This window comes from Salvelinus alpinus, chromosome 13 (assembly GCF_045679555.1).
Source record: "Salvelinus alpinus chromosome 13, SLU_Salpinus.1, whole genome shotgun sequence".
NCBI lineage: Eukaryota > Metazoa > Chordata > Actinopteri > Salmoniformes > Salmonidae > Salvelinus > Salvelinus alpinus.
In genome coordinates, this window is record NC_092098.1 from 21,033,896 (window position 1) to 21,088,681 (window position 54,786).

Here is a 54,786-nt window from a genome sequence, read left to right on the forward strand (position 1 = left end):
ACTGACAATTCATATTTACCCAAAATGTTATTTATTGGTGTCTTCAGGATAACTTCCAATATAACATTTGAGTAAATACCTGGTCTTTTCTGTACTGTAAAATAAAGTGCTACAGAGTCCCTTTGAACTGTAAAGAATGTCCTTAATACAAAAACCAAGCATTCCTATGTAGCCATTCAACAGTCAATGTGAAGAGGAGATATGAATACAAGTTTATGGATTTGATCTAATGAAAAGGTATTGTTACTAATGATACTATAACAAGACTGTCACATCTTTAATGCTTCCGAAAGCAAATTAAGTTCCAGGTTATACAGTCACATCACAAGATTTAAAACATGTCAGATGTCAATGAAGGTTAGGTGTGTTGATTGTTTCTGTCAAAAAACATTACGCAGGTCTGCCTGTTCAGAATCCTTGAGGTTATTTCAAGTCAGGTTCCTACTTCAAAATAGACCAGGAAGAGATATGTAATACATATTGCATCAACCACCCTGACTTTAAGAAACTCCAGAAGACCAAGTCAAAACAACGATTTCTTATAGCATACCCTTAAAACTAGTGTCCCTCTATAAAACATGGTAATACTCACTTGATCTTTTTTAAATTTATTTTTTTAAACACTCCGTTAAAGAATCCACACTAAACAACAAAGAGAAACAAGACTCCTCTGTATTCACAAATGACTCTCAAAAGAGTATCGCTTAAATATAAAAACAGGCAAAACTAAAATATAAAAAACAAATGCACAGAAAAAAATGTATTCCTTTTTTCAAGGGATGGTTGGGGGTAGGGAGTAGTCTCTGGCACCTGTACACTCAAACAGTGCTGGACAGTAAGTCCTTCAGTGAAATTCAAGGCTTGTCCTTTTCGGACTCTGCATCATCCTTCATCTTCTGTTCCTGCATACGGGTCCGAGTGGAGCCTGAAAAACAGAGACAACCTTGAGTTTCATGGCATACATACAGAATAACAGACAGTTAACAGAAAGACAGACTACAGCACTTGAGGTAGATAAAAGCAAAGTCTATTGGATTATAATGTTTGAGGTAAAAGAAAAGTAGAACTGATGATATATGAAAGGAAGGATGATGAAAGCAGAATTCAGGTAAAGCCAGAAACAAACGTACCTATCTCTGCAAGTTTCTGTATCAGTCTCGAATCTTCCCCATGTTTGCTGTGAGGAGAGCAAGATGAGATCAGCAACTTATTTCAACCATGCCTCACCTCTGCATGAACACAACATTCTGCAGCCTAGTATAACCAAAATTAAAGATAGCTATCTCCTACCTCTCATCAGCTTCATCCTGTCCTTCTACATCAAAGCGCAACCTCTTCAGGGGCTTGGGGGCGGAGCTCATATCCAAACTCCTCTTCAAGGACCTATCACTGCTGTTCACCATCGCATTGATCTTCTGGAACTTATCAGAGGTCTGCAGAGGAAACAAGACAGAACATCATTTTAGTGCACTGGACACAATGCCCATTTCAGGAAATAATATTTTCCACTATGTTGATGAAAATGATCACTTACTCCAAACGATTCACCGATCGATACCAGGATTCTGTGGAGAACAAAACACAGGGGGGAAATAAAAAAATAATGATTCATATAATTTTTTAAAACATTTACTAATTGATAACGCAATTTTTTTTAACAGACATTACCATAACAAAATAGGAGACAAATTCACATAAAATGTGCTAATATCTTTGCCAGTTTGGAACTGAAACATCCAGATAATGAGATGTGCCTCAGCTATAAATCGGTTCATCACTAAGCGCATACAAAACAAGGTGTCCTCCCATTGAATCAGCCTGGTTCATGGGTGGTAGGGTACTGACCTGGTACGTGGGGTCATGACTGGAGACATGCGTGTTGGGCTCTTCATGGGAGAGATATAGACGTTGTTGCTGCCAGGCACTCTCAGGGGGGAGTTGGGGAACTTGTAGGGGCTGCGGGGGATGTGTGGGATGGGAGACAGTGTGGGGGGCTGGGGGAGAGAGACCGTAGGGAGTGTGTCAGTAGAGAATACTAGAACATTAAGGAGGCAAGCATTTTGAACCTGCGTGTGAGAGATCAGGACCATGTGAAGTATGTTGCGGTGCCACATGGGAACGCTAACTGTCTGTCTCACCCTGGGAGAGGCGTACTGCAGGATGTTGGTCTTCAGTTTCTGCATGAACACCAGGTTGTAGAAGACAATGATGGAGTCATACTGGCCCTCCCGGATTAACACGTGCTTAAATGTCTGCAAGAAAGACGGGGAGATGAGATTTTCTGCATCTGTGGTAATCCTTCCTCTCATCTAACTTAATAAAGCATGCCACACTAGCCATATGGAGCAAGTCCTTTTCAGTCCCTCATGTCTACACTACAGCTCCACAGAAGGAGTAGATAGTTTGTACCCCTGTGTACTCACCTCTTGGTTGGTGTTGGGCATGTTCTTGTAAGCAGTGACGATGGTCTTGAAACGCAAGTCCACGTTCTTCACCTTGCATATGGCGTACATGGCCGACATCATCAACTGTTAGGGGATAAAAAGCCACAGGTGTCAAAGTTGTACATGATCATGTATAGAGTGTTTTGATCGCATGTCCAAATTGCATCAGAGTATGTGTGTGTGAACACAGCACAGTACCTGGTCCAGGTGGCGGTCTCTCATCAGTTCATACTCATTCTGCAGTGTGTGCTGGAACAGAGTCCACATGATTGGCTCCAGCTCAGGGTGAGAGGTCAAAAGTTGTGTGTACAGCATCTTCAGCCTCATGTAGGCCAGCCGGTACACTACAGGAAGAACGAGTTAGAAACCGGGTTACAAAGACAGACAACCAGTCATACACAAACAACACCCCACAGGCGACGACTGTAGACCAACTATCATCTAGTGAAATCTTACATTTTTTGTAGAAGAGGCTGAGAGAGTTGGACTTTGGGTGCCTAGGGGTCTGATGGGGCGCCGGGGCAGAGGGCTGAGAGGAGGGTGGGGCTGTAGATTCAGGGGCCGGCAGGGTACGGCTACTGGGCCGCACAGGGGAAAGATACCTGCCAGAGAGGAATAACAATATTAGAAAAACAATAGTACAAGCTTCAAGCATAACAATGAGATGGATCAGTGATGCACATTTATTTCTTAAACAATGTTCTAAAAAAGGTTAAATGGTCAATATCCTGGAGAGAACTTCACACGTTTTCAACCTAACCTCTGACCAGTCTTTCCCAAAGCCCAGGGCTTTGATATCAGTTACAGTTGGTCAGTGTTCATGTGGCCAGACAAGCCCATTATCCCCCACCTTGTTCACTTCACCCATTCACAGACTTAACATTCCACAACTATTTAGTTTATGCTTTGTCAGGGTTCCGCAAAACAACGTTGATAAGATGCATGTTGTTCCTAAATGCAGTTACAACAAGACAAGGCTGAAAGTGTACAGTGCTTTTTTGTGAGCATTCAAGTGCAAGAGCATACCAATCCAGCTTTATAACCTCAAATTGGTGGTTATCAATCCGTTGGGCAGAATTACAACACTTGCGTGCCTTCCCAAGCCTGAAAGGGATGCCATTTGAAAAACAAACAACATTTACTACTCAGATCTCTGGCACCCATCCATGCTCGACCGGATCTTACTCCAGCTTTGTAACAAAAACATTGTAACAAAACAACGGTCAATGAAAGGTTGTGAGTGTATAACCCAATTAGGGTTGGGCAATATTACGATAGCATCGTCTATTGATGATGATTGACATAGATCGTCAATGATGACATTGAGAAGTGACAAATTGTACCAATTTCTGTGTTCATGCAAGTGACTGATTGAACAAATCCTCACTTATCAGTATCTGCAATTTGGCAGTAAGCCCAGACCTTGTTTTGAGAACAAAAGCTATCAGTTTCAAGGTCTCAACATAGAGAGAAGAAGCCTCGTGAGGCATTGGTCGGTCACATGAATGAAGCAAACGTTAACCAATTATGAATGATGAATTAGCTAAATCATGCAAATTTGACATATACTGCAAATAAGGGAATGGGACTGCCCCGTTCGAGCATCTGACAGACGTTCACTATGGTGCATTAAGTTTGTTGGAACCTCTCCAGCGCGCTGACAAACAATTAATAATTTAAGATTGACTTAGAATATCCCTGTGTAAGAATTTCCACAGCAGCTTTCTCACAATGAATCTAAGTTCCATCTCAAAAAGTTGTTTGAATTAGAGGTCGACCGATTAGGATTTTTCAACGCTGATACCGATTATTGGAGGACCAAAAAAAGCCGAAACCGATGAATTGCCCGATTTTTATTTATATATATATATATTTTTTTGTTGTTGTTGTTGTTGTAATAATGACAATTACAACAATACTGAATGAACACTTATTTTAACTTAATATAATACATAAATAAAATCTATTAGTCTCAAATAAATAATGAAACATGCTCAACTTGGTTTAAATAATGCAAAAAAAGTGTTGGAGAAGAAAGTAAAAGTGCAATATGTGCCATGTAAGAAAGCTAACGTTTAAATTCCTTGCTCAGGACATATGAAAGCTGGTGGTTCAATATTTCCAGTTCTTCAATATTCCCAGTTAAGAAGTTTTAGGTTGTAGTTATTATAGGAATTATGACACGTCGACTATTTCTCTCTATACCATTTATATTTCATATACCTTTGACTATTGGATGTTCTAATAGGCACTTTAGTATTGCCAGCCTAATCTCAGGAGTTGAAAAATGGCGCCGGAAGAAATGGCAGCAGTTTTACGGGCGCCCAACCAATTTTGCTATTATGTGGATTTTTTCGCGTTTATTTTAACATTTTGGGGGAAAAAATCTGCAACAGTATTTTACAGCAGAAAATAGCTTCTGGATATCAGGACAGCAATCACTCACCTCGGATTAGACAAAGATTTCAGACTCACATGATATTTCAGACTCACATGATATTCTCCAAACACCCGGCAGGGCCGACATCCCAGTTGTTCGCAAGAGGAAGCGACGCAGGTACAGAGGACGAAGAGCCGGATGCCTCGTTAGGACCCGCAGAAGGCGAGTAGGAAAGCTGCCGTTACCGTCACTATTACTCGCCAACGTGCAATCATTGGACAATAAACTAGACGAGGTACGATCACGAATATCCTACCAACGGGACATCAAAAACTGTAATATCCTATGTTTCACGGAATCGTGGCTGAATGACGACATGGATATTCAGCTAGCGGGATATACGCTGCACCGGCAGGATAGAACAGCACACTCCGGTAAGACAAGGGGGGGGGGGCGGCGGTCTGTGCATATTTGTAAACAACAGCTGCTGCACGAAATCTAAGGAAGTCTCTAGATTTTGCTCGCCTGTTGAGTATATTGTGATAAATTGCAGGCCACACTACTTGCCTAGAGAGTTCTCATCTATACTTTTCGTGGCTGTTTATTTACCACCACAAACAGATGCTGGCACTAAGACCGCACTCAGTCAGCTGTATAAGGAAATAAGCAAACAGGAAACCACTCACCCAGAGGCGGCGCTCCTAGTGCCCGGAGACTTTAATGCAGGGAAACTTAAATCAGTTCTACCAAATCTCTATCAACATGTTAAATGTGCAACCAGAGGGAAAAATTATAGATCACCTGTACTCCACATACAGAGACGCGTACAAAGCTCTCCCTCGCCCTCCATTTGGTAAATCCGACCACAACTTTATCCTGCTGATTCCTGCTTACAAGCAAAAATTAAAGCAGGAAGCACCAGTGACTCGGTCTATAAAAAAAAGTGGTCAGATGAAGCAGATGCTAAACTACAGGACTGTTTTGCTATCACAGGCTGGAACATGTTCCGGGATTCTTCCGATGACATTGAGGAATACACCACATCAGTCACTGGCTTTATCAACAAGTGCATCGAGGACGTTGTCCCCACAGTGACTGTACGTATATACCCCAACCAGAAGCCATGGATTACAGGCAACATTCGCACTGAGCTAAAGGGTAGAGCTGCCGCTTTCAAGGTGCGGGACTCTAACGGAAGCTTACAAGAAATCCCACTATGCCCTGCGACGAACCACCAAACAGGCATAGCGTCAATACATGGCTAAGATTGATTCATACTACACCGGCTCTGACGCTCGTCGGATGTGGCAGAGCTTGCAAACTATTACAGACTACAAAGGGAAGCACAGCCGCGAGCTGCCCAGTGACACGAGCCTACCAGACGAGCTAAAATCACTTCTATGCTCGCTTCGAGGCAAGCAACACTGAGGCATGCATGAGAGCATCAGCTGTTCCGGACGACTGTGTGATCACGCTCTCCGTAGCCGACGTGAGTAAGACCTTTAAACAGGTCAACATACACAAGGCTGCGGGGCCAGACGGATTACCAGGACGTGTGCTCCGGGCATGTGCTGACCAACTGGCAGGTGTCTTCACTGACATTTCCAACATGTCCCTGATTGAGTCTAATACCAACATGTTTTAAGCAGACCACCATAGTCCCTGTGCTCAAGAACACAAAGGCAACTTGCCTAAATGACTACAGACTCGTAGCACTCACGTCCGTAGCCATGAAGTGCTTTGAAAGGCTGGTAATGGCTCACTTCAACACCATTATCCCAGAAACCCTAGACCCACTCCAATTTGCATACCGCCCAAACAGATCAACAGATGATGCAATCTCTATTGCACTCCACACTGCCCTTTCCCACCTGAACAAAAGGAACACCTATGTGATAATGCTATTCATTGACTACAGCTCAGCGTTCAACACCATAGTACCCTTAAAGCTCATCACTAAGCTAAGGAACCTGGGACTAAACATCTCCCTCTGCAACTGGATCCTGGACTTCCTGACGGGCCGCCCCCAGGTGGTGAGGGTAGGTAGCAACACATCTGCCACGCTGATCCTCAACACTGGAGCTCCCCAGGGTTGCGTGCTCAGTCCCCTCCTGTACTCCCTGTTCACCCACGACTGCATGGCCAGGCACGACTCCAACACCATCATTAAGTTTGCAGACGACACAACAGTGGTAGGCCTGATCACCGACAACGACGAGACAGCGTATAGGGAGGAGGTCAGAGACCTGGCAGGGTGGTGCCAGAATAACAACCTATCCCTCAACGTAACCAAAACTAAGGAGATGATTGTGGACTACAGGAAAAGGAGCACCGAGCACGCCCCCATTCTCATCGACGGGGCTGTAGTGGAGCATAGGTCCTAAGATCCTCAAAAGGTTCTACAGCTGCAGCATCGAGAGCATCCTGACCGGTTAGATCACTGCCTGGTACGGCAACTGCTCGGCCTCCGACCGCAAGGCACTTCAGAGGGTAGTGCGCACGGCCCAGTACATCACTGGTGCAAAGCTGCCTGCCATCCAGGACCTCTACACCAGGCGGTGTCAGAGGAAGGCCCTAAAAATTGTCAAAGACTCCAGGCACCCTAGTCAAAGACTGTTCTCTCCGCTACCGCACGGCAAGTGGTACCGGAGCGCCAAGTCTAGGACAAAAAGCCTTCAACAGTTTTTACCCCCAAGCCATAAGACTCCTGAACAGGTAACCAAATGGTTACCCGGACTATTTGCATTGTGCATTTCTGCAATTCGTTCCAGTCATTGGCAGCAGAGAACTGGAAGGAAAGGCGGCCAAAGGAAGAATTAGCTTTGGGGGTGACCAGTGAAATATACCTGCTGGAGCGCGTGCTACGGGTGGGTGCTGCTATGGTGACCAGCGAGCTGAGATAAGGCTGGGCTTTACCTAGAAAAGACTTATAGATGACCTGGAGCCAGTGGGTTTGGCGACGAATATGAAGCGAGGGCCAGCCAACGAGAGCATACAGGTCGCAGTGGTGGGTAGTATATGGGGCTTTGGTGACAAAACGGATGGCACCGTGATAGACCGCATCCAATTTGCTGAGTAGAGTGTTGGAGGTTATTTTGTAAATGACATCGCCGAAGTCGAGGATCGGTAGGATAGTCAGTTTTACGAGGGTATGTTTGGCATACCCTATCATGATAGGCATACCCTATCATGAGTGAAGGATGCTTTGTTGCGAAATAGGAAGCCGATTCTAGATTTAATTTTGGATTCGAGATTCTTAATGTGAGTCTGGAAGGAGAGTTTACAGTCTAACCAGACACCTAGGTATTTGTAATTGTCCACATATTCTAAGTCAGAACCGTCCAGAGTAGTGATGCTGGACGGGCGGGCAGGTGCGGGCAGCGATTGATTGAAGAGCATGCATTTAGTTTTACTTGCATTTAAGAGCAGTTGGAGGCCACGGAAGGAGTGTTGTATGGCGTTGAAGCTCGTTTGGAGGTTAGTTAACACAGTGTCCAAAGAAGGGCCAGAAGTATACAGAATGGTGTCATCTGCGTAGAGGTGGATCAGAGAATCACCAGCAGCAAGAGCGACATCATTGATGTATACAGAGAAAAGAGTCGGCCCGAGAATTGAACCCTGTGGCACCCCCATAGAGACTGCCAGAGGTCCGGACAACAGGCCCTCCGATTTGACACACTGAACTCTATCTGAGAAGTAGTTGGTGAACCAGGCGAGGCAGTCATTTGAGAAACAAAGAATGACAATAACTCCTCAATGTTTTTGGAAAATCTTTCCTTTCGATAACCAATGTAATGCTCAGAGCTAGTGGAAACATAACATAGGCCTACTTGATTAATTCTTATCCCTTGAGCAAATAGCCTACAGCGCAGTCGGTCCCGAGCTCACTGGCACAGGAAACTGAGGGCTCAGTTAATAGTTGATACAATGTTTCAAGTTTCTTGCAGACAGGCCATGCGTAGCCAATGTGATTTATATAGTATTTTTTTATTTTATATTTTAAATCAGGATACTTTTTTTACCTGCAGGCTACAGTGTTTTTATTTGTTGGCTTTATAGGCTATTTTTACATAGTTGGAAATAGATAGATTAACCAAATGAAATTGATTGAGATACAAAGACGTTATTATAAATTAAATGAAACTGTTCCACGAAAATGTGCATATGAAAACCATAACTGGCACACATAACGGTAGAAATGGTAAGATAAATTGGCATTCCACATGAGAAAGTTTACCGACTCCTTGTGTAGCCTATTACCGGCAACTTCAGGAGAGTAATGGCAGAATCTACAAAAGCCAGTAGGAGCGGGAGGAGAATGGTCGGGACAGCTTCAGTTCTCCCTCTTATGTTAATCTTGATCTCTGGCTCCCTCTTGAGTCATTTGTGTCATATGTCTTATTTCATCTAACAGTGGGCTTAAACCATCAGACAAGCTCAATGCATATATAGTATATATAGTTGATTTTATTGCATATATAGTTGATTTTATACACATAGGGTGTAATATGTTTTAAATTACAGTAAAACTTTTCCACTCAGATTTTTTTTATTATATATAATAATATATATATTATATTATAAAATTGTAGTGATTCACATGATTTCAGGATAAATCCAGCAGTTCCCTATGCTGGGTAGTGAATATCAAAGCAAACACTCAAACATGAGCACCACGGAGCCTTCAAAAGAACTCCGGGACAAAGTTGTGGAAAGGCAGATCAGGGGTTGGGTATAAAAAGATTTCAAAAGGCCTTAAATTAAGAAGTGGAAGGTGTATGGCACCACCAAGACCCTGCCGTCTGTCAAAACTGGATGACCGAGCAAGTAGGAGACTGATCAGAGAGGCTACCAAGAGTCCAAGAGTTTAATGCCAAGACTGGTCAAAATGTGCATGTGATAATATCTCAAGCACTCCACCAAATCTGGCATGTATGGTAGGGTGGAAAGAAGGAAGCCATTACACAAGAAAGCCCACCTTGAATGCAGTTTGAATTATGCAAAACAACACTGGAGCTTCTGTAGCCATGTGTCAAAAAGTTGTGTGGTCTGATGAAACTAAAATTGAACTTTTTGGCCTGAATGCAAAGCGTTACATTTGGCGCAATCCCAACACATCACCCAAAGAACCCAATCCCTACTGTGAAGCATGATGGTGGCAGTATCATGTTATGGGGATGTTTCTCATCGTCTTATCAGGATAGAAGGGAAAATGAATGGAGCATTGTACAGAAAGGTCCTTGAGGAAAACCTGCTACCCTCTGCAAGAAAGCTGAAATGGGGACAGAAGTTCACCTTCCAGCATGACAACGATGTCTGGGGTGTAGACTTTTTATAGGCTCTGTAAACTACACATGAACAGTCAGTCTCCCCAGACATCATCATATTTCACAATGGGGACTGTGAATAAGGTGCGTTAGTGTCCGATGAGGGTGGGGACTTACAGGTCAGCTGCAGTGTGGTTGTGCTGTAGGGGCTGGTTGAGGGTGGCAGGGGGCTCTGCCTGCTCCACTGGACCCTCCTCACGGGTCCGTTTCAGCAGCTCAAACAGTGGCGAGTTCTGGGGAGAAACACACGGAACAGCATTCATTAGACAGGCACTACAGCATTTCACACATGCACAAACACAACACCAAGTAATACCAATTTCATGGAACTTGTTCCTAAAGCTCATAATCAACACAATGTACATTACACTATGTGCCTAAACGTTATTACATTATACCTTCATTATTGGCAATGTATTACATTATCAGAATTTATTACATTATAAATGCAAAAGTTATTACATTATCAGCAGCTATTACATTATTGGCATTTTATAACATCAGTTGCTACAGGGTTAACATCCCGTCCTCAAGCCACTGGTGATATTGGGTTTGACCTTTGGAACATGGACACTCCCTAAGCCTCTATGTATTAGATCTTATCAGACACACGTAATATTCAATTCAACTATATTCATACAAAAGGGTGGGTGTGTTTATGAAAGCAGGCCTACATGGTTATTTACGCTAAGACTTCACCAGGAACTCCACATTCAGTTGTTCCCCGTGCTATATGCAACATAAAGGCAGACAAACTTCCTGCGGCTGTTTGTCAAGCTGGATTTTGGGTCAAGATCAAAGGTATGACATTTATTGAACACTCACATGCACGCCCACACTTGCACACAAATAGACGCATACAGCACGGTTCTGTATCGGAGTCAGTGAAAGCCGCACCTAGTCCCCTGCCTCATCTCGTTAGTCTGCAGGCTCAGGCTTGCCATCACTGGGACCTTCCCCTTCCTGTCGTTCTGAGGCAGCTGCTTCGGTGACGCCACTGACTCGAAAACAGCTCATGAAAGTACACTGGGCTCTGGGGCTGACAGGAAAGTATGACTTAACTGATTCCTTTCACCAAGCAGAGCCAAATGAAGACGTGCTCTGTTTGGGGGTAGGATAGCTCTTTGATATCAAACAAAATAAAGACAAAATAATACCCTACTACATTTCATTGCTTGATATAAATTTGATATTTTCATGATATCCTGACTGAATGCTAAGGGCACAAAAACAAGCTAACACATATCTAGAGTTACTTCAGCCTTGGGATATAAAGGGTTAAAGATTACATTTTCAAAACAAACATCAAGAGGGAGAGAAAGTGAGCGAGAAAGACTGTAGGTGAAGGGGCTACATTGCTAAAGCTGTCAGATGTGGGCCGGCCTTGGAGGCGTGGTGGCCTACTCCTCCCAGTGTGTAAGCAAGCAGTCGGTTAAGCTTCAGTCTAAAAGGTAGAGCTTCAGAACAGAAGACTGACTCCACTGAACTTAAGGCTGCATCACCGGTGGACAGGCAGGCTGCAGCAGAGCCTCTGTCAGTTTCCAAGTGTAGGGTCAGTAGGAACACCATGCCCCCAAGGGCTGCAGCAGGAAGAGACAGGAAGAGGGCTGCCAGAGGCAAAGCAGGAGGCCGGGAGAGAGGGAGGGACCCAGAGGGGCAGCAGAAAGCCTCTCAGCTCACAGACCCGAGGAGAGGCACATGACTCCCCCCTCTTTCACTGGAGCAAGGAACACCACTGACTCTGGAGTGAGAGAAGAAAAACTCTCCAGACTCAGAAAAGACAACCTCAAGGCTGTTCACAAGAAGACCACAGGACATAAAAACAGACCTGGGATCTTACAATTACTTTAACTAGATACATCTTACTCCTGCCAATGGATTAACTGAGGACTGTTATCTTTTTGGATACTCGCACAGGTATTGACGGAGTTACTTGCTGTTCTTTTTAAAACGCTGGGCTTTCTTGAAAAGCAAGTTGACGGTGGTATTTGCATGAGAGCACATTATTATGCTTAAAAACCAGTGGATAGAATGAAAGTAATGGTGTACTTTTATGCTGGGGGATGAGGCTAAAGCTTAACTGGAAATTACATAGATAACATCAACGGATGTGTACCCCTGAAAATAAGGAAACTTATTTTGTACTCTATTCTTTGGAATTATCTTGTACAAGTGATCGCTGCTTTCCACATAAACTTTCTCATTTTTGTATTGACATTCATCAACACTCCCATCCTCCAAACCCTACACCAGTCCTCCCGAAAGATGTATAACAGCACTCTAGAGACTGATGGCATCAGTTCTTTAGGCTTGAGCCAAAACAACATGAGCTGCATTAAGAGTGACGGCTTCAAGTACACCATGTACACCTCAGTCTTCAGCCTGGTCTTCATAGTCGGGTTGCTCTTCAACATGGTCGCAGTCTACATCTTTGCCTGCACGCTGAAGCTGCGCAACGAGACCACCACCTACATGATGAACCTGGTGGTGTCCGACCTGCTCTTCGTCCTCACCCTGCCATTCAGGATCTTCTACTTCATCAACAGAGACTGGCCGTTCGGCAGGGTGCTCTGCCAGCTCTCAGTCTCCCTCTTCTACACCAACATGTACGGCAGCATCCTCTTCCTCACCTGCATCAGCGTGGACCGCTTCCTGGCCATCGTCTACCCATTCCGATCACAGGCGCTGCGGACAAAACGGAACGCCAAGCTGGCCTGCTGTGCCGTGTGGGTGTTGGTGCTGTCTGGCAGCCTGCCGACAGGCTTCCTCCTGGACACCACCTCGCTCAGAAACGAAAACTCAAATTCCTCCATCAACTACTGCTTCGAGAACTTCTCCAACAAGCAGTGGCAGTCCAGTCTGTCCAAGGTGGTGGTGTTTATTGAGACAGTGGGATTCCTGATTCCGTTGTTACTCAACGTCTTCTGCTCGGTCTCGGTCCTCCAAACACTGCGCCAGCCCCAGGCCATCAGCCGGGGCGGCCAGCTCAACAAGACGAAGATCCTGAGAATGATCGTGGTTCATCTTCTCATTTTCTGCTTCTGCTTCATCCCTTATAATGTCAATCTGGTGTTCTATGCCCTGGTCCGCACCAAGCTGCTGAAAGGCTGCATTGTGGAGTCAGTGGTGAGGACTATCTACCCTATCACCCTCTGCATTGCGGTCACCAACTGCTGTTTCGACCCAGTCATCTACTACTTTACATCTGAGACCATCCAGAACTCCATCAAACGGAAGTCGATGGCAGTTCGCAACAATAAGATGTCCGTGGGGCTTCAGACGGACACGCTGAAGAGCCAGAGCACCATGCAGAACAACCTGACGACTCTGAGAGAAAAAGTATTTCACAACGAATCCACTGTGTGACGTCACCACCCGAAGGTGCCACCTTGATGAGGCATCAATATTTCAGATGACTCAATTGTTGGTGCAACACACCCAGATGATCTAAAGCAAAAGATGGGAGATCGGTGGTCTGGAGTGGATTCTATAAGAACCATGGCATCACAGGAAGCAAGTGCAGTTGCATTAAGGGTACCCACTAAGTCCACTGACTGAGTGTTTTCGTGTTAAGGGCAATTCCACGGTAACAGTGACACTAACTAGGTTTCCATTCAATTGGCGAAAGATTTATGCAAATATTCTAAACATCTGCACAAATAAAATATGCGCATTTTCCCACCAGTGGTTCGTTTCCACCAAACAAACTGGTGGATAGATAGATCTCTCTCTCTCTGTGTAATGCCATACTGCACACAAAATGTAATTTCTCTTAATTTTCATGTACCGAATAAAAACCTAAAAAGTTCAAAGTGTTTCCATCGCATTTTCAACTCTACCGATAGTGGTCACAAAAACTGTTGCGTTAAATAGCAAATGCGTCTACTCTGGTCTTGGCACTTGTGCTCCAGCCAACAGCTGACAGAAACAGTGCGGTTAGGCTGTGCGGGTAGGCTAATCTATCTGAGATTATTCTGGATAAGAGCGAGAATATTTTTGTAAAAACGGCAGTCAAGCAACGGTCATCATGCCACCAGAATAAGAGCCGTGATATTTACTGGAAAGAAGCGTGAAGATCAGGGTGCACTTTCACCACACTGAAGTTAATAATTGATTTAATCTGTAGCCTAATAAAACTGCATGGTTTCCCGAGTCGTTGTGGGAGGACCACACACACACACACACCATATTATCGCGACTCCAAGTTTACTTCATTATGATGGTTATTATATCAACATTTGCGCATGAAGGCATTTCCACTGCCATTTCTCATATAATTTGTTTTACAGACAGAAAAAGATCACGTAGAATGAACAAATTAAAAATCGGCAGAATGACAACACACACGTAGTGTGTCATTCTGTTACCAAACTTGGTATCTGCACGGTTCTTCAAGTAAATGTGTTTTTGTAAAATGTTCAGTGGAAATTGTTAAAAGTAGTCCTTGTGCATGGTTGTATGGTTTGTTTAAACTTGGCAATCATTGGTTTTTGTTTGACAAACATTTAAAGTGAAAAATATGAGTCTCAATGTCCCTCTGTTACCATGGAATTGCCCTTAAGGATTGCATCAATAGCGGTGTTGGCTGTCAGGATTGTCCTACATGATACAGGTCTGGGCGGGAAACCCTGGAGTGTGGTGCTACGGATTTACAAAACAAAAAAAGTGTGAACATTTACCCACAACACACTTTGTGACTTGTCAAACAGTGACTGAGGTGTCTAAATGTGGCTCTATTGAAATACTTTATACCAGGCAGTGGTCAGTATTTTCCCTGCAACTTTAAGTACAGAATATTGTATAATAAACTAAAATAATGAAATAGCACTTTATAGAGCAACACATTTTTCTTGCACCCCCCGCACCAACAGTGATTGTGACACCAATAAAAAAAAAATGAAAGCAAACAAGTGCTCATCTATTTTGTTGAGTCACCAGAAGTGAACAGACGGTGGTAAATATGTATGATATTACCCAGGTTTACCTTTGCACGCCACATATTGATTTGTGGGTAATAAACAGAGTGAGATATTTAGGGCATTTTACAAAGACATGTGGTTATCAGTCCTTCAGGTTTATGATACCACCTCACTAGCGTGGCGATAACGTTCTCCCTTGCTCATATTAATCATACCACTGAACGACTAAATAGCTAGTGCAAACAGAAACCACCTCAAACCATTGCCAAGCATGACAAAGAACGCCTGAATTTAGAAAGATTTGAACGACAACTGAGTTTAGAAGGATTTGTTTGCTGTTGATACAGTTCATCATGCATGTGTTGAATCATTGTTTAATTAAGTTGAGTGTCACACCATAACTAAATCTCGCCTTCGAGACCATAACATTGAGTTCAGGGGGTGAAACAAAAACAAACTGAGTAAGAAAGTAGATTTAAGTCTGATCTAATGGGTTGCTGGGTGGCTATTTTACAACAAAAAATTGAAATAATGTATATTTGAGAAAACCAAAGAGAATAAGGCTATGAACACATTCTGGCCCTGTTGAGCAACATAGAATAGCTAGACGACCACAGCCAAGGACTGCTACCTGAAGAAAACTGTACTCCAACAGCATCAGCCATGAGGGAAATGTGAGAAACATCTGGCCTCTGTTATACAGCCAGAGGACAGAGGTATGTGAAACTGACTAACTATGCCAGTGGTGGGTGGCCAAAATGTACCAAAGTCAACCAAAGTGAATACAACAATTATTCAAACCTCAATGATTATGGAAAAGAAAAACAGCTCAATTCTGTATTTTAGGGCATCAACATCTTATTCATATACTGAACAAAAATATAAAAACGCAACATGCAACAATTTTACTGAATTACAGTTCATATAAGGAAATCGATCAATAAGACCCTAATCTGTGGATTTCACATGACTGGGCAGGCGCACAGCCATGCGTGGGCCTGGGAGGGCATAGGCCCACCCACTTGGGAGCCAGGGACACCAACTGTGCCAGGGACACCCACAGGCCCAGCCAATCAGAATTAGTTTTGCGCCACAAAAGGGCTTTATCACAGACAGAAATACTCCTCCGTTTCATCAGCTGTCCGGGTGGCTGGTCTCTAGACGATCCCACAGGTGAAGAAGACGGATGTGGAGGTCCCGGCCTGGCATGGTTTCATGTAGTCTGCAATTGTGCGGGCGGTTGGACGTACTTCCATATTCCCTAAAACGACGTTGGAGGCAGCTTATGGTAGAGAAATTAAGATTAAATTCTCTGGCAACAGCTCTGATGGACATTCCTGCAATCAGCAAGCCAATTGCATTCTTCCTCAACTTGAAACATCTGTGGCATTGTGTTGTGTGACAAAACTGCACATTTTAGAGTGCCATTTTATTCTCCCCAGCACAAGGTGCACCTGTGTAATGATCATGCTGTTTAATCAGCTTCTTGATATGCCACAACGGTCAGGTGGACGGATTATCTTGGCAACGGAGAAATGCTCACTAACAGGGATGTACATAAATTTGTGCACAAAATTTGAGAGAAATAAGCTTTTTGTGCGTATGGAACATTTCTGGGATATTTTATTTCAGCTCATGAAACATGGGAATAACACTTTACATGTTGCGATTATATTTTTGCTCAGTATAGACTGGGTTTTAGCTGGGTAGTTCTGTTCAATAATTTTTTACCAAACCCATATCAGGGTTTCTTATCAACACTTTGTAAGGGGGGAGTCTTAGTGAAACACAAACTCCATACAGGGCATTCGGAAAGTATTCAGACCCCTTCACTTTTTCCACATTTTGTTACATTACAGCCTTATTCTAAAATGATTTAAATTTGTTTTTTTACCCTCAAATCTACACCTAATAAATAGCCAACAATGACAAAGCAAAAACAGGTTTAGAACTTTTAGCAAAAAACTGAAATATCACATTTACATAAGTATTCAGACCCTTTACTCAGTACTTTGTTGAAGCATCTTTGACAGCGATTACAGCTTCGAATCTTCTTGGGTATGACGCTACAAGCTTGGCACACCTGTATTTGGGGAGTTTCTCCCATTCTTCTCTGCAGATCCTCTCAAGCTCTGTCAGGTTGGAAGGGGAGCGTCGCTGAACAGCTATTTTCAGGTCTCTCCAGAGATGTTCGATCGGATTCAAGTCCGTGCTCTGGCTGGGCCACTCAAGGACATTCAGAGACTTGCATTGCACACTCCTGCATTGTTTTGGCTGTGTGCTTAGGGTCGTTGTCCTGTTGGAAGGTGAACCTTCGCCCCAGTCGGATGTCCGAGCACTCAGGAGCAGGTTTTCATCAAGGATCTCTGTACTTTGCGTCGTTCATCTTTCCCTCAATCCTCACTAGTTTCCCAGTCCCTACCTCTGAAAAACATCTCCACAGCATGATGCTGCCACCACCATGCTTCACCGTAGGGATAATGCCAGGTTTCTTCCAGATGTGACGCTTGGCATTCAGGCCAAAGAGCTGAATCTTGGTTTCATCAGACCAGAGAATCTTGTTTCTCATGGTCTGAGAGTCCTTTAGGTGCCTTTTTGCAAACTCCAAGCAGGCTGTCATGTGCCTTTTAATGAGTGGCTTCCATCTGGCCACTTTACCATAAAGGCCTAATCAGTGGAGTGCTGCACAGATGGTTGTCCTTCTGGAAGGTTCTCCCATCTCCACAGAGGAACTCTGGAACTCTGTCAGAGTGACCATCGGGTTCTTGGTCACCTCCCTAACCAAGACCCTTCTCACCCGGCCTGCTCTACGAAGAGTCTTGGTGATTCCAAACTTCTTCCATTTTAGAATGATGGAGGCCACTGTGTTCTTGGGGACCTTCAATGCTGGAGAAGTGTGTTGGTACCCTTCCCCAAATCTGTGCCTCGACACAATCCTGTCTCGGAGCTCTAAGGACAATTCCTTCGACCTCATGGCTTGGTTTTTGCTCTGACATGCAACTGTGAGACCTTATATAGACAGGTGTGTGCCTTTCCAAATCATGTACAATCAATTGAATTTACCACAGGTGGACTCCAATAAAGTTGTAGAAACATCAAGAATGATCAATGAAAACACCTGAGCTCAATTTCGAGTCTCATAGCAAAGGGTCTGAATACTTATGCAATCAAGTTATTTCAGTTTTTTTTTTTTTTTTACTGTTTTCGCTTTGTCATTATGGGGTATTGTGTGTAGAGTTAAGAGGATTGAGTGTCTCGGTGTCGGATAGATTTGAACTCGGTCTTGACTCTGTCCTGGACAGTGAGGAAACGTAACATCTTCCAGAGACCAGCGGAGTAAAAAAAGAAAAATGATCAGCTTCAATGCAGTAAGAGCATAAACCCGCTTCGCCAAATAGACACACTCCTTTCTTGAAACAATACCTGCAGTCCTTATACCTATTATAGACATGTTTGCGCAGTGGTGAACCTATTGGACCTCCAGTGTGTGACAAGTTTGTGATGCTTAAAGGACAGCAACGGTAATACCAGCGCACTCATGTAGGAGTGCACTTTTTGTAAACCACAAAGGGCCAGTGGTGTATTGGAGGCTATACGCAGGTATAAACACTTTTTTTTATGGGCATTGCATATACTCACTTAATCCCCACTAATACACATCAAAGTAGTGTAGTGGAGGTATATGACTTAACAATTATGTAGTACATTAGAGAAATCATGCACAAAGTAACCTACACAATCGTCAAGTGCATTAAATATATTCACGTGTGCCGCACACGGCCTCATTTCTGCGGAATATCATCTGCAGGCAGCAAGAGCACTCAACTGGTTTTGGCATGGAGCAGCTCACAGAAGAATGACATTGGTAGCTGGTGGGGTAGTTATGAAAGACGTTTCAACGTACGATATTTACCAGTAATTGCTAACTTAGGCAACAATGGGTATGCAAACCAGGTATTGAAAAAGTTTAGTCCTAAATCTTGGTTAGTAGGCTATTTGTGATGTCCAATTCAGTCATCATGCCTGGTTTGCATCAGAAGCGTAGGCATGGTGGGCACAGGCCAACCCACTGGGGAGCCAGGCCCACCCAACCAGATTGGCCAAAAATAATATAAATTCTTCCCAGAACTCAAATGTTCTCCTGGTGTAGTTTAAGCATTGTTGTGGACTTAGAAAGAAAAAAAAAATGTGAAAAATATAGGATACTTTCCTTCACTGGGGAGGCTGTTTGGGAAATTTTGGGCAAAATGTTTGTATACCCATTTCTCCAGGTGCCACTACACCACTGCATAGGGCCGATGGAAAGACAGCAGGCGCACACAGCATGATGATAAAGGATAAGCAGTCCATTCACTCTGCCACTAGGTCCCAATCACAAGAACAGAAACACACAACCCTTAGGCTAAGCATTTCCTAATCTTAAATGTACAACTAATTATAATCATGGTCTTGCATTGGACTCACATTTTTCTGGTCTCAGTTTTTACTGACCCCTCGTCCCCCTCCCGGTTTTGAATCAGTCTCTGACAACTCTGGCACAACTCTGGCATGGTACGTTTACCAACATATCTTCTTATAGTAAAGCCAGTGTTGTGTTAGAGTCCGAATCAAGACTAAGACCGGGGGTGGGGGGGACAAGGGGACCAAGGCAAAGTCAAGACCAGAAAAATGTGAGTCCAATACAAGACCATGATTGTGATGTTGTCAAATCACCACCACAAGAGTTCAAAATGTCCAGTATTTCTGTGTTCATATTTCAGAACAACATATGGATTCTTTAGACATTCAGAATAGTGTACAAAATGCTGCTGAGGAAAAATAGAGACACTCTACAAATTATTACTAACCCAAACACACATTCAGAGAATGGCTAAGGATTTATAAAATACTAATAATATTACTTTCAATGATGTTCTGATTTAATATCTTGTTGTTGGATTAAGGATTAACACTGAAGAGAAAAAATGATTTTTCTTCAGTGGTCTCTGGGGAGTTAAATCAACCATTGGCTCGGTCATCAGAAGCTAGATAGAAGGCATCTGCCATTCAACAGTATTAGGGCAGAATTTTGGAGTGACAGTGGAATCAACCAATCACATTGACTTGTAATGGGTGGGACAGTTTTTACAGAAACATAAGGAAACTTCTCCCTTCTTGAAGGCCAACAGGTCTCTGACAAAAGCGAGCAGTAGTTCTCCCACAGTCTAGCTAGCTAGCTTTTGTTGTAGGCTAGTTTGCAGCGGCTGCAGCAGGTGTTATCGAAGAGGATATTGTTCCTAATTTGTTAGCGTCGCACTTTACAAGAATAACTTAATAATCATCTGGTGAGTGGAACCGTTTTTTTTATTGCTGCTCACTTGCTGTATTTAAAACTTTAGTTCCCTGGTTACTTTGTGTGCTGAATGTGATTTTATTTTTGCTAAGGGAAGTATTCACTGCAATGGTTGTAATAGCCTGATGGTTGTGTTTTTGGTTTCTTATGATTAGGATCTACTGTTTTTTTATGTCTGAGTGAATGAGCTGCTTATCCTTTAACATCATGCTGTGTGTGACTGAGGTCTTTCTACAAAAAGTGCCCTCTCCTACATGGAGTGCGCTGGTATTACAGTCCCTTTCACACACATCCTTTGACATGTCACTGTTGTTGCTTTTGGTGATAGTGATGGCTTTAGGCTACCATAGGTTGTGTAAGCAGTGTGGTTGTGAGTAGCATTATGCATGTGGGTGCCATCTCTGAGAGTGGCAGCCCGAAGCTCAGCCTCAGGTCGGGTTGATTCAGTTGGGCACATTAAGTGATGCTATGTTTCTGTACTTTTTTGTGATTTTGGTACATACATGTTCCCCCCACTGAAGGTCTAATAGCCACAGTTAACCACTGCGCAAACATGTCTATAATAGATACACTTCCCATTTCCCTCCGTCTCCCCTTATGAATAGTGAGCGGGCAACTTTCAAATCATTTCCCTACTCTTCCCTACCAGCTAACCAAGGAAATTCTGACGAGCATGACAAAGTTTGAGGATATTTTTTTGACAAAAAGTAAAGAACAGTAAATGTTATGAGTTAAGTAGGAGGTCCAGGTTTCAATAAGCGATAAGATATATATTTGGCCTGGCAAAATGGTTTTATGCGCTGACAATGGTAGCTAATAATTACTGTATGAGTTCTACTCCGCTGGTCTCAGGAAGAAATTACGTCTTCTCATTGTCTGAGACGGCGTCAAGACTATGTACAAACGTATCTGACCCCGAGACACTCGATGTGATCTCGAGACCGGTCGAGGGTTACAACACTGCTCTCAGCTGTAAGAGCACCATGCAGTCAGTGTGAGCAACAGACAGTCCCTGCTTTCCTGATTGGTTGTTAACCCCCAGTGCCCTATCTGACAGACACACAGTGCTCTCCTTCTGGTCCAAGCACACCAAGACAGTCGTGAAGAGGGCACGGCAAAATCTATTCCCCTCAGAAGACTGAAAAGATTTGGCATGGGTCCTCAGATCCTCAAAAGGTTCTACAGCTACACCATCGAGAGCATCCTGACTGGTTGCATCACTGCCTGGTATGGCAACTGCTCGGCCTCCGACCGCAAGGCACTACAGACGGTAGAGCGTACGGCCCAGTACATCACTGGGGCCAAGATTTCTGCCATCCAGGACCTCTATACCAGGCGGTGTCAGAGGAAGGCCCTAAAAATTGTCAGACTCCAGCCACCCTGGTCATAGACTGTTCTCTCTGCTACCGCACGGCAAGCTGTACCAGAGCGCCAAGTCTAGGTCCAAGAGGCTTCTAAACAGCTTCTATCCCCAAGCCATAAGACTCCTGAACATCTAATCAAATGGCCACCCAGACTATTTGCATTGCCCCCCCCCCCCCCCCCCACACTACTCTCCGTTGTTATCTATGCATAGTCACTTTAATAACTCTACCTACATGTACATATTACCTCAACTAACAGGTGCCCCCACACATTGACTTTATACCAGTAGCCCCTGTATATAGTCTCGCCATTGTTTTTTACTGCTGCTCTTTAATTACTTGTTACTTTTATTTCTTATTTTTATTCATATTTTTTTTTGCTGCATTGTTGGTTAGCGGCTCGTAAGTAAGCATTTCACTGTAAGGTCTACACCTGTTGTATTCGGCACAGGTAACTAATACAATTTGATTCTCTACTCATCTGATGGGAAGGATTGTGAAACAAAAGCAGACTAGTGAGGACACGTCGGTGTGGGAAAAGTACGGTATGCAGACTCTAGTTTGGCTTTGGCACCAATCCTCAAACATACAAGGTGAGGTAAATCTGATACAAGTCAAATAAGCCTAAACATCCACAAATAACACTGGAAGAGTGATAGGAGGTTGTTTCTGTCAGGTACAGTACTCAGATAACAGCCTTATTAAAAACACTGACACTTCAACTGCATAGAATGTGTAGATTGAGATAGAAGATAAGACAATTTCCCTCTGGTGCCTGTTATGTGGAGACTTTCCTAGCAGCTCCAGGATATTGACTTGTAATACCATACCACTTAACAGGTCAATGACACCACAGAGGTTGTCTGGGAGTTGGGCCAGTGACAGTGAGGAGGTTAAACATCACTATTGATTCAGTGTGACCAGAGAACATTGAATTAGTGTGTGTGTTGGAGAGAGAATGAATGTACAGTATGTATTTGGGAATTAAGGTGTCCATACATGAGCGTAAACTGATATGAAACGGTTACCGTAGCCTGTCCATTTCAAAATGGACCAAGACCACAGAAAAATCAAACCAAGCATCATTTCACTATAGGACAGAGGCTGAACACCAATACGCCCCTGACCATCAGTCTAATGGCGTAAGAGAATTTGGATCACAATTTTTCTGAAACATAAGGTAATGTGCTCCTTTCCTCAATATCTGCTCAAAGATGACTCTTTACACACACAATTCCTGTAGCCTCCAAAAAAATTGGAAGTGTCATTCAAGATTGTTTTCCTGCATGGGATTTATAATAACTACAACATACAAATATAAACAACATCTCTGAGGAAACTATTGAGATGTTGCACAGCTAAGAATATTAGGCTGTAGAGGTTGTAGTCTATAGAGGTTGAAAGGATTGTGTAAGAGTTCCTTTTCCAATAGGAAGGAGAGACACTTAGGATACGGGTTGTTCTCTAGGTTAACATGGAGGAACCACATCAGCATTTCTAAATATTTTCTCTGCCTGGAGCAGGTGCTTCAGGATCTCTGACAGACACACAATAGTACAGGAGGAATTTGACTGCCATCTTCTTTCCCAGTAAATCACTGAGACAAACTGCAGATAGTCCTACAGGTAGACACGTGATCCCTTTACAATACAGATGATTATCATGGAAATTAAAATGCAAATCAACCACTAACAAAAGGAATGATTCTTTTCTACAGGACATTGAAGTTAATTACACACCTTACAGGCATAGTGTGTTTTAGTAGGGAGAACAGTTACTGGGATGGAAATTACCCTGAAATAGCCCATGTGTGTGCGCTTGTGAGCTGTAGACTTTTCAGGTCCCATCCGGCACATTCAACACACCACAGCTGTGCCAGCAGACCGCTCTCTAGATCACCGGCTCTCTAGATCACCGGCTCTCTAGATCACCGGCTCTCTAGATCACCGATGTGCAAATATTGAAATACCATAAAGTACCAGACATAAAAGATGAAAGTCTATCTAATTTAATATTTGGTATACCTGTCACATGTTAACTGCTGGTACAGTATTCTGCCCTATTTTCCTTCGTATTCCCTTCATTTTCTCCCCAGACATGAGGGAGACAAAGCAATGAGCCGCCACTGGAAAGACCAAAGCTATCCATGGATTTGACGAACCAGACAGACGTGGTGGACCTTCTTCCTGGTCTGCATGGCCGTGGATCGTTATGTTGCTGTAGTGCATCCTCTGATGACACCACCTTGCAGGCTGTGTGCTGCGGCTGCTGAGCGGAGGGATCTGGTGCGGCCCACCACCACCACCAGCCCTGTCTTCTAGACCCGTCGTCCCAAAGCCAGCGCTCCTTTATCCTCGTGGCTCTGTGTCTGGTGCAGGGTGTCTTCCTGCTGCTACTCTTCAGCTACTGCAGCGTGGTGCGCCAGCCTCGACACTGCTCCCGCTCGCAGCACCGCAGCCGCCAGCGCACCCTCACCTACTGGGTGCTGGGGGTCTTCCTGCTCTGCTTCGTCCCCTACCACCTCAACCTGCTGGGCCACACCCTGACCCACGTGGGCCTGCTGCCCAGCTGTGGCCTGGCTCAGGCCACCAATGCTCTGCACCCAGTGGTGTTGTCCCTGGCCAGCTCCAACCGCTGCCTCAACCCACTCATCTACTACTTCTCCTGCAGCCTGGTGCATAGGGAGCCCAACAGCAGCACAGGCAGCTGCCAATGATGACCAATGCTGAGGTTGCCCCCAGAGAGAATGTCGATTCTATTACAGTACAATCTATAAATGCAGAAACAAGTCCCCCTGACATCAATAAAACCAAGCACTGCTCTGGTAGCACTGGCTTGGAGGTGTTAAACTGCTGATAGAAAGTGAATGCAACCTGGCCTTGAGTGCTGCAGTTATGTCATAATGTAACGTGGTGATAAGACTTGCTGTGTGTGACCTACCTCCCTCCAGGCGATGGTCTCCATGATGAGGTGTTCGCAGCGCTCCAGGTGCTTGACGATGTCTTTGCTCAGGCTGGGCTCAGCCTTGATGAAGCTTTCGATGACCTTGTAGAAGTCAAACGCTGTCAGCTGGAACACGTCCAGGATCCATGGGAAGCACAGGTCCGTCTCCACAGGAACACCACCGTTGCTGTAGCCACTGTTCTTGAAGGTGCTCCCTGATTGGAGGACAACAGAGGCAGTGAAATCATGACTCATAGCTCATCTGTGTTATATTGATTATGATTCTGTTTAGAAATGTTATTAAAAGGGAAGTAGTTACAACTAATGACAGAATGCAGTGTAACATATATGCATGTTGCTAATTCTATTAAATACTATTAGAGTGTCCTATGAGAAGTGAGTATATGGAAATTAAAGGGCGGTAGAATAATCTATACGTTCATCCAGACGACTGCATCAATTAGCAGTGAGTGAATGTGGCTTTTGAAGAAACTCACCACCATAGGTTGCCATGACGACCTCCAAAGCGCAGGCCAGGAGCGAGGTGTGGAATGTGGAGTCATTGAGTAGTTTACTGGAATGGAAATCACATGATTTAGGTCAGGGAAATTGGCAGTACACTGCGGTATAAATTCTGCAGCTATATTATTCAAATGTTTGCTTGTTGAGAGTAATTAAAGAGCAAATCCTTTTAATTCTGGTGAGATGAGCACATTGTTCTCTTGCATACCTGAAATTCTGCACCGACAGCCTTTTCTCTTCCTATTTGGGAAAAATTTATTTTTCAGAATTTGTCAGACATTTCAGAAAATATGGAGGTAGAACCGAAATAGGAATAAGACCAGGTCATTTACCGATTTCAACATGGACTCCATGACTCTGTAATACAACCGGATGCCAAGGGTGAACCTCTGATGAAAATAAGGAAAAGACATGAATGAGTTTATGACTACACAGTGTCCTATAGTGTGATCTGCCTGCACTGTATCATGGGGTGAGTTTATGACTAGTGTCCTATAGTGTGATCTGCCTGCACTGTATCATGGGGTGTGGTGTATCAACCAAACATTACACACCAGTTTCACAAGGTATTATTTCTGTCAGGTCTCAAAGTGGGAAAACCCTCTGTATGAACAGTTTATACCACCCCCCTTGTCTCAAGTAGTGCAATTCCTCTGTATAGTGTGCTGTATTTAAGCCAGGTGGTACCTGTTTGCCCAGCCCCACACAGCGTGGTCCCACAGCCTGACCAAACCTCTGGCTGAACAGCAGACCCAGACTCTCCACACGCTGCAACACCTCCTCTGTTGGGTCCACTGTGCAGTTCTGTCACAACAACAAGAAGGGAAGGAGGAGAACGTTAAAAGGGCAGGAACATGCCCCCAAAATGACTTGAGCTATATGATTCAATGGGAAGGCAGGTGAGGTTAACCCTTAAACACAGGCGTGGTGAAACGTACCTTGAAATACACTGCCAGGTTGGAAGAGGGCTGGTCGCCAGAGGTGGTGAGATCGACCCTCAACTGTGCGATGGAGTTCATGGCAGCTCTGCAAAGACATGGGGTGAAACACACATGATGAATATAATGGTAGGACTCTACGAGACAGAAACTGTTTAATCAACTGACATGCTGATTAGAATGGGCACACGCGTGTATCCACGTGCGCATGTTAATTTTGTCGATCCACAGACGCGATCAGGACACTGGTTGAAATATAAAAACAAACTCTGAACCAACTACATTGTTGTCAAGTTGTCCTGGAATGTAAATATTGTGTTGTTATTAAGATCGTTGTAGAATTTTGACCTATTTTGAGTCACACAATTGTGTGTTCTCTACTCCGACAATTAATCCACAGATAAAAGGGGAAACCTAGTTAGTTTCTAGTAATCTCGCCTCCTTCGGTCTTCTTCTGTGGACTTTATACGGCGGTTGGCAACCAACTTGAAGGTGCATTATCTCCACCAACTGGACTGGAGTGTGGACCTCAGTTCATTTTCCAATCACCCACAAGTTCTATTTTAGAGTCTGGCTACGCAGACGCTCGTTGACGTGTGCGAGAAGTTTGGATGAAATGATTAACTTGTACATTTATTTTGCAACGTGGTCAACATGTGACTTGTATACCTTTCTAGGGACACAAGATTTAACACTAATTTTTGAAAAGCTGAAGTTAGCAGGAGTGTGAAACATCTACACAGGACTAAAATCCAAAGCCATGAACTGAGTCATTTGTGTGTGATTTTCAACCCCTGACCCTGCAGAGTGATTGACGGCGGTGTTGGTTTTTTCACCTTGTCGGCTCAGGGATTCGAACCAGCATCCTTTCAGTTACAACGCTCTAACCACTAGGCTACCTGCCGCACAAATGAAAACACGCGAGAGCCACGTCAAAATATCAAAGCAGATCTCTCCTTGTGGTATTCGGGGTAACATGAACTGATACATATAGATTTACAGACTCAACGCACACCCATACAGGTAATCCCATTTATAAAGAGAAGAGGTTGAAGTAATTAAGAACCTATTTCATATCGCCAGGGTTTTTCTATCAATAGTTTCTGCTTAATACACATGACTTTGGGAAGGCAAAACTACCTATCAAACATCATAGGTAAGTAAGCCTTGTTTGAGAAAGAACAGCCCATAGGGCAGGAGCTCCTTGTTGTGTAGTGTGAAGCGGTTGATGTGCAAGTACACCCCCCTGGACAGGACTCTCAAACATCATAGGAGTAAGTATCTGTTGGTCCAGGTGAACACGCTGTTCAAGCCAGTGGAGGTCAGACGGGGCTCACCTGACAGGCGTCTGTGGGGGGATGAGAACAACATCTTCTGACAGGTTCTTCCTTGGTGTCCTTTCCATCTGCATTCTGAGAGGAGAAGTGAGGGGACATTATACACTATAAAGTACTAGGTATAGCGAGACTTTCTTTGTCAGAGAAAATACTTCAAAAATTATGTAAACATCATTACTTGTGGTTCTACTTACGGTTCTACTTTGGGAGTGAGAAGGGTCTCGTCATTATCCAAGAACAGCCTACTGTCAAAGTCTCTACTCTTGAAGTAGAGTTCCTCATACTGCTTGTTGAGGTCAATCGCCTGAAACGTCAACAGGAGGTCAAGACAGGAATTCAATAACATCATGGGTATTCCAGGTCAATTTCACAATTACATAGAAACTGCAGCACTTTAGTATAAAGATATGGTTTCGTGTTGAGGGGGTGGAAAAGACCTCTACCATGACGATTTAGGCAGACTGGCACCATGAATCATAATACCCATGACTGGAGACCATTCGTTATCGAGTCGTTACGGCAAACCAACATCACACGTCAATGTAGCTACTGTCCTGGCAGAGATCGGATAAATAGCCTATTAAACCGCAGTCTTTGTCAATCCTTGTGACTGTTTCCTGGCTACTGGGGAAATAGTCCTGAATTAAAACAAATCGTTGTCAATTCAAAGTCAATATTAACACCTATTTCTTCTCCATACCTGTCCCTGTAATATACTGTCCTGAGATACCACATCTAATGAAAATCCAGCTGGCAAACATTGCAGTACAAACACATCCTGACAGAAGAGCTTTCAGACACGCACACTGCCTGAAACACTGATCTGTTTTCCGATGGCTGTCATATAGTTATGAAATATGGTGGGGCTGCTAGAGATATTACTACTAGCAACTTGCCACTGATTATTGAACAGAAACTATTGTTAGTGGACTTATTTTCTATATAACCTGGGTCATAGCAATAAGCTCCAGAATTTAATGTAGTGTGTGGTTCCTACCTGAGGAAGGTCCCGAGTCCCAGAGAGGCTCATGGAATCCAGGAAAGCAGAGAAACTGGTCTGGTACACGCTCTTCACCTTGAACACAAGTACAACAGACAACCAATTGAAACCAATGAGATGACACCCAAACAAACACAGACTTCACAGCTATATAAATGAACAGACTGATCCACATCCATTCTGTGTAACAAAAATAACATCATACTCACATACACACACTAACAGCCAACGCGGCAGTCCCAAGTATAGAGACATTAAGCCATTTTATACACTGTGTACGGAAAGTATTCAGACCCTTTCACTTTCTCTACATTTTGTTAAGTTACAGCCTTATTCTAAAATGGATTAAATTGTTTTTTCCCCTCTCATCAACACACAATACCCCATAAAGACAATGTTCCCAAATTTATAAAAAAACAGAAATATCACATTTACATAAGTATTCAGACCCTTTACTCAATACTTTGTTGAAGCACCTGTGGCAGCGATTACAGCCTCGAGTCTTGGGTATGACGCTACAAGCTTGGCACAATTGTATTTGGGGAGTTCTCCCATTCTTCTCTGCAGATCCTCTCAAGCGTTGTCAGGGTGGATGGGGAGCGTCGCTGCATAGCCATTTTCAGGTCACTCCAGGGATGTTCAATAGGGTTCAAGTCCGGGCTCTGGTTGGGCCACTCAAGGACATTCAGAGACTTGTCCCGAAGCCATTCCTGCGATGTCTTGGCTGTGTGCTTAGGGTCGTTGTCCTGTTGGGAGATGAACCTTCACCACAGTCTGAGGTCCTGAGCACTCTGGAGCAGGTTTTCGTCAAGGATCTCTGTACTTTGCTCCATTCATCTTTCCCTCGATCCTGACTAGTCTCCCAGTCCCTGATGCTTAAAAACATCCCGACATCATGATGCTGCCACCACCATGCTTCACCGTAGGGATGGTGGTAAATTTCATCTAGTCGTGACGCATGGCATTCAGGCCAAAGAGTTCAATCTTGGTTTCATTGGACCAGAGAATCGTGTTCCTCATGGTCTGAGAGTCCTTTAGGCAAACTCCAAGCGGGCTGTCATATGCTTTTTACTGAGGAGTGGCTTCCGCCTGGCCACTACCATAAAGGCCTGATTGGTGGAGTGCTGCAGAGATGGGAGAACCTTCCAGAAAGACAACTATCTCCACAGAGGAACTCTGGAACTCTGTCAGTGACCATCGGGGTTCTTGGTCACCTCCCTAACCAAGGCCCTTCTCTCCCGATTGCTCAGTTTGGCCGGGTGGCCAGCTCCATGAAGAGTCTTGGGGGTTCCAAACTTCTTCAATTTAAGAATGGAGGAGGCCACTGTGTTCTTGGGGAACTTCAATGCTGCAGAAATATTTTGGTATCATTCCCAAGATCTGTGCCTCAACACAACCCTGTCTCGGAGCTCTATGGACAAGTCCGTCGACCTCATGGTTTGGTTTTTGATCTGACATCCACTGTCAACTGTGGGACCTTATGTAGACAGGTGTGTGCCTTTCCAAACCATGTCCAATCAATTGTATTTACCACAGTTGGACTCCAATCAAGTTATAGAAACATCTCAAGGATGATCACTGGAAACATGGATTACTCATGTAAATATGGTATTTCTGTTTTGTTATAAATTTGCAAAGATTTCTAAAAAGCTGTTTTTGCTTTGTCATTATGGGGCATTGTCTGTAGATTGGATTAAATAATTTTTCCTAATTTTAGAATAAGGCTGTAACGTAACAAAATGTATAAAAGTGAAGGGGTCTGAATACATTCCGAATGCACTGTATTCTTCACATACAGTGAGGGAAAAAAGTATTTGATCCCCTGCTGATTTTGTACGTTTGCCCACTGACAAAGAAATGATCAGTCTGTAATTTTAATGGTAGGTTTATTTGAACAGTGAGAGACAGAATATCAACAAAAATATCCAGAAAAACGCATGTCAAAAATGTTATAAATTGATTTGCATTTTAATGAGGGAAATAAGTATTTGACCCCCTCTGCAAAACATGACTTAGTACGTGGTGGCAAAACCCTTGTTGGCAATCACAGAGGTCAGATGTTTCTTGTAGTTGGCCACCAGGTTTGCACACATCTCAGGAGGGATTTTGTCCCACTCCTCTTTGCAGATCTTCTTCAAGTCATTAAGGTTTCGAGGCTGACATTTGGCAACTCGAACCTTCAGCTCCCTCCACAGATTTTCTATGGGATTAAGGTCTGGAGACTGGCTAGGCCACTCCAGGACCTTAATGTGCTTTTTCTTGAGCCACTCCTTTGTTGCCTTGGCCGTGTGTTTTGGGTCATTGTCGTGCTGGAATACCCATCCACGACACATTTTCAATACCCTGGCTGAGGGAAGGAGGTTTTCACCCAAGATTTGACGGTACATGGCCCTGTCCATCGTCCCTTTGATGCGGTGAAGTTGTCCTGTCCCCTTAGCAGAAAAACACCCCCAAAGCATAATGTTTCCACCTCCATGTTTGACGGTGAGGATGGTTTCTTGGGGTCATAGGCAGCATTCCTCCTCCTCCAAACACGGCAAGTTGAGTTGATGCCAAAGAACTCCATTTTGGTCTCATCTGACCACAACACGTTCACCCAGTTGTCCTCTGAATCATTCAGATGTTCATTAAACTTCAGACGGGCATGTATATGTGCTTTCTTGAGCAGGGGGACCTTGCGGACGCTGCAGGATTTCAGTCCTTCACGGCGTAGTGTGTTACCAATTGTTTTCTTGGTGACTATGGTCCCAGCTGCCTTGAGATCATTGACAAGATCCTCCTGTGTAGTTCTGGGCTGATTCCTCACCGTTCTCATGATCATTGCAACTCCACGAGGTGAGATCTTGCATGGAGTCCCAGGCCGAGGGAGTTTGACAGTTATTTTGTGTTTCTTCCATTTGCGAATAATCGCACCAACTGTTGTCACCTTCTCACCAAGCTGCTTGGCGATGGTCTTGTAGCCCATTCCAGCCTTGTGTAGATCTACAATCTTGTCCCTGACATCCTTGGAGAGCTCTTTGGTCTTGGCCATGGTGGAGAGTTTAGAATCTGATTGATTGATTGCTTCTGTGGACAGGTGTCTTTTATACAGGTAACAAACTGAGATTAGGAGCACTCCCTTTAACAGTGTGCTCCTAATCTCAGCTCGTTACCTGTATGAAAGACACCTGGGAGCCAGAAATCTTTCTGATTGAGAGGGGGTCAAATACTTATTTCCCTCATTAAAATGCAAATCAATTTATAACATTTTTGACATGCGTTTTTCTGGATATTTTTGTGGTTATTCTGTCTCTCACTGTTCAAATAAACCTACCATTAAAAGTATAGACTGATCAATTCTTTGTCAGTGGGTAAACGTACAAAATCAGCAGGGGATCAAATACTTTTTTCCCTCACTGTAGCTCATTCAAATACATCTACTACTGTACATATCATTCTTAATATATCTTTCTGGTGTATATAAGCATAGATTACATTTGGATTACTGATAATTTTGTTTGGGTTAACTAAATTCACCCTGATATTCGTGATTTCGTGTTTCTATTTTTGATTATTATTATTTTATTACTTGTTTGAATGCACTGTTAGTAACAAGCATTTCGCTGTACCAGCTATAACATCTGCTAAACTGTGTATGAGACTAATAAACGTTTATTTGAATTTTGTCCTTAAGTGGATTGGATGATTGTTTATTTGGATCCCCATTAACTTTTACAGATGCAGCAGCTATTGTTCCTGGAGTCCACAAAAAAAACATGACAAGTAACAAAATATTGATACACTTAGACAAGGACAGTCACACACACACACACGTAAAATGCAACAATGTAAAAACAATACAAGGCAGGGCTCTAAAGTAGGACCAATACCATATATTTTGCTGTACGACCAGGAGTTTTACTTTGGGAGCACTGTGATAACAATCTTCCAGATAATAGCTGTTGTAATAAAAGGCGTCGCTGTACCGTTGTTTCCAAGTGCCCAAGAGAAACAAGCAAGTGCAGATTCGTTAGCGTCATAGTTGTGCCATTACTACAGCAAAAACGGCTTGCTTCTAGCCCGACAAGTTCATATGATCTGACCCATAATTCCAACAGTTGTATCTTCCTATAGCAGATCGCCGGGACGATTTTACTTTCATAAACCATGTCGTGGGCAGTTCTAAAACCCTCGCGTTAACCATTCGTTTACACTTTTTTCAATGTTACCTCATTGGCTAGCTAGGTAACAACCTGGCAACTTTACCAGTATATCCAAATATTTGGGGACACCGAAAGAAAGGTATAGCTTCTTCAGGAGATCAATGATCATAGCAATAAATAAATGACAGATCTCTTGCATGTCGTCATCACAAATTTGATGTTAAAGAGACTGTGCACAATTTTCAACATAATGCACCTCAATAGGAAAGTAGTGTTTTTACACAATTTAGAAATCTAATATTCCACAAATTACTTTGTAATTTCGATGACAGGTATTCATAAACATTTTAGCCTTTATTTATTTTTTAAACGAATGTATTTGATGTTACATATTAGTGTCTAGGGCACAACATGTGCTTTAAAAGTAGTTAGAATTCATATAGGCCCAATATAAGTTGTATCTCAAGCAATGTAAAAAATATTTTAAGTTGGGAGCACCAGTGCTACCAATGATTTTTTATTTAGAACACTAAAGGTGTAGTGAATTTTGGCGACTGGGATCTAAAGCTACAACAAGCTGACAAGCCATGAGTGTAAAGGAGTCAAAATGTTGTGTGAACCTCTTCCACGCTGCAGTCGTTCTCTTTGCAGAGGGTCTCCAGGAGCTGCACATCCACCTCTGGCGGGGCTTGACGGGGCTTGGCTTTGCTCTGATTGCGACGGGAGGTTCTTGTTGGGGGGCTTTGGGCTGTGCTGATGACTGATTCTGAGGGCAGGGGTTAAAAGGTTAGATTTTATAACCATTCATCTACAGAACGTATCAGACCTGTGGTAATATAACACACTGAAGGTATGTGTTATGTTAAAAAGGTAACATTCACTTTTTTAGTTGAGTAATGAGTGTGATAATATATTCATAGGGGCAGTTGACCAACGCAAATGTAAGAGCATGTCTATCCGAGGGCCTGAGGCTTGCAGTAGTAGAGGGAAAGGAGTCTGTCTTACGGTAAAGTGGTTGCAGAAGGCTGGACGGGCAACGCCTGATGAAGAACTCCAGAACACACACCATCAGATGGAAGGATATGACCAGGTCATCCTCCATCTGCAGAGCCCTTCCTGCAGACAGTAGACACAACGCACATCAGGAGCAGTATCATAATACCGGCCAGTCTTAACAGCGTCGTGGGAGAAACAGACCGATGGACAGAAACCTGCTGTTTATCTCGCCAGAACTCTGAGTAGACACGGAGAGGGAAAACATAACGAGTAGAAGATGGAAACCATCTCAGAGCCCTACATCTACAAATGTGTATGTTGTTCTTCACCTTGGAAAAAAACAATTTACAACGTTAGTGATCAAGTGCTGACCCACCCTTAGCCAAAAGGAACATTGTCCAGCAGCTCCGCAGGATTTCTTTCCCCCTGGAACAGAGAACATTATTGACATTACACTACATGTTGGGAGCAAACTCCCCATTATCAATATTGACCCTCAGTTACTATTGGATAAATGGGACTGAGTGAAGACACGGTTTAAAAGTTAGCAATGATCAGCATTGTGGCAGGGATTATCATTCAAATTAGTGGTATTTCTGTACTTTTTATTCACTTACTTTGCTTCTGAGTCCTCTGCATAGATTTTGCTGCATGTCCTGAAGCAAGATAAGTGGTGATAAATATTGCATTTCAAATACAATGTGGGCACATAATTACATTACTAAACAGCTCAAGTTCAGGTTGTGTACTCTGAAGTTTGCATTTTTGTGAAAATCTAAAGTTGGATAACAATAAAAGCTGACAAAAGTGTCCAAAGAAACTACACTGCCATCTAGAGGTACAGCACGGTTAGACATCAAAACTAGGCATTAGGAAACATGACGTTACGATACTCCCACGCACTTCTCAAACCTCTGGTAGAGTGCCCGTGACACGTCATACTTCTTCTCCAGTCGTGTCACTGCTGAGTTCACCTTAGTGCTGATGGTGTCCAGGTTCACATCCATCTTCTTCAGCAGGCCCAGGAACTGCTTCACACTGCACACAAGAGGACACACGAAACTGCATCTAATTGTAACCAAGAATTGGAATGTGTTCACTTGGCCGAACACCTGTTATGTTTGCGTTAAGGCCTGAACTTTCAATAGGGAAACTTCGGCTGATATATGCATTCCTCATTATAACAGAGGCAGGCACGTCCACAGACAGGGCTCTACCGGAGCAGAGCACATGCCCCTTTGCCCTTCCAGTCTCCAAAGTTCCCCTTTGGGTGGTAGTACAATCCCCCCCCCAAAAAAATGTGTTTATATAAATGGTTTGTCATTGTTGGTGTCGTAACCCACTGCCTGCAAGTCATCGTGACGTCGTCAAGTTCACCATCCCCCACCTTGTCCGTTGGTTGATCTGTTCTGTACGGAGCTCGCACGCCCGGTTATGCCCGTTTTCCAGTCTGTCTCCCGGTATCCAAACATGCATGGCTTGAGAGATGCGGTCGCCAGGCAAGTCCCTGTAGCTAGCGAGCTAGTTTAAATATCCACAGTACTGCCACAGCAGCATAACATTTAATTAACACTTGATATACTTGATTTAGCCTACATCATCAATATCCGGCCAGTTTGTCTAATGCACGCAGCATAAAGATGCAGAAATACAGAAGAGCGGCTGCATCAACGACTCCCCGACCAAACTCCATGGTTCGTGGGAAACGAGCAGGAATAGGCTTTTGTAGGCTAAAGTTCAAGCTGTCTTTCAATGGTGCAACTGCTGTCGGCATCGAAAGATTATCCAATCTGAATAGAAGTTCTGAGGTAAGGACAAAAGCAGTGAAGCCGTCGGGCAATACAGATTTACATTATTGATATAGCTACAAAGCGCATTGATGTGAATCACACTGCTGTTCACTCATTTAGCTATTTGCGCCTTACAGATTGTAGTTATGGATGGCTGTTCACAAATGTATGTGTATTTTAACCCAATAATAGTTGAATTGAAGAAGTTTAAGCTGCCCTTCAATCCTTGTTTTTGCGACCAGGACAGCCAGTGAAAAATGCACTCTTGTACCACCTGCATAGTGCGGATCCCCGCCTGAATCTAGTACTTACTTCAGATCCACTGCCTTCAGGATTTGAGTAAAGGTAAAACTTGCAACTTCCAAGTCTATCACAGCCACAAACAGACAAGCAGCCCAAAGCCTTTTTTGAGTGTCCTGTGTCGACAGAGAGAAGAAAAACAATGTATCGTCAGTCTGTGTGAATAGCAATGAATATAGTTGATTTCAGAAACAAAGAGTTATGGTTCAGTTGTTTATTCACTATAATCTTTCCATCATCAGAGCAGACAGAAAGGGTATCAGTAGATAAAACACATTGTATAGTCTACTAGTAACTTGGAGACAATGGGTGGATACGTACAAGAACTTTGTCCACTGAGGCCTGAACTGCCTTCCATATCGTCCAAGCACGATCACACACCGCATCTGTCACCTGGAGACACTGACACAGAGTCATAAAGTCTGCATCCTTCTCTTGGTGCCTGACGATTCAAAAAAAGAAAAAAAGTCACATTTAGATCAACCATACATGGTGCACTCAGAATAGTAACAAAATCACCTTTGACAGTCATGATTTGTGAGGGGGGTAATAAGTACATGTAGTTGTTGATGTAGAATTAGTGTGTTTTGTCATTGTCTTGCTATATCCATTTTTTGACTTATTTTTTTATATATACACATTGATTCTTAAAGAATATAAGGTATAAATGCCTCATGAGCTTAGTTCAATTGTTGCACCCCATCAGAACCCCAAATATAAGCTTGTTTTACTCCAAAGTTTATAAATAACGTAAATGTAAACAAACGATATAGCCTCAAAACATGCTTAAAACTATACTACTGATATCATGGATGTTCAGTCCTTGCATCCATAGCTGTTTATGAATATGAGAGCAAATATATTTTTCTGGCCCATCCCTCATCTTTTTACCAAAACAGAGGCAAGGGGTTCCCCTTTGTTATTGTTTCAACTACGGACTCTAGCTTTAACACCATCATTCTAACACTCAATGGGAGGCCTTGTAGTTCAGACCCAAATGTTGCGGTGTCCATTCTTACTAACGTTGAACACGATTTCTGAAGTGGGAAATAATATCTATGAACCGTGATCAAATGGACTGGAGTCAATTTAGTTGGGGCTCTATGAAAGTTCTGTCCCCATTAGTTAAAGTGATGACTGTCGTGAGATGGTTAACTCGTTTGGCAAGGTGCTTAGCAGCTACTAACTAGCTACTTGAACAAATTTGTTTTCGAATCTAGCCACCTAAAATTGCTAAATAGCTGGAAAATAACAGCTTGATGTAAACTTAAAATGTAAACTTAAAATGTAAACTTGTAACAAATAAGACAACGGGCATGTCATATATTCCCAAATAATAGCTAGCTAGCTACTGATTGATAACTAGTTAGCATGTTTTCCCAGCTGTTCGTCTGGACTTGTTTTCGTGGGGGGGATGTTGTTAGTAACGTTACGTTAGCTAGCTACCAAATAGTTAGCAAACGATCATTTTACGGAAAGAAAATAACGTTATATTGTAGTCAGTAACATAATCGGGTACGTTATATGTTAACAATTATCTTGTTAAATACGATGGCTGGACGGGCTGCTTACTTTTCAATTGATAAATCTGGATTCTCCTTGTCCGGGGAGGCGTTTTTTATGCTGGGCTTCATTTCCTTGTTCTGTGCTGTTCCAGAGTTGCGTTTTTTGGGAGGCATCTTTGTGGGTTATCAGATTATTAAAGCTAAATTATTAAATGTATCTGTTTTCTATTTTATAGCCTTTTTAAGAGTTTACTTCGTTTATATCCCAATTTGGTCCCGTACAATCCCCGGTTTTTACTTGTCAGCTCCCTGAAATCCTACTACGGATTCAGGTCTTCGATTCTCAGAAGAAAGAAACCGCGGGAAAATGTCGCATACGTGACATCCGCCAGACGTCATCTCCGCGCCAATCTGACATTCGTCTTTGGCGCCATCTGTGTGTAGGCCTACTGTACCACCAGCAGAGCAATTTATACATTGTGCCATGGACGAACTGCCTTGTATTGTGGCAAAATAAATGTCTTAGTTAAAACTACACAAAAAAATAATGTTTAAGAGTCCCCAAACATGTTGTGCTGCTGCCATGTTGTGTTGCTGCCATGCTCTTTATGTAGTGTTGTCTCTCTTGTCATGATGTGTGTTTTGTCCTATATTTTAAATGTTTTACCCCAGTCCCCCTCCCCGCAGGAGGCCTTTTGGTAGGCCATCATTGTAAATAAGAATTTGTTCTTAACTGACTTGCCTAGTTAAATAAAGGTTAGAAATAAAAAATAGATCTCTGTAGTCAAAGTTTCACCTAGCTTTACAGTCAAGAAAGAACTGCCCTCTGTGTATACCCACCACCAGCACTAAAACATGACAAAAACAGATGTCCAGTAGCCTAATATTAAAACTATATATGTTTTATTCCTTTGCACTGCTAGTCCTCTGGTGAGCTACAGATCAGAATAGAGATGAAGACCACACACAGTGATTCTCATCCAATAGCACATCTCTTTGTTAGTGTACACTGAAACAGCCTTGCACCACTACATTTGTCCTCTCAGGAAGAAAAACATGGGGTGTAATCATTAGACCAAAACGTTTTGCAACAGAAACAATTTATTTCAAATGAAAAATGTAGCCTAACGGTTAATAACATTGGGCCAGTAACTGAAAGGTCACTGGTTTGAATCCCTGAGCTGACTAGGTGAAAAATCTGTTGAAGACCCCTTGAGCAAGGCTGTAAGTCACTCTGGATAAGAGCGTAGAGTAAAATATTTTGCAGTAAAAACTAGTTTCTATTGGAGCAATTCCAGTAGGTCCCTTCCCGTTTCATTCTGTTAAGTTCCTAGTGAATACACCCATGGTCTCTGTGTATGCATGCTGCAGCCATGGCCTTTAGGCTATATACACACTCTAGCAAAATTGCAAATAGACAATGTAAAATGTATTTTTAAAGCATAAATAAAACTACCAATTCACATTGTCCTGAAGGACAATCTGATAATTTTTAAAACAAAGACTACTTAGAAAATGTATCTTTAAAGTGTCAGTATAGCAAATGGCAAAATGGTATCCTTCTGGCTGGCAGGGTATGATGCCTGGACAGTGACATACTTCCTTTGTCTCTTCATACAAAGTTCTGCAGGTGATGATATACTCTTCACCTCCACCAGTGAGGAAGGGTCATGCCTCTGTCCCATTTTCCCAGGCTATAGCTGTGAAATCCACCTCGGTAAGGTTGACAGTGTCTCTGTCTGTCAGGTTTACCGTGAACGGTGCCTCCATCCTCTCCGGCTCTACTCGTTCCTCTCCTCCTCCACTGTTGTTCAAGTTGTTCCCCCTCCAGGAATTTAGAGGTCGAATGGATTTCTTAAAACGCTGAATGGAGAGAGAGAAAGATTAATAATAGAGATTTTTAAACTGAATGGCATGTGACTGTTTATTTTCATAACTGATGTAACCCTTAAATTATTTGCACACTGGCAGCCTTTAACCTATCAAGAGTTTAATGTGTTCTTAGTGTGGCTTCAGTATTCAAGTCATTTCAATACAGCTTTATTTGTCCCCTTAGGGCAATTCCTATAGCCATGTAACATGGCTTGTGTAGTGACAGACAAGGGGAAAATGGGGCGGACGGTACTGACGTTTTTCAGTGTCCCAGACTCCTTGCTGATGGCCACGATGGCCCAGATGGGGATCTGCAGACAGCAGGTGGCGCCCATGCACACACCCAGTGCCTTGCCCCAGCGAGGATACACATAGGCACCATACTGCAGCGGTGTGTTGTACATCTCAATGAAGATATAGGTCAGAATGACCTGGATGCACAGGGACACAGAAACAGAGGGGCATGTAAAACAAAGGCAACAGAAATAAAAGCATCTACACTATGAAAGTTTAACAGCAACCATGGAATCAAAGCAGTGATCAAAAATTCACAGTAGCTTTGGAGAAATAGACCAACACCCAGACAGACGCAGCAAAGTGCGGCTGAGCATGCACAGACTTTTAAACAGACGTCTGTATGATAATCCAGGCAGAGCCTCTATGGTATGATCCATTCCCTCTTTCTGGCTCAGGATAATTGGTTAGTTCACTCATTTATGTTTCTATTCAACAGCTACTAAATACTTTTTTATTCAAATACACACATCAGACATACTGTGCATACATGAGGGGTGATTGAAAATAAACCCATAGAGAACACAGCCGGGGGAAAAGGGGATAGAATGTCAGTCTCTTTAAATTATTCACCACTGTCAGGGTGCAACAAAGGGTGGATTTTAGACAGAGGGATGCTTTTTCAGAGACATAATGTAAAGGTAGAGGGTCTGACTCACCAGTAGGAGAAATGGGGTGCAGAATACCCAGCATGCTTTGAAGTAGAGCAGCACTTTGCTGCACCAGGGAGGACAGAGACAGATCATGTCAATGATGTCCTGGCAAAACTGGTTCACTCCTGTGAATGTTACGGAATGCAGACACACATGCATGCTTATTAGTCAAAGTATCTGAAGACACTATTGACATACAGCAAGTGTGTGGCATGTCTGAATAGTGGTTAGTATGTTTAGTTAGTATGTGGAATGTAGCATGCAGGGTATGGAGCTAGAGTTGCATGGTGATGTGTACCATAGAAGAAGGAGATGCCAATGCACATGAAGAGGGTGATGATGATGAGGCCGAAGCTAGTGGCGAAGGAGTCGATGAGGGTGAACCAGTAAATCCCTCCCTATGGAGAGACAGACATCAGTACACACACACACACACACACACACACACACACACACACACACTTCAATACAAACTCACATCAGTGATCAACAGCAGTCCCATTAGATAAAAGCCGAAACACAGCAGTCCCAGGAACAGAGACTTCTGCTTCATGTTAGCTCTGAGCTGTGGGAACTCATCCAGCACGGCCGTGGTGATGCCCTCCATGTTACCAAACTACAGAGAGAAAACAGGGCCAGAAAGACAGGGAGCGGGATGTTAGATGTATATGTTTTGTTAGTTCAAAGAGCTGGGGGTTCAATACAGAACAAGACTGTGGTTTACCAGAGTGTCGACCCCCAGCATGAAAAGCATGAGGAAGAAGAGGATGGACCAGAACACCGAGCCTGGCAGTAGAGCAAGGGCTTCTGGGTACGCCACAAATGCCAAACCAGGACCTGGAGCAAGAACAATAATGAGCTTATTTTTGCCATAAAATAGCTTTTTAGTGCCATGATAATAACTGGATATATTGTGATTACCATGTCATAACCGTAACAGAAATGTGCTTCTACATCTGCATTGCTTGCTGTTTTAGGCTGGGTTTCTGTATAGCACTTTATGACATCGGCTGATGTAAAAACGGCTTTATAAATACATTTGATTGATTGATTGTTAATACAAGAGGAGTGACTGACTCATCGAGAACTACCTGTATCTGCCACCTCGCCAACAGGCACTCCCTTCCTCCAGGCCATGTGACCCAGGATTGAGAATATGGCGAAGCCCGCAAAGAAGCTGGTGCTGCAGTTCCCTATGGTGATGACCAGACAGTCCCTGAAAGCAACACAATGTTCGATAGACTCCATTTCCCAGCATGCCTGTAGCCTCAGAGAGAACAGTAGTAGAGTAGAGTACAACTGACCTGATGACATTGTTGTCAAACTTATTGTAGGAGGCCATGGAGAGCAGCCCCCCAACACCAATCCCCAACGAATAGAAGACCTGTGAGGCAGCATCGTTCCACACCTACAAGGTGAACGGTGACAGTTAAGACATGCTGTCTACTTTGTTGGCCAGCACCAAGGGCCTTGACACTCATCATTACAGATAGACCCATACACACAAAAACAAACTAACTTGACTTTACTCTAGAGATTCTACCAGCCTGTCTCCACTAGGGGATGTAGTTTACCTGTGCACTGGCCAGCCGGCCCCAGTCAGGGGTGAGGTAGAAGGCCACACCCTGAAGTGACCCCTCCAGTGTAGCACCCCTGATGATCAAAACGATCAGCACGAAGTACGGGAACGTCGCAGTCACATAAACCACCTACAAAGTTAGCAACACCAAGCGCAAGGATGTTTGTTTTGAGGGCATGTTTGCGTAACATGAGTATGTCTGTGTTTAAAGGTGTGTGTGTGTTATATCACCTTGCCAGAGCTGCGGATGCCCTTGAGCATGCAGAAGAAGATGATGACCCAGGCAGCCAGGAGGCAGAGAGCCAGGGGCCACCTGACAGGACCAGGGTCATGGAGGCCCTTACTGTTCACCACACCCAGAACACGCTCACTGGAACACAATACACCGAGCAAACACACACACATTCACACAGAGTATTCAGACCTCTAGCCAAAACTAGTTGGATAGACCCAGCAAACAGAGACATTTTTAACAGGAGATAGATGTTACATCATATAGTAAAGTCAGCTCATCTCCTTAACGACATGAACACATACAGCACAGTGTACACACAGCACAGACTTTTTGAAGGAGAACATTTCAGGCATTTCATGGTCGTCAATATTTCAATACAGTTGAGGGCCAGCGTGACGCTAATTCCCCCACGATAAACCAATCCTAATCTGAATTCAATCATGCAAAGGACATTCAATCATTTTTAGCGAAAAACACTCTACAGTGGTGGAAGAGCCCTTACTTCCAGAAGACCTCTGAGGGGCTGAGTGCTCTGCCAGAGGAGCTGTTCACAGTGGCGTTCCCACAGAGGTAAGCATTGGCTGGGGCATCACAGGACCAGGGCAGGGGGCTCTGGAAAGAGCTGCCCAGGTAGTAGAACGTCCAGGCTATGATCACGTTGTAGTAGAGGCACACCAGCATAGACACACAAAGCATCCCAATGCCAATGCCTATAAAGAGACACACAGGCAGATTGATGTGTGTAGTCCAGATGAGTGAGCTTTTGATGTTGGAGAACATAAGATTGAGGCTAATCAGTGTTGGTGGACAATTATGGAGTGTTGGTGGACAATTATGGAGTGTTGGTGGACAATTATGGAGTGTTGGGAGGACAATGGGGTCATGGGGGTTTACCTTTGAGGAGGGGGCAGCACTTCCACACTGTGATTGGTCCAGCAGCTCCATACTGGCCTAGACTTAGCTCCATGAGAAAGAGGGGGACACCGGTGAAGAAGAGCATGATGAAGTAGGGGATGAGGAACACACCTGGGGACAGAGGAGGCCACAGGTCAAACAGGAAACGGGATAATACAAGAGGCGACATCCCTCATTAATTTGATCGTTATAACACTGAGCTGCTAGCCACACAGATACATGGCATGTAAGAGTATGTCCTACAAACAGCACTAGGGCTATATAATCACTTACTACATCTGGAAAGCTGCCAGCCAGCAGAGGGTTTTTCTATCGCTCAACTATTGAAGTCTCAGCATGTGCTAGCTTCACATGGGGAGCTGAAGTTTGTGTACTATAGTTTTGAATGAACCATTCAGTAGACTGTCTTAAGGTGTGTTTTTCTGTGCACAGGTGTGCGTTGGCTTTCTAGCACCACTGGCTGCCTGTGATTGCGTGGCTTTGGTTTCAGCTCTCAGATGAACTCTGCAGCACAACCCACAGAGGGGAGAGGACAGTGCAGACCTGAAGGCCAAGGTAACATAATACACATCCATTTCAATACAATAATACAGCTTAATTCATACTTAGAGTTTGAGGGGCAGTGTGAAGTGTATGAGGGCTAAAAGCCAGCTTGGCTGTGGGTTACTCACCTCCTCCATTGCGGTAGCAGAGGTAGGGAAACCTCCACACATTCCCCAATCCCACACAGTAGCCGATACAGGAGAGCAGAAACTCATACTTCCCACCCCACTGCTCTCTTGGGAGAATACGTGGGTCTGGTGGGGGTGCAGGGGACGGGGGGCGGGACTCAAACTGTGGCTGGGATGAGGGATTGGTGACATCATGAGCTAAATTAAACCCATTCAGCTGTGCTGGGCTCTAGAAAAGATATAACACATTCAAAACTGTCAGACAGATCCTCTATCAGAATAACCTATAACGATGTCATGCCTTAATGTTGAAAAGTTGGATTCCATGTCACAAGTAAAGTACTCCCCCTCTATTTTAACTTGTATGAGACACTGGGACTGCACATTGTTTAAGGTGAACACAGTCAGTGACCATGGTAGGCATAGCTATGGAGTCCAGGTTTACAGATATGGGTGTGGTTCACACATCAGGAAATATGACATTGTCATGCAGTCTTTGTAAACCATTGCGTGTGACCTCTAGAGCTGTGTCACTGTTGTGCCATCCAGTGCAATTGATACAAGCACTCATTCTGCTTCCTCCCCTGCAAGGCAAACAATTTAACAAAATAGGAACTATTGCCCCTATGTGTGTGTGTGTGTTGTCAGTGGACCAGTCGGCTAAACAGACAGAAAAGAGAAGAACTAAGAACACCAAGAGGACAGAGGTCAGGTGAAAAATGCAGTTCAGTTTTGAGAACTGCCATTCATTTGATTTAGGCCACTACCATCCGCCTGCCTCATCATCATCATCATCATGACACATTGTAAGTCATAAAAGGGGTAGAAAGAGTAGCCTACAGGTAGTTGTTATACAATGAGCTACAATAGGTTATGCAAAACAAACAATAAAATGAGAGCAATGCGATGGATTGATGTTAAGTCTGTATCAACTGAAATGTTGATAGTCTTAAAACTTTGATTATGTCTTTGAAATAAACATTGAGAGGTTTATACCCAAGGTAGTTTTATATTGGATATTTGAACCACTCATGCCATGACTCTGAAGATGGTAAATTCTGAATCAGGGAAGGATGGACAAAACCCACAGCTTAAAAAAAAAATCTTTAATAGCTCTCACACAAAACGAGCCATGACAATGACAATTATATATAGAATTATATATAGAAGAGCTATTGAAGGTTGAACCCCCTCCAAAAACAAAATCAGATTTCCAAAAACCAAAAGCCATGGATTATTAATCCATCCTTCCCCCAATTCAGAATATATAATTTCCATATTCATGGCACGTTGTGTAAGAGCTATTAAAGATTTTTTTTTAAAGCTGTGGGTTTTGTCCATCCTTCCCTGATTCAGAATATACCATCTTCATAGTCATGGCATGCTTGGTTCATATATATTTTTTGTTTGTTTACATCTTTCAATCTTCAATAGCCATTTCCTTTCCAAAAGTGCCCTCATGGGTGGAATGTTATTAATATATTTCATAATTAATATTATTTATTTTTTAAATTACTGACAAGTCTGGTGTTTCTATGTCAAACAGTTTTGTTATATTTAATGATGTATATAAAAAGTAATATTGCAATGCAACTCAAAATTGAACACATTTAAACTTTTTTAGGCCCATAACCATGTGTGAGGTGTATACTTTTGTTTCAAAGTAGATTTGTTTAAGACTACCAAGAATCACTCTGTGTGTCCCTGATTCAGCCCACTGCAGTAAAAGGTTAAATAGCAGGTTGGTGAGGTGGAGGAGGCGGGTGATCAAAATAAAAATGTTTAAAAACAAAAGCTGTAGATTTTTGTAGATCCTCCACCGATGCAGAATATATCATTTTCATAGTCATGGCACGCTTTGTGTGAGTGCTATTAAAGATTGAAAGCCTCCCCCAAAAAGAAAATGTAATTTGAACAAAAATAGCTGTTAATCTTTGTCCATCCTGTTCCGATTCAGAATATATCATTTTCATTATCATGGAACTTGTGTAAGAGCTATTAAAGATTAAAAGCCCCGCCCCCCAAATAAAATAAACATTTCAACAACAACAAAAAACTGTCCATCCACTCCTGATTCAGAATACACCATCTTCATAGTCATGGTGTGCTTGGTTCAATAGCTATCAAGTAGAGAAAACCGAATATCCAGTACAAAACTAATTTTACTGAGGTGACAATGGTGACCTGTAGGCTTGTAGGGTGTTGCACTTTCCACTACATTGGATGTTAGAGGAATGAGGACATACGGGTTAGGTTACTTTTACAAATACAAAGAACGATGGTTCCATTCGTTTTCCATAAATTCCAAAACAATCCAATATTCACAAAGAGGTCAAATTCGACCTTTTAACGAAGTTTAAAAAGTTCCTATTAACTAACAACAGGTTGTTTCCTTGCTTACCCCTTGTTGATGTGTTGATTTTTTCTCTGTAATGTTCCCAGGTGCCGTTTTTGTCTGCTCGCTCGGCATTTTCCCGGGGAGAGATTCACTTGGTTTCTTTGGATGTTCGATACATTGTTCAGATTAAAGTTAATGGTAATATATTCGTGCTTTGACGGAAATGTTCGTCAGTGATGATTGAAATCGGCACTTTTGGTAATGACCGGGAAATTACAGTACAGCGCAGGTGCAGTCGCTGAGGGGATTCGATTAATCTGGCCCGGGCGCCTGTTAGTGGTGTTTTACTCCGGGTGAAGCTTGATTGCATTCGTTTTGGAACCGAGCTGCCTCCCGGGTGTGAGCACGTTCAAAGCCCACAGCGAAATTGGACCAAAACAAAAGTGACATAATTAAGCACGTGGAGTAACGAGTAGGATTCTGTATTTTCAGATGTAAAAATGATTGCTTTTGATAAAAACGCTTTATCCGGCTTCCCAGTTAAAATTAGTTTGAAAATTCAAACATATATTTTATGGAAAAGAGATGTATGTTTCTGGATGATGCACCATGCTGCCTTGTTGACAACATGATGGAGCTGCGCAGAGCTCCTGTCTCACTGCTTTTGCCCGGGGACGTCATCGGCCTTAGACGGGTGCCCCGCAGTTCAGCATAATCGAATCCGCCCATTGAACAAAGGGGGGGAAAACACGCCCTCTTTTTAAAACACCTTTACTGTTGGTAAACCACACCCTTTCTACAACTGCACCCCTTCACAAAATGTTTTGCCTACTGTATCTGTCTGTCTGTCTGTCTCAATCTATTTTCATCAGGTTATTGAGCAGCTACAGCAGGTCTAATCAAACCCTGCTTCTTCAAAGACTGTCTTTTTTCTATTCTGAGAAAGTGTTGCTCAGAGCATCAGTAGAGGAAACCAGCTGCAACAGCAGGAAATTGCAGCCGTTGCTATTTCTATGAAATGAGAAACCACATATAAGGTCCCCTGTTGTGTTGCATGGCCAATAAGATGGAATTGTGTATGTAACATGCAATATGATAATAGGCTACATGGTGATCTATAAATTTTTTTTCAAACAGCAGACCGTATGAACAAATTGTCTAAATGAGGAAAAAATAAGTAATGCCTTCATTTGTATGGCATCTTGGCTTGCGATGGTCCATGGACATAACTTCAAATCAAATCAAGCTTTGTTTATTCAACACATTTCAGACACTGAATGCAACGCAATGTGCTTTACAGGAAAATAAATAAATAAAAAACTATGAAAATAAAAGCTCAAATATTTACTACACAGCAAACATAACATAAAAACAAAAGAATGACAAATTGAACAACTAAAAAGCACCCTAAGGAAAAGCAAAGCCAAAAACATGTGTTTTAAGATCACTTTTTATTATGTCCACAGTTTCGGCTCCCCTCAGGTTCTCTGGTAGGCTATTCCAGAGGCTGGGGGCATAGTAACTAAAGGCTGCCTCTCCATGCCTCTTGGTCCTAGGCTTTGGGATGGTTAAAAGGCCAGTGCCAGAAGACCTGTGGAACCTACTGGGTACATAACTTAAAAGCCTGTCTGACATGTATTGGGGTGCCCAATCGTGGATTGATTTAAAAACCAATAGAGAAATCTTACAATTAATTCTCAAACTCACAGGCAGCTAGTGCAGAAACCTTAAAATCGGTGTAATGTGTGCTCTCCGTCTGGTCTTGGGACCGGTGCTGCAGCATTCTGTAGGTTTTGCAGTTGACCAATGGCTTTCTTGGGTAGACCAGACAGGAGAGCATTACAGTAGTCAAGCCTGCTTGTAATAAAAACATGGATGAGTCTCTCTGTATCAGCCTGAGAGAGAAATGGCCTCGCCTTGGCAATGTTCCTCAGGTGGTAAAAAGCCATTTTGGTCACATTCCTAATGTGTGATTCGAAATTGAGTTCAGAATCTAAAATAGCACCTAGGTTTTTTATCTGGTGTTTTATCTTTGTTTCCTGTGAATTAAAATGTGTGGCTAGATTCTCTCTCTGTGCTTTGGCTCCAACAATAAGTACCTCGGTCTTGTCTTGATTTAGCTGTAGGAAGTTGTGAGCCATCCAAGTATTTAAATCACTAATACAGTATAAAAATGTATCCGTGGAGCTAAAATCCTCTGGTGACACAGAAATGTAAAGTTGTGTATCGTCTGCATAACAGTGAAAATCAATGCTTTGCTTTCTGATATCATCACTATCATCAAAAAGATAAGATTGTGCCACCTGGAAAACCCTTGTTACAGAAACCTTCACAGAAAAATCCCAGTCACTTCACACCAAGGTAAGCGACATTGGCAGAGATGCAACCTTTATGAACCCTGTGGCCAAACCCGCCAGCTACCAGTCTGTAACCTCTGTTGGGAACAGCCAGCAGAGACGAAGAAGAAAAGCCCAAGAATGACTTTTGAGCCTGAGTTCATGACCAGATAGGGCTCACCTAGTCCAAATAGCCCAGGGCCCGTATCCACAAAGCGTCTCAGATTATGAGTGCTGATCTTGCATCAGTTTGGACTTTTAGATCATAATGAATAATATTATATGGACAGATCCTAGATCAGCACGCCTACTCTGTGGAGGATGTGCTTGTGATGGTTATATTATTATTTATGTATTATATGTGACTGACCGCCTTGATTCGGTCTTACGTAGCAACATTTGAATTTTTTTACATTGGATAAAAGCAGAGACACAGAGCTACAAAATGGTAACATACACTGCATTTGAGGAACAATGGGAAAGTAATTATCCTTTGAAAGTTGATAAACTTGAAACCCCACTTTTGAGAAAATGGCCCTTGAATATTTTGGTACACCTACTGGAGAGCTCTTCTTTGTTTACAGCCATTCAGCATTGTTCACACCCTCTTAAGCCAGCCCCACCCAACAAGGATTCACATGTGAGGTCATGTGCTAAACAGTGAGTAGTGTAGTAAAGATTAAGACTATAAGTGGTCAAAGTAGTAGCCTACAGTAAGGAAAATTCCAGGTAAACTGAAAGTGTACAGATAAAAATATGTTATAAATATTAGATGATATAGTAGCAATATCAAAAATAGATAGTGTCAATATAAAAAAAAGAACAAGTGTCAATGCCAGTAGAGAAAGAATTACATAATATGCAGTATGTACAAGAACAATATCAATAACCATATCAGTGATACTGGTGATAGATCAGGTAGTAATATGCATACAATAAGGGGTAAAGTGGCTGAGCAGCAGGATAAAATAATAAATAGTAGCAGCAACATATGGCGTGTGTGTAAGGAGAGAGTCATTTGAGTAGAGGCACTGCAGATAGTGCTGATGACTGGTCCGTGCGAACCACACATGAACAAGGGAATCTATATTCAGAGAGCCTGTTTTTGTCCTGGCCTTGACTTTGTTGCTGGGCATGTGATGTCCATAGCTTCTTCGTCGCAAAACTCCCTGATATTCTCAAAAATATAAGTTTGTTTAGCTGTGTCCAGTCCAGGTGGTGCTTGTACAGGCAGACCATCTATGGGAGGAAGGATGTCAGCGTTGCGCAGCAGCTGAAACCTGGTCCCGACTGAGTCCGAATGCTCCTTGGTGACAACAACACCAGGCTCCAGAGCATCGAAGCTGTAAAACAGGAAATAACAACAAAAAAATGTAGAAAACATTACAACCTTGCATAACATCAATTCACCTCCCAAGTTTAAATAAGAAGAATAACCTCATACAATTAGTGATGATTTTAGCAGGTAAATCTTGGTGGGGGAAAAAAAAGATTTTTTTTTTATTTAACATTTAAGTCATTTAGCAGACGCTCTTATCCAGAGCGACTTACAAATTGGTGGGAAAAATGTGGGATGCATGTCAGCAAAGCAACTACACAACACAACAATTGCACTATAACAATGACAAATGGTTCCCACAAACTGTTAGGGCCTGCATAAAGCTGTCCCAACAGCAGAGTCCCAACAGCAGTCCCAACACCTTACCACTGCTACACCTGGCTATCAGCAGAGCCTTGTCTGTCAGCAAAACAGTTCAATCAGCCTAATTTACTGCCTTTTAAAAAACCATGATAGCTGATGTGGCTGACTTGCTTAAACAAATGTGCTTTCTACTGACAATTTAGATGTACAAATGTTGGCATGAGGGGACAACAAGCGGATAAGAGGCAATTCGTAATTTCAATTAAGACATTAATGAGCGAGCTACGACGAACGTAGTCAATATGACTATTTGTTCAGCACTTTTGAAATGTACAGCGACAGAATTCAGAACATGGGCTGTTCTTACAGTGTTCTCCCTGTACACCAAGTCAGAACCGCCAGATAAATAAAGGGGGCATATAAACAGACAATGAAATCTCTTATAATATTTGTTGATTACATTTCTCTAAAACAGGTTATAGGCTACATGTGCACCACCAAGTCAGAACAGTAGGCAAAATTAAGAGGGGAAAATTAGGGTGAGGCACATGGGCTACTAACAACTAACTACACAACATACACTTAGTATTACTTTCTTAGCTACAGTATACATATCTCCCTGGCATATAACAGAATTTATGCAACAGCATACAAGACATTTTTGGACTCACCTTATTGTGCTGTGCTCACTTGAACAGGAAGGTTGAGCGGCAGTCCTTCGTGGGCAAATTTTGTCATCAAAACCTAGCTTTCTCTGGATTTATGGTGCTTTCAAGACAACTGGGAACTCTGAAATAAACAAGGTTGAATTATGATGACGTCAGTGATCTTCATGTCGTAGCTCTAGAAAGAGACCCGAGTTCCGGATTTACATTTCCGAGTTGGATGACCGTTGAAAACGTATTTTCCCGGTCGGAGCTCGTTCTTCCGAGTTAACAGTTGTTTTGAGCATGGCACAAATCATGCTGGATTGACAGCATGGCCAATGTTGAATGTTTTCAATTTTATGCTTGGAAAAGAGACCTTTATTCAAAGTTTTAGGAACATACAGCCACCCCACTGAATAGCAGGCCAGTGATGGCTTTGCAATGCTTGCAGTTAGCCACTGATTTCATCTAAACTACTTATTGTTGAATTTGCGATTTCCAACCTGCTGTGTAATGTTTATGTCCAATGGCCAATGAGAACGGATACGTTTTATCTATTCTTTCTCTTCATTACTTCTCTTCATATGACAAGGATTAAAAAGGATTTGCCAGTAGATTATCGACTTGATTCATGATGATGACTGCTAGCTAAGATTCTGAAAGTATGATGTTGACATGTCCAATCAAAGCTACTGTAGATATAACGCGATTTGACGTCATTTTATCTGTGGCCAATGACATAGAGCCTTCTTGGATGGGCACTTCTAATGTAACTCTATGGTAGCAACCAAGGGGCTTGAATTTTCTAGCTCTACCCTTAGACTTGGCGGTGACGAAGTGTCCCCACGAGTGATAGAACGCTGAGCCAATCACGGCACAACTAGAGAACATTACCAACACCTACGCTCTGTATTTTCCACTGGCTGCCCCACCACCACAGAAAGCACTGAGCTCGGCTGAAACACCTGCATTTTGGAGCTGCCTTACACGGAACCCAAACCGGCTGCTCGCGTGCGCCATCGTGCATAAATGTATTTTGTCACCCCACACCAAACGCGATCACGACACGCAGGTTAAAATATCAAAACAAACTCTGAACCAATTACATTAATTTGGGGACAGGTCGAAAAGCATGAAACATTTATGGCAATTTAGCAAGCTAGCTTGCACTTGATAGCTAATTTGTCCTATTTAGCTAGCTTGCTGTTGCTAGCTAATTTGTCTTGGGATATAAACATTGAGTTGTTATTTTCCCTGAAATGCACAAGGTCCTCTACTCCTACAATTAATCCACACATAAAACGGTCAACCGAATAGTTTATAGTCATCTCTCCTCCTAGGATTTTTCTTGTCTTGACTTTATATTGCGATTGGCAACTTTCATAAATTAGGTGCATTACCGCCACTGACCTCGTTCGTCTTTCAGTCACCCACGTGGGTATAACCAATGAGGAGATGGCACGTGGGTACCTGCTTCTATAAACCAATGCGGAGATGTGAGAGGCAGGACTTTCAGCGTGATCTACGTCACAAATAGAACTGACTTCTATTTTAGCCCTTGGCAACGCAGATGCTTGTTGGCGCGCGCGAGCAGTGTGGGTGCAATAATTGAATAATATATTCTAAATTTATTTTGCAAGGCTCGCGCACGCGATGCGAGCGGTGTAGTCAGCCTGTTACTCAAGAAATTAAAAAAGACACCATGTTTGTATGTGGCTTTATTAACTCAAAGATTTTTTTTTTACATTGTTTGCAAACTGATATGTGACATGTATTAATTCCAAAATAACATGCAAAACAGGCAAGCCCCTCCCCCCCCCCCCCCATAAAAATGTGGGGCTCCAAATGAATGGCCGGTTGCCACTGCATACAATGCAATGAAAATGATATTCACCTGAAGTGTTGGTACTGCTTGATCTGTGGTCACTCCTGTCACAGTGGTGTCCTTCACAACACCAGCAATCTCGGACAAAGTGTTCACTGGACTTTCTGAAGCGCTGCTTGATGAGGCCGAAGCACCTTTCGGGGGCAAACTTGGTGTGGCCTGTGATCAGGAAGAGCACAAACTTGTTATTGTTTTGGCCACTGCAGTTATCCCAATTCAGGTCCACATGTGTTTCCCCAACTCCGTAGTTGGTGAAGAAATGGTGCATGTAGTTGATGACTGTGCTGCTGCCTTTGCTGGATGACATGCCTTTATCAATCAAGTAGTTGACTTGTTGTGATATTCCTTCACAGCAGACACCAAACAAGCCACACTTGTGAGGAATTAAAAAGTAGATGGAACCTGGCTTCATAGGGTCAGAAGGATAATGCACCTACAAACATCAACAAAAGAACATTAAGATAAATTAAAATGAATTGTCTCACCCTTGTCAGTCTGTCTTTGCACAACTCAGTTAAAGGCATTTGCCTGCTTCCCATATATATTTTTTGTTGTTGTTGTCTGTCTGTCTGTCTGTCTATCTATCTATATTTTTCAGGACCCTGTCTTTCATAGATCATTTGTAAAAATCCAAATAACTTCACAGATCGTCATTGTAAAGGGTTTGCTTGTTCAGTGAACCATGAACAATTAATGAACATGCACCTGTGGAACAGTCGTTAAGACACTAACAGCTTACAGACAGTAGGCAATTAAGGTCACAGTTATGAAAACTTAAGACACTAAAGAGGCCTTTCTACTGACTCTGAAAAACACCAAAAGAAAGATGGCCAGGGTCCCTGCTCATCTGCGTGAACATGCCTGAGGCATGCTGCAAAGAGGCATGAGGACTGAAGATGTAAATTGCAATGTCCTTACTGTGAGACGCCTAAGACAGCGCTACAGGGAGACAGGACGGACAGCTGATTGTCCTCGCAGTGGCAGACCATTTGTAACAACACCTGCACAGGATCGGTACATCCGAACATCACACCTGCGGGACAGGTACAGGATGGCAACAAGAACTGCCCGAGTTACACCAGGAACTCACAATCCCTCCATCAGCGCTCAGACTGTCCGCAGTAGGCTGAGAGAGGCTGGACTGAGGGCTTGTAGGACTGTTGTAAGGCAGGTCCTCACCAGACATCACCGGCAACAACGTCACCTATGGGCACAAACCCACCGTTGCTGGACCAGACAGGACTGGCTAAAAGTGCTCTTCACCGACGAGTCTCAGTTTTGTCTCACCAGGGGTGATGGTCGGATTCGCGTTTATCGTCGAAGGAATGAGCATTACACTGAGGCCTGTACTCTGGAGCTGGATCGATTTGGAGGTGGAGGGTCCGTCATGTTCTGGGCCGGTGTGTCACAGCATCATCGGACTGAGCTTGTTGTCATTGCAGGCAATCTTAACTCTGTGCGTGAGAGGGAAGACATCCTCCTCCCTCATGTGGTACCCTTCCTGCAGGCTCATTCTGACATGACCCTCCAGCATGACAATGCCACCAGCCATACTGCTTGTTCTGTGTGTGATCTCCTGCAAGACAGGAATGTCAGTGTTCTGCCATGGCCAGCGAAGAGCCCAGATCTCAATTCCATTGAGTACATCTGGGACCTGTTGGATTGGAGGGTGAGGGCTAGGGCCATTCCACCCAGAAATGTCCGGGAACTTGCAGGTGCCTTGGTGGAAGAGTGGGTTAACATCTCACAGCAAGAACTGGTTAATCTGGTGCAGTCCATGAGGAGGAGATACACTGCAGTACTTAAAGCAGCTGGTGGCCACACCAGATACTGACTGTTACTTTTGATTTTGACCCCCCCTTTGTTCAGGGACACATTATTCAATTTCTTTTAGTCACATGTCTGTGGAATTTGTTCAGTTTAACACAGTGCCCTTCTTCGGACACTGTGTTAACTAACCTCCAAACAAGCTTCAATGCCATACAACACTCCTTCCGTGGCCTCCAACTGCTCTTAAACTCTAGTAAAACCAAATGCATCACTACTTTGGACGGTTCTGACTTAGAATATGTGGACAACTACAAATACCTAGGTGTCTGGCTAGACTGTAAACTCTCCTTCCAGACTCATATTAAACATTTCCAATCCAAAATGAAGTCTAGAATCGGCTTCCTATTTCGCAACAAAGCCTCCTTCACTCCTTCAAAGCCGCCAAACATACCCTCGTTAAACTGATTATCCTACCGATCCTTGACTTCGGCGATGTCATTTACAAAATAGCTTCCAATACTCTACTCAGCAAACTGGATGGAGTCTATCACAGTGCCATCCATTTTGTTACCAAATCACCATATACCACCCACCACTGCGACCTGTATGCTCTAGTCGGCTGGCCCTCGCTACATATTCGTCGCCAGACCCACTGGCTCCAGGTCATCTATAAGTCTATGCTAGGTAAAGCTCCGCCTTATCTCAGCTCA

General features: G+C 43.2%; 4 protein-coding genes across 4 annotated transcripts; 2 read left to right on the plus strand and 2 right to left on the minus strand.

The window, feature by feature from the left end:
• Nucleotides 1–200: 200 nt before the first annotated feature.
• On the minus strand, nt 201–37,683 carry rb1 (retinoblastoma 1). Its single transcript, XM_071338518.1, has 27 exons — nt 37,307–37,683; nt 36,056–36,176; nt 35,747–35,850; nt 34,548–34,682; nt 34,262–34,300; nt 34,021–34,070; nt 33,654–33,764; nt 33,269–33,414; nt 28,504–28,581; nt 27,701–27,810; nt 27,507–27,581; nt 26,170–26,257; nt 25,919–26,035; nt 25,564–25,620; nt 25,440–25,471; nt 25,207–25,283; nt 24,707–24,924; nt 10,269–10,384; nt 2,901–3,046; nt 2,643–2,788; nt 2,424–2,528; nt 2,139–2,252; nt 1,846–1,994; nt 1,535–1,565; nt 1,291–1,433; nt 1,131–1,177; nt 201–925 (listed from the first exon to the last, which is right to left on the minus strand). Exons 1-27 carry the CDS (start codon nt 37,411–37,413, stop codon nt 855–857), a joined length of 2,733 nt encoding a protein of 910 aa, XP_071194619.1. The 5' UTR covers nt 37,414–37,683; the 3' UTR covers nt 201–854.
• Nucleotides 11,378–15,058, plus strand: LOC139537331 (lysophosphatidic acid receptor 6-like). The gene has a single exon (XM_071338519.1). The coding sequence runs from the start codon at nt 12,417–12,419 to the stop codon at nt 13,515–13,517; it is 1,101 nt and encodes a 366-aa protein (XP_071194620.1). The 5' UTR covers nt 11,378–12,416; the 3' UTR covers nt 13,518–15,058.
• LOC139537992 (lysophosphatidic acid receptor 6) lies at nt 20,785–24,482 on the plus strand. Its single transcript, XM_071339921.1, is given in 4 exon segments — nt 20,785–20,834; nt 23,931–24,003; nt 24,005–24,054; nt 24,056–24,482. Coding segments are annotated over 4 exon segments (600 nt in total).
• Nucleotides 37,684–38,322: 639 nt separating the features above from the next.
• slc6a7 (solute carrier family 6 member 7) lies at nt 38,323–46,530 on the minus strand. Its single transcript, XM_071338520.1, has 14 exons — nt 45,860–46,530; nt 43,459–43,687; nt 42,767–42,898; nt 42,375–42,582; nt 41,869–42,007; nt 41,633–41,767; nt 41,363–41,466; nt 41,150–41,274; nt 40,783–40,895; nt 40,537–40,674; nt 40,357–40,456; nt 40,065–40,183; nt 39,369–39,542; nt 38,323–39,102 (listed from the first exon to the last, which is right to left on the minus strand). Exons 1-14 carry the CDS (start codon nt 45,926–45,928, stop codon nt 38,908–38,910), a joined length of 1,980 nt encoding a protein of 659 aa, XP_071194621.1. The 5' UTR covers nt 45,929–46,530; the 3' UTR covers nt 38,323–38,907.
• Nucleotides 46,531–54,786: the final 8,256 nt, after the last annotated feature.

Coding starts and splice junctions, on each gene's coding strand:
- slc6a7 (XM_071338520.1), bottom strand. CDS start 45,928: ATGCCGAGCGAGCAGACAAAAACGGCACCTGGGAACATTACAGAGAAA. Junction 42,583..42,766: donor GTGCTGCCCCCTCCTCAAAG/GTAAACCCCCAT, acceptor GTCTCTTTATAG/GCATTGGCATTGGGATGCTT. Junction 41,467..41,632: donor GCCGGCTGGCCAGTGCACAG/GTAAACTACATC, acceptor TTCACCTTGTAG/GTGTGGAACGATGCTGCCTC.
- rb1 (XM_071338518.1), bottom strand. CDS start 37,413: ATGCCTCCCAAAAAACGCAACTCTGGAACAGCACAGAACAAGGAAATG. Junction 34,301..34,547: donor CTCTACCAGAGGTTTGAGAA/GTGCGTGGGAGT, acceptor ATCTTGCTTCAG/GACATGCAGCAAAATCTATG. Junction 2,789..2,900: donor CAGCCTCTTCTACAAAAAAT/GTAAGATTTCAC, acceptor TTCTTCCTGTAG/TGTACCGGCTGGCCTACATG.
- LOC139537331 (XM_071338519.1), top strand. CDS start 12,417: ATGTATAACAGCACTCTAGAGACTGATGGCATCAGTTCTTTAGGCTTG.